Source organism: Homalodisca vitripennis, chromosome 1 (genome assembly GCF_021130785.1).
Source record: "Homalodisca vitripennis isolate AUS2020 chromosome 1, UT_GWSS_2.1, whole genome shotgun sequence".
Taxonomy (NCBI): Eukaryota; Metazoa; Arthropoda; class Insecta; order Hemiptera; family Cicadellidae; genus Homalodisca; species Homalodisca vitripennis.
Genome location: NC_060207.1, coordinates 47,619,943 through 47,680,890, shown reverse-complemented (window position 1 = coordinate 47,680,890; position 60,948 = coordinate 47,619,943). Strand labels below are relative to the sequence as shown.

Here is a 60,948-nt window from a genome sequence, read left to right as displayed (position 1 = left end):
CAATGTTGCCATAGACAGGGAGGCAATAATCGATCACAGAGAGCACAAGAGCCCGCACAAGGCGAAGCCTGGTCTCTCTAGGAAACATGTGCCTATGCTTGTATATCATTCTCAGTCGACCAAGTGTTCGCCGACAAACAGCACTTACATGACCAGATAGTGTGAGGCCACTATCAAGCATGAGGCCCAAGAGCTTTGAGGATTCACACTCCTTCAGTCTGACACTGCCAAGCAACACCTCACCCACTGTCTCCGAACCCACATTGGAAGGAATCGACAACACACTACACTTTTCCTTGTTCAGTTTAATCCCATGCCTCTCAGACCAATCATGGACAATGCTTAAGTCAGCATTCAAAATGGAAACTGCTGAGTCAGCTCTTCCGGCTTCATATGAAACACACAGTTGAGCATCATCGGCGTATGAATACAAGCGACTATGTTGCAAGTCTGAACCCATAGTGGCGGAAAACAGGGTGAATAGAATGGGCCCAAGGCAACTTCCCTGTGGAACACCAGCAACTCTACTTAAAGATGAGGAGAAATCCATCCCAATTTTAACCTTTTGTCTCCTATTCACCAAATAGGAATCAAACCAAGAAACCACCTCTGGTCGAAAACCATAAAAATGCATGACAGCCAACAACATCCTGTGGTCTATTGAGTCGAATGCATGTGAAAAGTCCAGCATTGCAAGAAGAGATGCTTTCTTATCCGCCCTTGCGTGAAGCAACTCGTCACAAACGAGCAAAAACGCAGTTGCAGTACTATGGTCCTTCCTGAACCCAGACTGTAAGGCTGGAATGATATTCTCCGACTCCAGAAATTGTACCATTTGTGAAACAACCAGCTTCTCCATTATCTTCGACAGGGCAGGCAATACCGAAGAGTTTGGTTTTTGAAGAGTTTGTTGTAAGATTGAGGCTATGGAAGTATTGGACACAGTTGTTGACGTTAACAAAAGCCTGTTGTTCCAAAACTTCACTTGATATTGCATTGAAAAAGAGAGTCGTATCATCGGAAAACTGCACTAATTTTCCATGCAGAAGCGATGATTTTACATCGTTGCCGTAAAGTAGGAAAAGGACAGGTTAGGATACTTATCATGTATAAATGTTAAATATGTTAAACTTTTATCATGTTAGGAATATGAATACGTTTTTATAGTTATTGGAGTTAAGAGGTTTCACAAATATTGCTGGTTACATAGGGCAAAAAAAAGTACTATTGCGGTAAGTGCCACCATAGATTTGAATTTGGCGCGCGTAATCTATCAGTAGCCGCGAACACGACAGCCAGCTGCGCCGAACTCTTCGTCATAGCTTAAAAATGGGAGTCACCTACTATCCTGATTTCTTATGGACAGGTTCTGGTAGGATGATTCCTGCCTAGGTTAGCAAACGGAGAGCGGAGGTTGTATTGGAGTCGTTGTGTGGCTATCGGGTAGAGTAGAACGGGTAGAAGTGATTGTACGGTTTCTAGGCTTAAGTATATTAGTTAGGGAACTTTCAGAACCGTATCTAAATTATTAGTTTATCCTTCCTCATCAAAGCTGGTTGGGTTTGGATGGGGGAAATCTAGTGGCGGATCCACGGTTAATTATCAGTCATCTGGAAAGGTGCTCTCTTCGGGTCGCGACGGCACTAGGTCGCACTATGTCTAAGAACGTACTTTTGACATATGTATTGTTGGCAATTCTGTGTTATCAGTTTTATTGAAGCATTTATAATTCAGTGGATTTGCCAGCAGTTATGGTCAACAATATTCTATAAATACAGAGTTTAGGACCACGTACTATACGATCTAAAATTACTTCCTATCTAACTCAACCTATCTCACTTCCTGACTGTTGGGCCTACCTGAGGATTGACCCCGTGATCGGTCCATTTGACAGCCAACTGCCTAACAGAGAGCCAACCTGTCCACTTGATGTCACCAAAACAACTTCATTATTTTATGTTACCCCACTCTATATGTTCCCTTTCTATATTAATACACACTGTAGAAGATTCTGAATCAATTTTCGTTCAAAAATTGGGTGTCTAAAGTGTATAAAAACACAATATTTAGATCTCGCATTACTCGTATATTATTTTTCAAAATTTGGTATTGTAAGAATATAATTGTTCGTTATTATGGATTCATAATAGTGGAATTTTTTACTTGTGCATTGGGCCAGTTTTGTTAAGTGAGTTCTTGACACTCGCTGTGGTCAGTCGTTGTTACGATTTTATTTCCAACTTAGGGTAGTAAGTTATATCGCAAAAGCCAGGTAACATGGATATTGAGTATACTTTACTTTGCTACTAATCTCTTAACCTCATTTTGTTAAGTTCTTAACGTGATTATAATCGATGAAAGGAAAGAAAATCTAGTATTGTTTAGCATTTTCTATAGCAGATCTCATGGAAAATATTGAAGATTCCGCAGTTTTAGAAGTATCTTCGGAGAATCGTACGCCTATTTCATTGAAAAATGAAAGTAGAGACTCTATAACTGATGTGTCAAACATAAGTACTTCAGTTGATGGTTCAATGGTAAGCACCGTTTTTACTTTGTTTATCACAACGCCTAGTCTATTTTATTTATTTATTTTAAAACCTAACACATTTAACCATCAATCATCTTCAGTCAAGTTATCAATGCCTCTAAGATTCAACAAGAGGTCTAGATCTACTTTGAATTATAATAGTAAATAACCCTGAAGCTAGCAGTCAATGGATGTTTGTTTGGGTTATGTAGTCTACACAAGTAATTGGATTAATTTACTTGACACCCCTTTGTTCAATATTTACAACTGTTAGCCTACATATTGCATCTAGGGATATTTAATAAGAGTAAGAAAGTACCTCATGTTACCGCCCTGTCTCATTGCTCCCAATTTTCTCAAAAATCTATGAAAAGACCGTTTACACGCCATTAGTTAGCTATCTAGATAAGAATAGATTATTAGATAAGGAGCAACATGGATTTCAATCAGGAAAATCTACAATAACAGCTGGAATAGACTTTATTAGTTCAATAATTGAATCAATTGATAGAGGAGAAAAGGTAGTAGGTATTTTCTTAGATCTCGGTAGAGCTTTTGACAGCGTTTCTCACAAAGAGTTGTTAAAATCGTTAACTATTTTGGGTATTTCTGGGAAAGAATTAAAATGGTTTAAGTCCTATTTAGCTAATCGTAAACAATATGTGGAAATTGAACATCTTGAGTCAGAAGTTAATGATAAATACATATATTTGAGAAAGTTTAATTCTCATAGGTTAGAAATACCACACGGAGTACCACAAGGATCTATTTTAGGTCCACTGTTGTTCCTTTGCTACATAAAAGGTTTGCCTGGGCTGATCCCTAGGGGCAATAATATTTGCTTGTATGCCGATGACTCTAATGTAACAATCTCTGGGAAGACCATGGAATATATTGAGGAATCATCTTTTATTTGCCTTTCAATCATTAAAGACTTTTTTGACAGTAAAAATTTTCTCATAAATTCAAGTAAAACTAATTTTATATCTTTTAATACTAAACAAAATAGAGAAAATGATCAACCAAATATTTTTTTGGACAACACTTTATTAGAACAAGTTGATCATACCAAATTTTTGGCCTAATGATAGATAAAAATCTTTCATGGGATAAACATATCGACTATGTTGTTAGTAAAATGTCATCTGGATTGCCCTAAGACAAATGTCTAAAATAAGTAATTTGAAAACTCAAACACAAATTTATTATGCTATGGTCCATTCTCACCTAGCCTACGGGATTAGTGTGTATGGCGCTACAACAAAAAGAAATCTTGATAGAATACTGCTTCAACAAAAAAAGGGCACTTAGAATAATATTTAACTTAAAAAGAGACCAATCAGTGAAACATATTTTTATAGAATTAGGCATTCCAACTGTTTTTGGATTATACATTCTGGAAACTGTAGCATATGCTAAAGTAAATATAAATTTTGTCCAAGAAACAAATAGGCATAATTATATCACTCGTACAAACAGGCAAGTAGAACCTCATAATTTGAAATTTTGTACTAAAAAAACAAAATTTGTAGGCACTAAAATGCTCTATCACCTTCCCCGGAAGTTTTTGTTGGGACAAAATTTGATTAAATTTAAAAAAGAACTAAAAGAATTTTTGATTAAAATAGCACCATATTCCATTGAGGAGTTTTGGGAAAGAAAATATAATTAAAATTTGTATATACAGCCATTCTTTTGTTGCGGACGTGACAGTTACACACCTTCTCATTAGAATAAAAATTAAAGTTTTTTTTTTCTATAAATATTTAATACCAAGCAGATAGACAAATGTGTATACAATTTTCATCCTGAATATAAAATACATAACATTATTTGTTTTAAATGCCATATCTAATAGAGTTGGTGTTACGGACGTGACGTGAAAAGCACCTAGGTTCTGACATAGTATGACAACTGTTTAAAAGTCTGTTAATTATTTGAGAAATATGCAATTTAAAATTATCTGTGATAGTCTTAAGAAAATTTCCTACTGGGAAACATTAATGTCTAATCAGAAAACATTGGAAATAAAAAATAAAAAAAATGTAAACATTGTTACGGACGTGACTGGGGTTTGTTACGGACGTGACTGGGGTTTGTTACGGACGTGACTGGGGTTTGTTACGGACGTGACAATAAAGTAAAATTTCTCATTAAAAACCATTTATTTGACACAATGCACACTTTAACATATATTATATGTAATAATATAATCATGTAATATATGTGTGTGAGGGCTAAAATCGCCATGGGCGAGAGAAAAATCACCGTGCACTCACCCACCAGGTGGAAAAACTTTACCTGATCTAAAACCTGAATAATGTAAAAAAATTACAAGAAGAATATTACTGACTAGTCAGTAACAATAAAATAATAATAATAAATAAAATAATGACTAAATTGTCTTAGTGACAGAGCTTGACAAAAGTCCAAGTCCTAACTTTTACAGAGCAACATCATTTTTAAACTGGTAAAGAATTCTACCTCCCTTGGTAATTATATCAGGTTTAGGCAAAATGCCAACGATCTGGTCACAAGATATAAAGCTTATGTCATTTTCATTAGGCTTAAACGTAGATTTGCCTCCATAAGGTTCCATAAACATAACTTCAATTTCACGATCAGGCTGTACTTCTCCTTCGAGTTACTGCCACAAAATTCAAAGTCTTTTTACCCGTGGTAAATGAGACGACAAGGTACACATCCAGCTTCAATTCATCAAATGTGTATGGAGCAGGTTTCGTTGTATTTTCTTCTTCTTCTTTAGAGCTGTCCTCAGAGTCAGTATACACATCCTTAAACCTATAGAAGCGGTCATGATCTTTTGTTAGAGTCATTGAACTAGAAGGGTTGTCTTCTTCTTCACTTGAAGGTTCATCACTTAAAGATTCTTCTACAATTGGAACTTTTAACATCAAATCAACCGATGTCTTACCAATGAGCATGTAGTTATCGTCATACCCCTGAAAGTGATGCATAGATTGTATTTTAGGTATCTCAATCAGGTTGTCCCATCTTTTAGTGAGGAGTGTTGCAACTGAATCTACTTCAGCCTGTGGGACAAATAAAATGACAGTCTCTTTGCACTTTACTTTGGCTGTCTCATAAAAATCATAAGGCATGCTCACAAAACATTGCCTCCCTTGAACTTCCCTCCAGACAGTTCTCTTGACAGAACCTCCCACTCCATCAACTGCCCCTTTGCCGTGCCCCGAAGCAAAAAAATTCCACTCCAACGTAACTCCAAAATCTTTCTCAGCGTAGCAGACAATTGCGACATTATACCGGCTCCTAAATTGGCCTGCACAGTTGTCTGAAAAAACAATCAACTTATTTACTTGTGGAACTACTTCCTTAAATTTAACTATAATTGCCTTCATAAAAGCAAACACTGAGTTTTTGCTGTGTTTCAAGTCATCACTTATGACAGCAAAACTGTATACTTTGTCATTGTGCCAAATACAACAGGTAAATATTGTAGTTTGGTTATGAGCCCAGTGAGCGCTTTGAATTTCATCCTGTTGGATGATCGAATAATTTTCTGCAAAGTCTACTTGCATTACAGCACTTTTGGGGTTCTTGGTCAAAGATTTTTTACACTTCTCAAAGTATTGTGCCTGTACTCTTTTAATATATGTGTGCGTCTTAAATGCAGCTAGTTGACTGTTTAATGTTAAAACCATCCTCTTCAACGTTGTAGTATTTTCTACAAACTTAGGTCTATTATTTACTGTTTTCCACTCCTTCCACTTGAGCCTTTTATTCATATCAACATCAGAACTCAGCAGAGTCTCTAATTTTTGAATACAGTTCTCGCATTCATTTGTCATACAGGTCACTGATTCTGTATCACAACAAACTGACCCTAAAGCTCATTATGAGTTTTTGGGAATGCAGGATGAAATTTAGATATTGGTTCATTCAAGAACGAGAAGTTGGCGTGTTTAATGCAAACACATACTGTATGGGGCATCTCACTTAAGGGCAGGATGTGTTTAGGCCGCAAGCTATAAAACTTAGATTTTGAAATCTTCTCGTCTGGATGCGAACTTTTAAACTGTTCATAAGCCTCTCTAATTCCCATAACCATATGGCGAATTTGGATCAGGCCCCGTTTCCCAGTAAGAGGGTCCTTTACAGATTTGACATCCCTTTTTCCTGGAGCCTGACGGCTAATCTCATCATTGTTAAAAAATTCAATCACGCTCTGTTTGCACTCTTCTGATAGTTGTCTTGATCCAGATTTTCTTGTTTTAAAAATATTTTTAACTATCTCAGGACCAAGGTTTTCATACATTAAACGCTTAAAAACTGCACGTTTTTTTGACGGACTCTTAGGCAACAAAGCTTTTACCTTCTTCACAGCCTTTCCTAGGGTTCTTGGACTTTTGTAAGAGCCAAGATCAGACCCAGAGACTTCAACATTAACATTTTTCTTTCTCAACCTGCAACGACGCTGTCTTTCCCTATCTTTTTCCCTTTTTAGGAGTAAAAGTTTATTATCACCATGTAAATCTTCTTTTTCCTTAGCTCTGACGGCTCTCTTACGCAACTTATCTTTCTCAAGATGCTCTTGCCACTTAGTTGGATTTTCCTTCTTCTTCGCTCTGCATTTGGCAACACGATCTCTACTCGACATTTTCTGGAAAAAATAAAACAGGTTATATTAGTTTTAAATAACCACTCCAAAACTATAAGTTTAAGACTATAACATAACTAGAAATGTAACCTCTATGTAATCAGTAGGCCTAAGCGGTGATCACATCTGCCCACTTCATCCAGTTGCGGTGTGGGTATGTCCAGTAACTCAGTAACTGGCGAATAGGAATGCCCAATGAAGACAAGTGAAGGTTTAACCTTTACTGTTGTTTAGAATCCATTAAAATTACAAATACTGTAGGCTATCTAAGGGTTTGATATCACCACTCACCCACAACCTTAATTATATTGGCATATTTTACTCAAACGAAGTTTAATGTTTAGCACACATTTTTTTATGGTTGGAAACACAAGGCACCATGTAAGCCTAGGCTACTGAAATCACTGCAAGGTACAAAAACAAACTTCAAGTAGGCCTATAGGTTTTAAAAGCACACACAAGCTGTTAAACACTGCCTTTTCCATATCAGACAAGATAGTATCGTGTTTAACAGTACGAGATGTCACGTCTGTAACACTTATTTTTTGTCGAAAATATTTTTATTCATTCACATAAAGACTACCAATTAATTAAAAAAGGTACACTCCTAACTTTTATAAAATTTCATGTTGATTAACCAACTATTACAATTGGTATTTAAACTTTTAGTAGTTTTTTGTTACGGACGTGACATCAAGAATTGATTTTTGTATTAGTTAAAAAAACCAGCAAAAACTTACCAAATCAAAATGAAAATTTCCCCAGTTGAAGAGAAAACTTCAATCTTCTTGAACATAACCTCAATTTGTTTGGAGGGAAACTATTAACAATGTATCAGCTGTCCAAAAAAAACATATGTTTGGTTACATCTAGCCAGTAAGAAAGCTACAACTTCAAAGCTAAAGAAAATGACAAAATAATTTTTTTTAATGCAAAATATTATCAGTTCTACTTTTATTAGATGTTTTGAAAGGCTTTATTAACGGTTATATTAGGAAATTCAGTAATTAATTTTTATACCCTTAGGTGTATGTTTGAAAAGAATGGCTGTATACACTTTGTCTATTTATTTACTTATAAGCTATTATTTAACTTGTAGTTTATGTATACACGTAGTGCCATAAACTTAAGAAAAGTTTGTGATAAGATCCTTTTTCTGTATAAGAATTTATGTTAGAAACTAACTACGTCTTGGAAAATGAATATATGTATATATATATATATATGTATGTGTATTTGTTCTGTTTGGTGACCTGCTAAATGTTGAATTGTTATTTGTTTTTAAATTTTTGCTAATTATTATATTAGTTTGGTTTAAGTTATATGTCAGCTGTTGCTCGTATTAATTTAATTATTATATGCAAATTTTAGTTATTATTTAACTATTATTCAATATTATTAATTATTAGTAATTATACTTATTGTAGGTTGACACTATTCATTGTATAATGTACATTTTATTGAATAAAGGATTTTTGAATTTGAATTTGAACTGTAAAACGAAGTGTGGGGCCATCCCTAAATTACTTAACATTGAGGAGGGGAGGTTCTCAGCATCGTCTTGTGGGAGGGTGGAGGATTCAATCAGGGTCTAAGCTGAGATGAAAATTTGGAAATTATAAGTTAAAGGTAACCTGGCAAATCACGAATTTGACGTTATCAACGTATTCGGGTAGGGTACGATAAGTGGACAATATATAGAAGAATATAGTCATCGATACATAATATTCGCATCTCAAATCTTAGACTATCAATCGATATAAAAGTACAGTCTATAGTCCTCAATAACAATCATATGTTTTAAATTAAAATATGAATTTAATATTTACAGTGATGAAACAAATTATTAAAACCAAAATTAGAAAAACTGAAGACGACCATATTTACTCCTCTCACAGTTACAGTTGTTTCTTTCCCACAAATTTCACATAATGGGTTTTTTCGGTACGAGTCCAACATGTTAAAGCCACAAAAAAAGCAACGTCGTGTAGTTTTCTGAAATTGACTGTCATTTTTAATAATCAGAGTTACTTATGTAAAATTGAAATATTATCCTACGTGTATTATTTTAGAGTGTTTACAGCTGTTGATTTAGATTATTTAAGTTAATATTTCAAAATAATTAATCAGTATCGATTGATTATATCGATAGTTATGATAAGTAATATTGTTTGCCAATTTTGATATAAAAAACCGGGTTCGCTTACCGTACCCTACCCACGTATTCTGCTCATCCTCCTGAACAAAAAATATATATGGTTTTAGGGGGTGCAAATGACAAATAACATGATTTTAGAGGGTATATACATAGGTTAAGTTCTTAGTGTTTTGTTAGTGTGCTATGTCTGGGTATCTGTAAATATCTGCGGCTGGGACTGATAGCATATCTGTTTTCTGAACGCTCTGGGGCAGAAGTCAGAGATATCATGTAACTGTATGTTGGATCGAGTGAGTGCGTGACGTAGTGAACTGGTGTGTCTTAACCCTTTCAGGGCCAGGACCAAATATGAGATGTTGCAAAATTTTTTCACATCTCATATCCCCTTGTTACTAGTCAAAAGTGCCAGGTTAAAATTGGCGATTTTGCAGTCTCTTAGATTAAAATTTATAATTTTTCATAAAAATTAGAGAATGACCTAAAAGTTGCACCAAATTACTCGTATAGATATATACTATCAACAAACAAATATATAGATGTAGTTTTAAATAATTTAAAATTAAAAAATAATGTTTTAATAGATTACATAAAAAATTTGTATTTTAAAACATTTTTTTCAAATAACTGAAAAAGGAAAATTAATTTTACTGTTGGAAACTATTTTATTATATTGTACATTTAGAAAGGAACAACCATACAAAATTTGTGTTATTTATCTCATAAATAAATTTTTTATTGACACTTTTTGTATAAATATGCATAATTGTACTTTGCAACATTTTATAAGTGTTAAAGCAACTGACTCTTACATTGCAAGAAACTTAAAATAAATATTCACATTATGGATGTTTTCATGATTTATTACTACGTTTTTTACACTGTACATAATTGCCTTTGCATTACAATTCAATTTATATTTCTGATCAGCCCCTCTAGAATTTGATATTTTACTGATAGGTACTATCCAGCGACCAAAGAAGAACTGTTCTTCTTTGGTCGCTGGTACTATCTCAAGGGATGCTTTTCTTTCGTTGACATCAGTGCGGGCCGGAGGCACTCGTCTCATCTCGATAACAACCAATTAATTTGTAGCTCGAAATTAAGAAAAACATTGTTCATTTGGATGAAAATTCTGCTCATTTCAGTATTATTTTTTAATTGCGTTTGCAAAGATGGTGCCGCATCCGATGATGTCATCACGAGGTTGAATCATGGTCACAAAAGGTCATGTGATGCTCGATGTGGATGTACAACATGGAAATTTTGCTCCGCGCTTCAACAGTTGTTCCATTTTTTATGTTCTAGAACTTCGTTATTTCTCATTTGCGTCAAACCTTGTATTGTTTTGTTCTGTAGGACGATTCCAATAAGTAAATAACGCGAAACTCGTATTTTGCCGCTCCGGCCGTTAATGTGACAATTACCGAAAATTTTCTTAGCAAAATTGCTACAAGCTCTTGAGACATTTTAGCAAAAATATTTGGCTTGTAGCAATTAGTAAGTAAAGTATTGGTATTCCACAGACGGGGAGACTTTAATAAGCGGCCTACGCTCGTTATCCGATTGTTATTATCTAACAATTATATATATCTAACTCGGATATGTAAAGATCGTACACAATAAGAGTTATAATAAATTACCATAACAAGAAGAATCTCGTACTTTACAGTTTTAAAAACATAAGTTTAACACTAACATTACAAAACAACAAAACCAATTATGGCCTAGACTTAAATATCAAAGAAACCTTACAATAATTTTAACTTGCCCTGATTGATATCAATGTGTAACTGCTTTTGTGAAATGGAGGAAAGAATTCTCCCCATGTGTTGCCAGGAGTCAACCCCACATGTTGAAGCTACTTAAACAAATCTTGTCACTTGTGAGAAATATCTCGCATATATTCTTCATATTCATTGCCATTTTCTAATTCTCAAAATATTAGTTTCTTCTAAGTTTTCTTCTTAGATAAATTGAAATCATATGCTAATTTAAATAATTTGTAATATCGAATTATTCCTTCGGATAAAAACATCAAACTATTTGATAAAAACAACCGAACTTTCAACTACAAATTAACTAGCAAAAATTACAGGAGTTACATTAAAATGTAGGTTTTTTTATTTTTGTGTCTAGAGATAAATCAAATTGTTTTCAAACATTTAATTTAAGTTTTTATGTTTGTAAGAGCTTTTAACTGCAAGAGCGAGTTATTAAAAATTAAATGTTGTTTTAATATATTTCACCATTTCCCATCAGCTTTTTTTATTTGAGCTCTGGGCCTCCAATTGCAAGTTTAGCAATTAATAATTTACCTCTAAAAAATTACAGTTTATTAGTAAAGCACCAAAACCGGTACCTTTTTTTTTCATTCTTACAGACAGAAAACTATGTTGTAAATAATTTACCTCATACGCCTAGACGCAGAAATAAATAAGTTTTTGTCTAATGTACCTCGCTTAATTTTTGCTCTATTATTTAGTTTGCGGTTGATAAGTGTGTTAAGTGGCAAAAAACCTGCACATTCACAAATCTTGATTTTTTGGTCCTTATATTATTGCCTTAACAGTACACTGAGTCTTGTGTCTTCTACCTATCTAGTGATTGTCTTGCTACATTATGGGTGCATTTACATTTTAGTTTAAGAAAGTAGACAGGGAAAACTGTTTCAACAGTTTATTTTCAATTACAAAAATGCACATACTGAGTAGATAGAAACAGCAAACAGTTAAAACTATGTTCTACAGTTGAGGAATGGCAGTTTATATTAATAAATCAGGTTTTATTTTAGAGTTTAAAATTGTCTTTTTTATATTATAATTTTAAAATAATACAAATTAGGTGGGTGTTGGTGGCTGCTTTACGTATTTATTGAGGGAGTGTTACTGTTATAGCGAGTCCATTACAAGTGTCGGGAGGAGGCCTGAAAAGGCCGATTTTAGCTTTACGTAACAAAGGGATGGCCCCTGTATTGTAAACAGATAATATTTACTTAAGTCACGTTAGCTAAAGTGAACTAAAACAACTTTTTGAATTAGTATGTACTGTAGTTTCCAGAAAGATATTTTTAGACTCTTAACACAACACAAGGGTATTCATCACAAAAATCAACATGTTTGAGATTTAAGTAGGCCCATATCTAAATTAGTCCATCTATCAAGGAAACTGGTGAGATCAGAGTTTCTGGGTTTGAAAGGATAGCACATTAAGGAGAGATTTTCCGAGGTATAAGAGGACCGAATAAGGAAAAGGAATTTGATTGGGAATAATAGGTCTGCTAACTGCATTTTTTGTCATTTATTATTCTCACCTGTTTTTCATCATTTTGGCCACAATTTTACCTTTATAGTGAAAATTGTTTATCGTTTGGGTAGAGTACGATTAGGAGTCCCTGTTTTTAAATTTTTCTATAAACATTAAAAAGTAATATTGCCTAATTAAAACCATCAGAATAACCAACCAATACTGATTAATAAACTTGAACAATTAACATAATTTCTTCCAACTGTAAATACAATTTCTGATTATAAACATAATATTTTATTTTAAAATGACATCAAATAAAAGTGATCGGTAATTGCTTTAACAAACTTTAAGATATATTTCGTTTTGTTGTTTTGATTTTTCTATTACTCTTTACGATCGGAAAGCCACCCACTAAGATGACTAAAACTTATCTCTCGCTCAGCTCAGATGGAGTCTCAGGTGGTTGTTCCCTCAGCTTGCTGGGCCACGTATAGTGGCCGACTGCGCTCTGAGTCACCACTTGGCACTTACGTAACTATGTACTTCACTTTGACTTGGATTGGTAGTATTTTACCTTTGGCTCTTTAGATGACACATTAAATGAAATTCTCAAATAATGTACAAAGCTTCAATGTTAAAACTTTATCAATTGGTTACTTTATTTTACTTTTAAATGAGTTAATAAATAATATGTAATTTAAGTTATAGGTTGATCCGTTTAAACAATTTTTATTTACAGAGTAAAAATACAATCAGTCTCAAGTAGATCTCTAGTATCAACAAAACATAATGCCATTTCTTTATTTTGAGATTTCGGTATCAATTTACAATACTGTGACCATGGAAAGGTATGTTCATTTTTTTTCCTGAAAACAATAATGAAGAAAAAATTCGTCGGCAACGAAAATCAAAGAAGTTACGATTTTTTGGAATTCTCTGAAAACTCGGTTTTTGACAGTACCTCTGGCAACACTATCCATATTTGAATGTTTGGTATTACTTCGCGGCTCTCTAAATTAAAGAAGGGACGCCATTTTGAACTATTTTGTTCCTCCGTGTCTATTCTTAACATCCTTATTGGACAGTTTCGTATAACTCCGCGGCTCTCTCAAATAAAGAAGGGACGCCATTTTGAACTATTTTGTTCCTCCGTGTCTATTCTTAACCTCCTAGTTCAGTAGTGGTAATGGCACACTTTTGTGTTGGATGTTCGTTATCTTACGTGGAAGCAATTCGTAAAGACGAGTATGGAGTTTTGCAATTTTATGTAAACCACGGGGCTTATAACCGGACTAGGCGTTGTGGTAATAGGAAATGTGGCAACGAACTCGTTGTAAACGAATTTGGGGACTTCAGTTTTCGGTGTGGAAAGTACTACAATGAACATTAAGGTAAGTGATAAGTTACTGAAATGATAGTGACTAGTACGTTAATCCTGTCAACGATGCCTGCCTGCTGCGCACTGCTTGCTCTTTTAGAAAAAAAAATTAACTCGAGCTTGCATAAGTCGAATCCCAGATCACGTGATTCCCCTGCTCCTTAACGCAATAATGCCCGAAAGGCATCAATATAATACAATAATATTCTTTCTCCCCAGTTTATATGCACCTGTGATAATAATACTAGGCTATAAATGCCCCACCCATGAAAAAAAAGTTCATTTTCCATGGTCACGGTATTGTAAATAAATACCGAGATTTCTCTCCACCAAATGCACTAATAAGATAGGATACACTGTAGCAGCTATGGTGTCATTGATAGTTGGATAAAAACAATTCTGAACAATGCTGCTTTATTCTGGTATGTGTTGCAAATTGAGAAATATTATTAATGTAATGAAAGTAACTAAAACCGTTTTAAAAATCTTTTTATTACATACACGTGTTTTGGTTTTTAAAAGGGTTTTATTTACTTTCATTACATTAATATATATAGATAACCTTATAAGTGGAGTTAATAACATGAGAAATATTAATTTAGTTACTTATTTGACCAAGATATTGCAGTACTTTCAGTTACAACTAGATAAGGATTCAATTTTACAACTGCGCAATAGTGTGGGCCACATGAACTGGATGGCAAAACAGCGAGGGCCACTGATATATAATGAGGTGTGGCCTGATATAAGATACACCCGGACTATGAAAGAAGTCTGTCTGGTTTACTCAACAGACATCCAGTGTAATCTAGTTGGAGATGTTCTCATTGTCCATAACTATTTACAAGTCCCACTTCACATGATTGTTTGATTTTTCAAATAAAAAGTACTTAAAAATGTATTAAGGATAGCAATATTAAAGAAAAAAAGTAAGGGAAGACCTAATAACAAAAATTTCTGCACAACGGAGTCAGTCCCTCAATGCAATGTAGGGAATGCCCTAACTTGGACCTAAAATATGTGTACTGTAACCCAAAAGTTTTGAAAAAATAGCCTATAAGTGTAACAGTAAATAAACATTATTTTGATCATAAAGCTAACAGAAACTTGCTTAACCTAACTACCTAACTGTCTCACCTATCTGAGAGCCTATCACACTACTTGAGAACCATCCGCCCTGTCTGAGGCTTTTCCACCCTACACAAGAAGGACTTCTCCTCCATTAAGGGAATTGTTTTAGACCTTTCTTCACTTTTATTTGATTAATATTGCTGTCCTAATCAGTTAAACAGCATAAAAAACAAAAATGCTAAGTGGGTCTTGTAAACTACAAGGGTAGGCTGAGAAGTAGTGCACACATGCTTGTAGAACGCAAATGAAAAGAAATAGTGAGATCGAGTAGAAAGTAAACTAAAGTACAATTCTTATGCTTCACAATCATTCGTTTAATTTTCCATAGTCACCATGAAGGTTAACAAATTTCTCCCAACGTGTAACAAGTTTTTTTATTTCGTAACTGAAAAATTCTTCAGATCTTTCTCGAATCCAGGACGCGATACCTGCTTACACTACATTGTCTGAAGTATAATGAGTAACCTTGAGATATCTCTTGAGTAGAGTGAAAAAATAAAAATCACAGGGCGCTAGATCGAGGGAATAGGGAGGATGTGGAATTGGCTCAAACTTCAGCTTTCTCATTGCTTCTTTAGTTGGGCGCGAAGTGTGCAGACGAACGTTGTCGTGTTGCTTTATTATTGACTCGAGGCTGCCTCTAAAACGATAAACTCGACATTGGAGGTGTTTTAGAGTCTATGTTTTGAGACGAATTTACTGTCGTGCCTTATTCCAGATAATCAATTACATAAACTCGATGAGCATCCCAAAACACAGTAAGAGGATTTTTTTGCGGATGGATATTCAATGCTTTGTTTTTCTCTTCTGGACCATAATAAAGCACCCATGACTCGTCCCCGTCACGGTATTCAAAAGAAAGTCGTCTCCTTTGTCATGTTAGTGCTGCAAAAGTTGCTGATAGCATTCCATTCAATGCTGTTTATTCTCGTCTATTAAACGGCGTAGCAACGATCGTGCACAGATGTTCCTGTGTCCTAATTGTTGAATAATGAAACCAACACATTCCTTAGATATTCCAACATGGTTTGCAATACGCTGTTGGGTGATTCGCTGGTTACTTTGACACAATCATCGAGTTTGTGATGCTTGTTGTCTGTGGCAGTGATTGGATGTCCACTGCGTGTTGCATCAACAATGATGGCTTTTCCAGGCTCACAACCACAAAAGTTCATCACCCATCAATTGACAGTGGATCTATCACAAGTATCGTCACTGGAAACACTCTTTAAACGACGATAGATTTCAGTAGGATTCACTTTTTCAGCAGTTAAAAATTCAATAACAGCACTTTATTTACATCTAATTGACATAGCATTTGAATCTGTCTGTCTGGTTACATTGAAAACAATACAATGGATTGACACAATTTTTCAAACTGCACATGTGTGTAGAGGAGGAGGAATGGTACTTACGAATACCATCAGGTGCGCCTTTATAGCTCATTTCGATCGCGTTTTACAAGCTTGTGAGCATTACTTTTAAGTCTACCCTCTCAAAACTTCATATTCAGTGTAACATTTCTGTTCTCATCAGGTGCACACTTTTAGTACATTACTTTATGTATTAGACACAGTCTCAATTCATGGCGGAGCAACCGTAGGTACTTATTTTCTCAGTACTCAATATATAATATTTCTTGAGTTAAAATTGGACATGTAAGTAAATAGTGTTTTCTCAAATTTCCCTAAAATGAATCCAAACAGTGGGTTCAACACTGTGTTCTGGGAAATAAAATGCTAGAAGCCACCATTTGGATTTTTGGATTCTTTCTGTTGCTTCGTTTATTGTTTGATACACATAACCAATATTGCTAGCTGACATTGTTGCTTTCTGAGAATCAAGTGGCCATAATTTGTTTGTTGTCTCATTGAACATTTATTACTTCTCCATATATGTTTCTTTAATTTTCCTGTCTAAAAACATATATATTTTTCACCATTCTGCCTCATATGAAATAAAAGAAAGTTTGGTCGGTATAATGCTTAAGTACAGTGGTTGGAGTAAGTGAGCACTGCATGACATTTGATGATAATAATTAATCTGTTCCTACACAACTTTTTACTTCATAACTATTTTTCGCTATTAAATTAAATTTGAATTGGTAAGAATATTATTTGTAATATGCTGACAAACTACTTGATTTGGATTTTTCTGTATAACATTAATGAAGTTAATATGCTACGCAAGTTGTAATTACCTGTGATTTAAGATTAAAAATTTGTTGGTAAAATAGTTTTGTTTTAAATTATGTTTTTTCTAGGTTCAGTCATTATCGCTTGAAAGTTTTTCACTTTCAAATGATTTAGATGGATTTGACTCTGGTTTGAATGGAAAAGATCTTCAAGTTCGAGTTGACAATCCTCAGAAACATCTAGATTCCTTAGAAACTTACATTACATTTCGAGTCACAACTCGAGTAAGTAATATTTTTAGCTACTATAATAATATAGTTCTTAAGTGAGTCATGATCATGATAAAGAAACTTACTATATTTTTAAGTTTTTGAACAAATATCTGATACTGTTCTTATAACAAATTAGGATTGATTTAAATTAGCTGTCTCAAATTATATATGAGACCAATATAAACAAAAATCCAAGAGGCCATTTTGGAGTATTAGTTTCGTTTTGTAGTTTCTTAGTGTTTACTGAGACATGGGTCGAAATTTGATTTAATTTGTCTCAGTGTACTGAGCTATGGAGCAGGTGGTAAGTCATAAAACTAGAGTGTTGGGTAAACTAAATTCCTAAGTTGATGATTTGTGTAATATATATTGATTGTTGGTAATCTGTGGTCTTTGCAGTATATTTAAAGTTTTGGTATGTATACAATTTTTTTGGAGTTAAAAACCCCAAAATAAAATATTGCACATTGTGTTAATCTTTCTCTTATAACGTTGTAGCTATGCGTTTTGAGAGAACAATAATGTGTACAAAGTTAAAAAGGATTACACTTCCTTTGAAGCAAACTAATGAAGTGTCTCTATTGACCTATTATTAACCAAGATACAATGGTTCAAAGATTCAGTGAAATTTTCAATCTTCTAAAAATAAAATAATATAGAGGATTTGACCAGATAATTTTTATTTTATTAAATTACTTTGTAAAAAAGTTGTCTTCAAATTTTAATATAGAGGAACATAAAAATGTGTGCATTCTTTACTCAAGTGAATCAAAAAATCAAATTTTTGAACTTCAAAACTTAATAGGTCAAAAGCGTATTGGTATGGAGAACATAAAAAAAATTGTTTAAAAAATTATATGTAATGTCTTCAGTTCACGTATGGGCCTACACTTCAACAAAAATAACAAATTTTGGTCTTAGAGAAGATACATTACAAAAAATTAATTTTATCAGTTTTCTAATGTAATTTACTAATGTAATTAATACCATTGTAACTTGTTAATCATAAAATGGTTCAACAAATTCTTTTGAAATTAAAAAAAATTTGATTTTTTTATCCACTCTACTCTTTACCCCTCCCTTCATCTCCCATTCAAAACAAACTTATTTACACCCTCTTTTTCAAGTTCATTAGATTACTACATCCATCTTCTTCTATTTCATTGGATTGGTGATGCCTACGTGGGTTCTTATCATGTCTGTGACCCATGGAGACAGGCAGAAAAAGGGTAGAAAGAGACTGGACTTTTTTTTCAATATTCCAAAGGCACTTAACCTCATCTTCCTACAGAATAGTCTTAACTTAACTATTTTTTAATCATATAAATCCTACAAACAACCCAGAGTAAAATATATTATTTTTTAAATATTCTCCTATTTATAAAATCATTTTTACAGGTTCCTCAAAGTCTAAATGGTTGAATATACTACCCAGAATGCTCTCAAACAACATCCTAAAAATATCATTAACTTTAGAATGCTGTCCATGTGGAAATTACCTACTGCCTGAATTATAATAATTGGTTTTCAGTAGATTAACTACATTTAAAAATGTCACTAAACAACTTTTGATGCATTAATTTGTTGTTAAAAGTATTACAGATTTATGTTTTGTTTCTTCTAAATCTATTAACAATGAAACAATAATGATCAAAGGTTTGATTTATATGTATGATTTTAACATGAAACTCTTAATTGCTAGGAAGGTATGCTACCATTACACCACAGAGTCTTCATTTTTTGATTCTGTTGTTTTGTATTGGACCATTTCTGTTACATATGTGTTTAAATAATACAAAAATTAACATGATTGGAAGACCTAACTTAATTTCAATAAAGATTAAATCACAAAAAGTGCTTGCTCCGCCAGGACTCGAACCAGATCTCTCACTTGCCGGGTGAGTATGCTACCATTACATTACAGAGACACAGAGAAAGTTTAGAATAAATGCTTTAGAATTAAACAATACATTTTGATTATCTAGAAAAAGATTTATAAACTTCATCTACTCTGTAGTTTAAAACAACTAAAAAATCTTCCACATCTATTTAAATCATTATTGTTATTAGCTACATCATAGTTGCTATTTTACAGAAGTTAAAAAATCAAAGCTATTGTTCAAGTATTTGGAACTTTTTATTATAAATAAAAGTCAATTCTACTACTTAGTTAACTAAGACTAAGCAAAGGCTACCAGTCAAGGGGTTGTAAAAATTTAATTTCTGTCTGTCCACATGATATCTTGAGAATGAATCCACTTAAAGTCTTGAAATTTTGCACAAAGTTTTATTTCTTTATATGAAAGATCAAGTACGATGAATGGTACATATCACTCCATGAGAGTTGGCTGAGCGCAAAGCGAACATTTTGTAATCTTTTGGGTAACCAATCAATCAATCAACTATATTTGTTGTAAGAACTCAACAAGTTGTTAACAAAGTCAAAATTCAGTCAGTTAAGACTTGGTCAAATCAATAATTAAAGCGTGATAGCAATGAAACAATGTAGAATAAACAACCTTAAGTACAGTCATTTACATTTTCACATGTAGTAAAAATGGTTTACTAGTTATCTAATACACAGAAATAAAATAGTAGAAATCAAACAAACCAATAATGGGAAAATAGCTACGACACTCTCTAACCCAAAATCAATTACCAGAGGAGTTCCACAGGAGTCAGTCTTGGGCTCTGTTCTCTTTATTCTTTTCACGAATGATATCCTTCACTTAATGCAAGATTCAAGATTCAAACATTCTTTATTCATATTATGTACAAAGGTACAATAAATAGTGTCAAATTACAAATGGTCAAGACTTAATACTAGATAGGACTTTAATATAGATTTTATTTATATTAAAATATATTATGTTATACCAAACATAGAATGGCCCCTCCTAGATTCGTTACAACAGTTAGGTCAGAATTGCTTAATTCTAGCTGAGAAAATATTCATCTAGCGAATAAAGAGATAAATTTATTAAATAATCTTTCGCTTTAGATTTGAATTTACAGAACAACTGGAGCTAGACAAGTTTCATAGCGTTAAACATGGCAATGCAGTACTGTCTGGGTAACGACCAGATCAAATCAAAAGCAAGCAACTAATACTGGAAAGCATAACGCGAGACTCCCTGACCTTGAGGATGTCACCTATACTAAATATCTTGGTGTTGAACCGACAACTTATGGGTACCATACATTAATTCCCTCTGCAGTAAACTGAACACAGGGCTGTTTGTAATACGCAGAATGATGAACATAAGTGACTCAACTACAGCCAAAACTGCATAATATGCTCTCTTCGAGACACTCTTATGTACGGATTGTTGTATGGGCTGGTACCGCAAAGGCAAAAATTCAACATATATTAAAACTACCAAAGAAAGCTATCAGAGTTCTACGAAATTGCATGGCCTACGAAATTGCGTGTGAAGTCATGGATAATTGCTAGTAATGATGTAGACACTTTTGACGTAGAATAATAACAAATAAAGAAACACAATTATTGAGAGTATCAATAGGATCCAGCAGAACGTAACATAGACCCATGTTTATATGAACTATTTTCATAATTTTTTTACATGTAGAATGAGCTCTCACATTTTCTGCATATCTACCGTGAATCACCTTTAAATTTAAAGTAATAGTTTTTTAAATATTTTAGACATTTAGAGCTGAAATTGGTACTAAGTTGAAAAGCATAGTCAAGCAAACTTTCATCTAGCATAGTCCTTGCCGACTAGTTTTTATTTTAGCTTGGACTTCAAACGACCCTTGTAGAACTTAAATAATATGGAATTTTACAAAACGTGGTATACAACACAATTATTTGGAAAATTTAAGACACAATATTTATTGAATACAATAAAGATAATAATTAAAACTTTGTAGTTTTAGTATTGCCTAAAAGTGCTGTTGTTTCACTAACACACTTTTAATGTTTTATTGGTTTTTGTTATTTTTTTCCAGACATCACGAGAAGAATTTTCTGAGAGTGAATATGTTGTTAGACGAAGATATAATGACTTTGTTTGGATACGACAAAAGCTAATTGATGTTTTCCCAACTCATGTGGTTCCAGTGAGTAAACCTTTTTTGTTTTTACTACGGGTTCTTTTGGAAATTCAGGACTTCTAGTCAAAGAGTACATGAACCAAATTAGAAGTTTTCTAGACCGGTTTAATATTCTTGGTTTTGAGTTTTCTTGGTAATGTTTTTTGTTCAGAGATAAAAGACAGCATATCATCTCTGTACCACATTGCAAGGTTGATTATAAATGATTTAAGTTATATTCAAGTGTTGTAATTGTTGTATTAAATTAGGCAAAGCTTTTTTACTTTTTAAGATATACTTCTTTTTAATAAGTAATCTTTTCAGTGTCTAGGCCATTTTACAAGTCACATGTAAAAATTCTTAGTCAGTATTATCTAAAATGTATTTGGGTTGCTTCATAATTATTGAAGATATTTTTAATAATTTTATTTTGTATATGTATTGTCATATAAAATCAAAAGTAAAAAATACTTCTAAACAGTAAATACAGAAGAAATGTTTAAAACAATATTCACTCAATTTGTTTTACTATAACACCCAGCATATTTTTGCCCAATTTTATCAGTATTTTTGTTTTATTTTTAAATACAACACTTGAAAGAACAACATGATTTACTAATAAAATTAACCACGTCTTAAATCAAATTTGTAGTCCCGTTCAAAAAAATTAAAAAAGATGAGAAAAATTCTTGCCAGAACAGTTTAAGAAAGAGAAATTTATCCTTGTAAATTCATTATTATTGAAATTTAGTGAATGAATGTGAATAATCTAGTTTATTTTTTCTTAAAATGAATAACTATTTTCAGCCGTTACCAGCTAAACATTCACTGCTCGGCCAGCTAGACAGATACTCAAGAGAATTTGTGATGTGTCGCATGGCAATGTTGCATCGTTTCCTCAACCGAATTGTCAGCCACCCAATACTCAGTTCACACCCAACAGTGCATCTGTTTCTCACTGCTAAACCTGCGGTAATTTTTAATAATTTAACTATATAACCTCCTATTAAACTTCCCCCTTTTAAGAGAGCCCTGAATAATACTTTCAACTTCTTTTAGAACATCTAGTACCACCCACTAGATACGACTGTTTATAATAAGAATAAGAATCATTTATTCCATTGATCTGTTTACAGAAATAGGACAAGTAATTTTAAAATTACATACATTGTTAGAGCTAAAAATTACATTAACACAAAAGTGTTGTAAAAAGTTCACATGAAATTTAAGTAATGTAGCAATAAATAAAAGTAATTTTAGTTAGTTATAAACTAAAACCTAACATTAATATGGCAATTCATGAATTCCTCAATGCTGTAAAAAGGATTTTTCACTAGCCAATCATATAACTTTTTTTTAAATATTTTAAAGGAAACAAGTCTCGCATCATCAGGCAGCTTATTAAAAAAATTTAATTTAAACGAGCTTTTAGTTTTAGCTAGTCTGTGAGGCAATATATCAATCTTATTCCTTCCCCTAGTGTTGTATTGATGGATCTCCTGTCTTGTATGAAAAAGATTCAAATTAGATTTTGTATACAATAAAACTTGAAAAATATAAAGATTTACTATTGTGGGAATTTGAAATTGTACAAAAAGAGGTTTGCAGTGTTCAAGTGGGTTGGCTCCTCCAATATTACAAACAGTCTTTTTCTGTAGCACAAGAATGTCAATGACATGTGAAGAATGACCCCATACAAGTAGACCATACAATATGTGCGACTGAAAAAGCCCAAAATATGCCAATCTTAAATACTCTGGACTAACAAAACTTTTGAGTTTCCAAAGTAAGTAATTTACTCTAGAGATTTTGTTACAGACAGTATCTATATGAGTTGACCAGTTTAATTTTGAGTCTACATTAATTCCTAGGAGCTTGACCGATACCAAATTGATTTCCTGTTTAAGGCTTAAAGTAATACACTGTGTTTTATCCAAATTGCATGCTAGCTTATTTGCTGCAAACCATTCATAAGCCCTTTTCTCAGATTGTTGGGTAATTAGTGCCAAACAGTCTAAATTATGATGACTAGAAAGTAAGGTGGTATCATCAGCGTAAATCACTGAATGAGTATTGAGGTTTTTAGGAAGATCATTAATATAAACGATAAAGAAAAAAGGCCCAAGAATAGAACCCTGTGGAACACCAGTTTCCACGGTTTTCATTTGAGAGCATTTATTCCTGACACATACATATTGCAATCTATTGGAAAGATATGACTTAATAAGTCTTAAAACACAATCACTAACACCGTAAAATGCAAGCTTATCAAGAAGAACATCAACAAGGACACTGTCAAATGCTTTACTGAGGTCACATAAAACTAATGAAGAGGAATCCTTTTTTTCAAAAGCCTCCAGGGTATGATCAATTATGTTTAATACAGCCGAAGTTGTAGATCTTCCCTGGCGGAAGCCATATTGACTATTTGAAATTAAATTATGAAACTCAAAATAGCCATTCAGCTGGTTGTACATAATTGATTCAAAAATTTTAGAAAATATAGGGACAATTGAGATTGGACGATAGTTATGTACACAATTTTTGTCACCTTTCTTAAACACTGGAGTAACTTTTGACACCTTTAGTAAAGGTGAAAAAAATCCCTCATTCATGCAGTTATTTAAAATTATCGCTAGGGGTTCACTTATAAATTCAATAGTACTTTTAATAATGAAATTCGACAACCAATAATAGTCCATAGCTTTTGAATTTGAGAATTTTGACACAGCCTTTATAACATCCTCAGCTGTAACTGTTAGCCAAACAAATGAATTTTGATCAATCATTCGTTCTCCCAGAAAGTAATCAGGACTATGGTGGCTGGGGGGAATTCCTTCACTAAGCTCTTTAATTGAGTTTATGAAATACTGGTTGAATTCCTCAGGATCCAAATTTACATCTTGACTGTGTGTAGGTGAGTGTTCATTACTAATCACCTTCCAAGCAGCCCTGCATTGGTTAGGAGCTTTACTAATATACTGCTCAACTGCAACTTTTTTTGCTAGTGTTAATTCATTCCTATACCTTTTTTTTTATGTTGAATATATACATTATAAGCTGCCTGAGTTTGCTCTGACCCCCTTAAATTCAAACTTTTATAAATTGTGAATAATGCAAGCATTTCATTTCTTGTTTTGGCTAGTTCCGGTGTATACCACTTGACAAGTTTAGTGTTATTAGACCGTGATTTATTTGAGGTTTTTACTAAGGGTGAGCAATAGTGCCATAAGTCAACAAATTAAAAAAAAAACTATTAAAAAGTTTTTTAATGTCAATTTTATTTTGTTTAAATAAGATTAATGATTTGTTTAGTGACATCATAAGATAAAATGTTTCTCTGAAGTGGTTTCTTTGTCTTGGTGTGTCTCAAGAGATTATCTTAAATTATATTTTCTAAACTTGCAAAAGTTAACAAAATAGTGGCCTAAGTTTATGGGCTGTATTTCAAATTAGGAATTTTTAACCAATTAATTGTAAACATTGTCAGTTAGCTCTTAGTATAGTGTTTAGTGATAAAATAACTGGTAAAGTGTATAGTTTGGTAGTAATAATAATACAACTTAGACTAGTCTATTGAGTAATATTTATCAGCATTAAAATTTTTGGGGGTTGATAAAACCTGTATGTAGTGGTGATGGAAAGGCTTTAATTTGTCATATTACCAGTGGAAGGATAATAGGATTACGGACATTTGTCACAAATTACACAACATTTTGAGGATTGAAAGCTTTCCTATTTATCAGGGGAGATTATTAATATGAGGGCTATTCAGAAAGTAGCAGGAATTTAAGAATTAACCAATTGAAATAGGAACATTTTATTGTATACATTTAAAAGCTAAACTCTTAGGCTATTTTTCAACATAATCTCCATTCAAATTGACATTTATCATAATGTGACATAAGTTTTTCAATTCCAGCTTTCTAGAAATCTGCCACCTGAGATCTTAACCACTGATTAACACCAGTGTGAAGTTCGGCATCACTATCAAAGCACAGTATTGCGAGCCAGGTCTTCATTGCTGGAAAGAAGTGGTATTCGTTTGGTGTCAGATCTGGGCTATAAGGCGGATGATCAAACACTTTAAAATTCATGCGAGACTTGTTGTGTACAATTGGCTGTATGGGGACAGGCATTGATGTGGGAAAACCAAACTTTTGAGCTGAATTTTCCTCTATGCTTGTTTTGTATCGCTTGCCGTAGCTTCTACAATGTTTCACAATACCTCTCTGCATTGATTGTTGATCCTTGTTCAAGGAAATCAACCAGAATCACTCCCTTAGCATCTCAAAAACAAGTTGCCATAATCTTTCTCGCTGACAGAGTTTGAAGACATTTTTTTTAGTTTTATTGGAGAATGTGTGTGCCCCCATTCCATAGACTGTATTTTTGTTTCACAATTGACATGCTTCACCCATATTTCATCATCAGTAACTATACGATCGAGAAGTTCATTACCATGTTTGTCGTATTCAGTAAGGAAAGTTAACAATGCAGGAAGTCTTTGTTTTTGTGATGATCTGTAAGGATTTTTGGAACCCAACTGTGGCACTAAATTTGTGGTATCCAAGCTTCTTTCCAACAATTTCATGAAGTAAACTATGTGAAATTTGTGGAGAATGTTCAGAGAGTTCAGTCATTGAGAAAGTGATTTTCATTAATTTTGTCATTGATTTTCAACATCAAATCTTCAGTCATTAGGCTAGGCCGACCGCTACAACTATCGTTATGAACATTGGTGCAACCATTTTTAAAGTCAATACACCACTGCCTTACTCTGCTTTCCCTCATTATTCCATTTCCATATACTTCACACAGTTGGCGATAGATTTCAATTGGTTTATGGGGTTTTTTTTTTCAATAAACACCTTATCACTGAATGCACTTTACAAGTGGCAGGATTTTATATTGCAGAACACATTTTAATTAATCACAGTGAGAAAAGTAAAAGAGATACAGATCGCACACGACTACAGCTCGATACTGAACAGCAGAGTGTTTTTACACCAAGATAGCAGCTGTAGCCCTGCCCACTGCCGCACCATTCAAAAGGCTGTTACTTTTTGGATAGTCCTCATATATACAAAAATAAAGAACAGAAAGAAGAAAAGAAGGGAAATAAAAGGCTCCAAACATTCCCAAAAGATGCTTGGAGTCCAATCCAGGCATTGTTACTGAGGCAAGTCCTGAGCACAAAGTCAAGAACACAATCACATGTCACACCATCACAAGCGAAAGCAGTATACAACAAAAAACTAACATAAAATCAATGTAGGTACTTTCTTCGGCATTGTAATGTGTTATCTGAAACAATGGGACAGGAAGGTGATGGTGAAGAGGGGGAATGGGTTAAGGTAGCCGCTTCCGGTCCTATGGTTTGGTCCTAAACCTTAGTGTCATGGTGTGTGTACGAAATTTGTTCATTGATGTTAGTTTAATTGATCAAATCTTTTTGGGTTTCCTAGTTACTTCTTTTTTTTAATATTGGTATTCAAAGTGCCAAACATCAACTGAATTTTAGGTTGACAGCGGTTGTTCAGCCAATTTTATGTATAAGTTTGTGTTTAAAGAAATTCTCTTCGCTGAGGATGTTGGCTTCATTCCAATGTTTAATTCTCTCATTTAGTAGTAATTTTGTCTCGCCTATGTATTTCTTATTACAAGAACATTTTATACTGTATGTCAGTTTTGTGTGTCATTTTTTGGTTTGGTTTTTACGAGGCTTTGTCTAATTGTGTGCTAGTGATTTTATGTTGTAAAAGCGGTTCTATTACTATATTTTCTGCCTACTCTTATAATTTTCTCCAATAATCCCGACACATAACGGGTCGACATGTTCATAAATGTTTCTTTGTTTTCATTCTGTGACTCATGGATTTTTCTATAATTTCTTTTGCACTTATTTATTATAGACTGAGTTTTATTTGTTATTTTTTTATATAAGATCTGATACAGTGTTTTTGAGTTCTTCTTTTAACCAATCTTTGTCTGAGCACAAGCTCTTTGCTCTGTCAAATAATGAGTGTGCTACTCCTTCTTTGACAGATTTTTTATGGCTGGATTGAAAGTTTTGATGAAGGCCTTGTGTGTCTTCGTACGTTACACTGTTGTATTAAGGACATCCCTATCTCTTACTACACACACACACATAAAGAAATGAAAGTTTGTTTTAGACTTCTACCTCCATGGTAAGGCAAATGGAGGGAGAAATGCAATTTATGTGGGACAAAATTTCATTAAATTCAATGTCTCCTTTAGGGAAGACGATAAAAGTGTCATCCAATATCTCCACCAGATCCTCGGTTTGAACTTAGTTGAAGCCAGGGCTTTTTGCTCAAATTCTTCTATAAAAACATTAGTGATAATAGGTGATAGAGGAGATACCTTCGCCATTCCCTCATCTTGACAGTACATTGTGTGGATCAAAATAGTGACATTGAGTGGATAGCTGTAACAGTTCCATAATTATGTGGATGGAAAGTTTTGTTCTCTTGTTTAATGTTTGATCTTCCTTCAGCCGAAATTTAATAATTTTGAGTGTTTCTGGAACTGGTATATTATCACTCTGTAACATATAACGATGGCAAAATCCTGTTATCCTTTCAAACCTTCCGTTTTCAAACTTTAAACAAAGATTATTACCAGTGTTGTTTGTTGTATGACTAAATGATTTTTTACTATCACACCAAAACAAATTACATGTCATAGTCATAGTCATATCATCTTTATTATAATTTCTTTGAGAAATACAATGGTGTCATAGATGCAAATATTAACAATTTTATAGGTATCTTAAGATTAGGTTTTCCAGTTGAGAAACTCTTCAATGGTATAGAATGTCCTCTCCAGTAGCCATTGTCGAGCTTCTTTCTTGAAGTGCCACTCCTCTGTTATTGCCTTAAGGTGATTTGGCAGCAGGTTGTACAGCTTTGGTCCCGTATAGCTGGGTTTCTCTTCAGATAGTGCAAGGTGATGAATGGGCAGTGCAAAGTTGTTAGCGTTTCTTGTATTGTAGGGGTGTGTTTCTCCTAATCTTGTGAGATTGCGGGACATGGCAAAGCAGATAACTTCGTGTATATATAACGACACCACAGTAAGTATTTTTAGTTCAGGAAAAGCAGCTCTACAGGAGTCAAGTGGGTTTAGGTCGGCCAGTATTCGGATGACTTTCTTTTGTGCCACTAGAACACGTTGCAGGTTGTAATGGGAGGAGTTACCCCAGATTATTATCCCATATCTCAGGTGGGACTCGAAAAGAGAGTAGTAAGCCGTTTTGGCTGTGTCCATGTTACTAATATTTTTTATCCGCCTAATGACATAAGTGTTGCTGCTGAGCTTTTTGATTAGTTGGTCAATGTGTGGTGTCCAAGTCAGTTTATTGTCAATGATAACTCCCAGGTACTTGGCTTCATAGCTGGCTTCTATTTCTGGCAGACCTGCAGCTTCTGTATTTCTTCTTCCAAAAGTAAGTTGTTGGGTTTTTTGTTCGTTTAGCACAAGTACTGTTTTGACAGTACTGTTGCGGTTTGTTGACAGTACTGTTTTTCCAGGCTTAAAGACACATATGATGTTATTTCAAGGTCTTGTACTTCTTTTTTTGCCACTAGCATGGCAGCGTCATCCGCGTATAAAATTACCTGACAGTATTCTTCCAGGCACCTGGGGAGGTCATTGCTGAACAGTATGAAAAGTACAGGACCAAGAACCAAGTTCAACCAGGAAGTTTGATACCAGGAATAAGTTCATGTATTGACTTTTAGAACTTATTTAGTTATAGAACATCTGCTATGGTTCAATCTGTTTACTACTAGATTTTATGAAGAAATTAATTTTTAAACCCATTTTATCTAAAACAATAAATGTGATTTTAAAGTAACTTTTCAGATTTTGTTTTAAAAAGCCAGTTAACGTTAAGTGTTACAATTTTATTTATATAATAATTGCATTATTCTTTTTAAATATGATATCGCTATACATATGTATGGAATATTGCTTTTCATATGAATTTTTGAAGAAAGTCACCCTCAGTCCACAGAAGTAAACATCATTATCTGTAGCCGCCATAATCTGGAGGGAGACTATGAAATCTCTAGTTTGCATGAGAAAATGTGGTTACTGTAGATACTATGGACATATTCTACATAGATACTCATACTCCAAAAATCTAATCACTTAAGTGTTAACTCTTGATTTCTTTCTGTTTCTCTGTAGCTACAACAGCCTAAATTTAATTATTATTTCTTTCACTTTAACCAAGTTGTTTATTATAAATCTGCATTTATTGTCTAGGAATTTCTAATGCATAGAAGAAACTCAGGAAGTCTGATTGGAAGAATGACAGGGTCTCTTCAGCAAATTGCAAATTCCTATGCATGCCAAAAAACAGAACCTGAGTTTGAAACAGTAAAAGACTATGTTGAAACATTGTCAGAAAAGTTGTCTACTTTAGAAAAAATTGGGGAAAGAATTCATAAAGAGCGTAGAGGTATGTATATACTGTTGATCAAGATGATTTATAATTATTCATGTTGACATACGAAATAAATCTGTAAATAAGTACAAACAAGTGCTATATATTTTCTTATAGCTAAGATCAGAGCACATGTTGTGTTAACATTACTGTACCAACGCATAATCTAGACAAAAAACAAAACAAAGCCCAAGATATGCTGGTGCAAGGTAGTATAACAAACAGGTTCAAGTCATTTTAGTCATTTTGTACTAGTTACAATTGGCTGTACCCACCTATGTATCATAACAATTTATATGTGCATCTTAAGCTTAGTACATTTTAGTCATTTTGTACTATAGTTACAATTGGCTGTACCCACCTATGTATCATAACAATTTATATGTGCATCTTAAGCTTAGTACATTTTAGTCATTTTGTACTATAGTTACAATTGGCTGTACCCACCTATGTATCATAACAATTGATATGTGCATCTTAAGCTTAGTACATTTTAGTCATTTTGTACTATAGTTACAATTGGCTGTACCCACCTATGTATCATAACAATTTATATGTGCATCTTAAGCTTAGTACATTTTAGTCATTTTGTACTATAGTTACAATTGGCTGTACCCACCTATGTATCATAACAATTGATATGTGCATCTTAAGCTTAGTACATTTTAGTCATTTTGTACTATAGTTACAATTGGCTGTACCCACCTATGTATCATAACAATTTATATGTGCATCTTAAGCTTAGTACATTTTATCAAAGCAACTCATAAAAATATAATTTATTGACATTTTAACTTTTATGAGTTTCCGGAATTAATTTTAAACTGTCCATCACATATTAAAATCTATTAAACATTTCTATTCAAACTTGGAAGATATTACACACACGTGTGTGTGTGTGTGTGTCTGTCTGTCTGTCTGTCTGTAATGGGCTCTGTGGTGTAATGGTAGCACATTCACCCGGCAAGTGAGAGATCCGTGTTTGACTTCCGGCGGAGTAAGTACTTTTTGTGATTCAATGTTTATTTAAATTATATATATATAGTGTATTTGGTACTACTCTGAATGTAAAGATACAATGAGTCACATTTTGTTAAACTGTAAATTAATTGAATTATTTATTTCTTTTTTTTATATAATATACGCATCTGATGCACATGCCGCTTTTTGACATACTACTACTAACTATTGAATAGTTGACAATAATTTATTGTTTACTTTATTTCAGTAATAATTTCAAACATTGGTATTATTTCATTTATATTTATGTTATTCTTAAATATTAATATGTAAATGTATAAACATAAATGTAAATAATATTAACCCATTCGTGTCTAATAAAATAATTCTATTTTTGTACTTCAGAACCGGATATTTTCCATGCTTCAAAATAACAACAGTGAACTTTTTCACAAAACTTACTGTAAAAAATATAAACTTACATTAAACTTAATTATTCTTTGTTGTATAAATACAAAATGTTCTTTTTCAGAAATAAGCTATACATATATTTACACTTTTTTTGAAGTTGGTTTGAGTGTAAAACACCTCAAAACAGGTTTTTTTTAGATCGACATAAATTTTGCGTATTGGCCCTGACAGTTACCACATCATATGTTTGTCTTTCCAGAAGCTCCTTGAAGACTTTTGGTGAACTGCACCAGTTGTCCATGAACAATACATGCCCCTGTTCCAAAATATCATCAACAACTTTTTCACTGATAGAACTCTTAATTAGGGCTACCAGTATCTTCTTTGCCAGTAGAGATCTTAAAACTGTAACAATCCTCAGGTTTTGAATCACATACTTTCTAAATCTTTATCCCAAACTCTTTTTGATGGGTTGATTTGTATTCAGGAAAGTCTACCCCGAAATATCATCAAGCTCTTATCAATGCAGATATTTGTGTCAGGAGTGAAAATCTTTTTGAAAGCTAGTAAGAGGATGATCAACTATAGGTCTAGTAGACCAATAGTCACTAATTGTAGACTTAGAATTCTGGGCCAATAGGATAACTAAAGTAAAATAGACCTTTAGTTCGTTCACAGAAACGTCTTTCCATTTAGAAAACCTGTTATTGTCTCCCTCACCCAAGCATAGGCTATCACTAGTATATTTGTTAGTTTCATTACATACCTGAACCCAAAAGGTTTTGTCACAAAAGTAATTGAACACATATAATTCAGTGCAGTTTCCTCCTAAATGCCTCAAAATAATCGGCTTTATTCCACGATTTCCAGTAAAATTTACTTTTCTTTTAATAAAGTAAAAAATGGGTTGTATTAAAAAAATTACTTGAATCCTACACCTTCTGCTTACTGGTCTTAAAAATTCTTTAACTGTAATATTTGATAACTAGAAGATATCTGAAATTTCATGCAGATTTCACATAAAAAACGTTTTAATATTTGGCAGTTTGAAATTTTTGACCAAAATCAGTTTTTTGAGCGCAGTGAGTGAATGACGCAACCAATAATCAACTTGACCACATTAATGTATTGGTCTTGTTATTATGCAACATTTTGATCATTTAAGTTTTGCTGTATCTCTTATAATCTTCAAGTTCCCATAAGTGTACATAAAATTTGGAATAGTCAGTGGTAAATTACTTGCATGGTTTTTGCATAGAAGATTTTGAGTTTGAATTTCACGAAATCAAGAATCAAGAAATCTTTATTGTCTTTAAGCACTTGACAATGCAATGGACAACGTCACTTTTTATTATATCTAAAAGGCCTACTCCTATCACACTTTTAAAATCCCATAATACAAGTGTAATGATTAGACAGTAAGTCAAAGTAAATTTTATATGAACATGTGAATAACGCCACAATTTGGTCATTAAAAAGAAAATAAAAGTAAAAAATGGTATTAGCAGCATCTCGTTAAATATATATAACATATCTAAAACATTATATACAGAATAAATTAAATAGTAAATAAAAACAATATATATAATAATAAAACAATAAAAAGTAACAATAAATAGATAACAATGCAACAAATTAAAATTAACAATAAAATAGGTTTAACAACAATAAATAAATAACAAGAGATAACAATCAACAAAATCATAACTATTAAAAAATTAAAGTACTAATATCACAGGTTAAGTAGTCATTTAAAGAATAAAATGTGTTATCAACAAGCCAATTACTCACAACATTTTTAAATCTACTAATAGACACATGCCATGCTTTTTCAGGAAGTTTATTAAAAAGTGTAATCTTCGTATAAATAAAAGTGCCTTTGGTTTTCTCCAATCGAACATTCATCTGTTCAAGCATATATTTTTTTCTTGTACAGTAGGAGTGTATTTCTTGTCTACTAATAAAACTATCTAATTGTTCTTTAATACTAAGTAAAGTACAATAAATATACAGGGATGGAAGGGTCATAATTCTAAATTTTTTAAAAAGTGGGACACAAGAAACTCTATTGCCAACATTTGCAATAATTCTAATTACTTTCTTTTGCCAAATGAAAGCAGTTTTAGCACTAGTACTGTTTCCCCAAAGTGTTACACCATACCTGAGCTGGGATTGGAAAAAGGTATAATATGCTGTGACTAACATTTCATTACTGATATTTTACTTTAGTTTCCTGATAAGGTATGTAACCCTAGCTAATTTTTTACAAAGAAAACTTACATGTGCATCCCAATTTAATTGATTATCCATGTATATTCCTAATAGCTTAATAGGTTCTGTGTACTTACTATCAAGGACACAATTTCCATCAAGAGTAAAAATTAAATTTTCTGTTTTACTATTATTTACTACCAAAAGGTTGGCTTTAAACCACTTAATAGCTTCAGTCATTGCCTGCTCCTGTTCTAAAATTATACCACAACGTTATACCACACACTGTATATGCATCAATAATAATGTTTTGGGAGTGAAGGTTTATTTATTTTCAGTGGTTAAACCAATTTTCAGTCTGCAACAAGACAAGGAAGTGTTAACGTGGTCTACCTTTACTGGGTATTTATACATGTCAAGAATGTAAATTATCTGTATAATATATAGTTATAAAGAAGATTTTTTTTGTGTCCGTGAGTTGCAATCAGTTTTAAAGAGGTAATTGATGACATAGAGAAGACCCAGATCAGGACACAGTAGAGCACATTGTTAGAATTATTGTTTTAATTATATTGCAAGCAGTCGGAATTCTTATCATAAACTGTACATAATACACTAACATGCTTTAGTCACAAATATTTGTTGTCTCTGTTCAATTACTTGCAACTGTTCAACAAGATTTACTCATTTCTAAAATATAATTAACCATAACACAATATTTCTATTGATTTTTGGCTTACATACATTTTACTGTAATTTATTTATTTTTTCCAGATCATGTAACAGAACTTAATAATTTTTATCCAATTTTAACATCCTGGGCTGGTATTGAGCCAGTTCTACGACCTCTCTTGCTCGACATTGGGGTTGCAGAGGAAACTATAGCATCAGCTCAGCAGAAACATCTTATCAGTTCATATCAAATAAATTTTTCCCAGGTTTGTTTTATTATATTTGTTATGTTAATTCTTTATTGTGTGTGTAATATAAGTTAAAAGTCAAGTACATAAAATCACAAAATATTTTAATAAAAGCCAAGAGTTGTTGACAGGATGATAAATGAGACTTAGATCATACTTTTGAAGGATTTAAAGCTATTTCGTTGATAGAACTGAATTTCAAGTTCTCATTCTCTCTTCTCGCTCTTACATCTTGGCTATTTTTATCCAATTAGAGATTTGGACTCATTAACATTTTACCAGTAATTCCTGATGCCTGCCTCCTTCAATATTGTATTTATTTTAATTATGTTGCTTAGTACTTAGTCTCATTATTGTGATCAAGGGACTAATATTACCTTGTGACATTTCATTTGATTTTCTCATTCTAATTGTTTTTATGAAAGTCTTCTGGTTTCTCCATTTTGGCCATGTTGTTCATCTGCTGTTTTTGATGGCAAAAGTTTCACTTTATACAAATCACCATTTTCACAAGTTAGGCCATAGAACTTTGTAGGATTTTTTCAAACCCAATTAACATGTTCACAAGGGCATGGTTCGCCGGTGGGGGGCACGTAGTACATTTTTAGTTGAGAACCCTACTAGATTTCACTAAACTCTCTTTAATTTAAAGAACATTTATTTTTTACAGTTTTTTACCATTTTAACTGGGGATTGAAATCATATGAAGTATACTTTATAATTTCAATGGTGTATATTGTATATGGAGTATATACAATATTACTTGTGAGTGGCTTCTGTTGCATGTGATTTATTTTGCTTAAAGTTATTTCTAGTGAGCATATATTACCTGTGACTCTGACATGTGTTTTTTAAATTAATTATGAGTTGTGTAATTTTTCTTTCCTGCACTGAGGATTCTTTAAGCATCAATAGTAACCTCTGTTCTCTACAACTGTTACTGTTAGCACAAGCAAGAATATTCTTCAGTTCAATTCCTCTCACTTTTAAGACTATTTTTTAGAGCAGTATTGAATAGAAAGGGGAGATAGTTTATCATATTGTCTAACTCCAGTGCATAAATCAAATTGTTCTGATAACCACTAATTTATTTTTACCCTACGTCTAGACTATTCAGCACATACTTTTAGAGTGTATTAGTGTGTTGGTTATTTTAAATCCTTCTAATTTCTCCCATATTTTAATTAAAAATAGATTACCAATTGTACTGTAGAAATCTTTAAAATCTAGAATGACTATTTTGCTGATGCTTGTTTCAGTGTATATATAAACTGTTGTCAATTTGCACCATCCCTCTTCAACTTTCTTACTATGTTCTTCGTTAATACACTGTATTATACTTTTTGGCTGCAGAACTTATGTTATCAGTGATCAATCAAGAGATCGTTAAATTTTTTATTAATATTTATTTCTTAGTTCCCGTTGTAATGGAGCATTCGTTGACATGTTTTCGCTAAACAAATTGTTTAAAGATTTTTGTCAAAATAAATTTAAAAATTGTATTAATTTTGTTGGAACAGACATATGTGAATAAATACATATAAAATATGCTGTAATATGGCTAAAAATAAAACAAATATGATGTAAGTTAAGCCTAAACATAGTTTTGTTTTTGAAAGATTAAAATCAGTTTATAACTAATAAAATGAAACTATTATTTACATATAATATGTTTTACTTACCTATATACTATTCATTATTTCCTCTTAGAATATATAACAATAACATAACGTATGTAAATAAGACCAGAATCATAAAAAGGCAAACTGTGACTGGGATGCCTGTTGTGGGAGAGAGAAATTGCCTCCAACTTCATTTTGAAACTATTGTCAACCCTGCTGCCCAAAATACCTTCTTGACAATTATTTTGATGCATTAGATCTTCGTCTTCAAGGAGATATTTTTTATTTAGATCCATTGTATTATAAGGAGTTAAATATGTTTTTCCGAACAATGTATTTTATGCAATTTACTGGGCCCGATGTAAGGGTTTGGAAAAACATTTATTGTAAAGTATAAAACAGAATTAAATGGCAATTACAGTCCCGAAAAGATAAGTAATTTCTGCATTTGTGGTGAAATTAAGCAATGATGAGTCAGTCATGTCAAATCAGTCCTGTGATTTGTTAGAAATGACGTATTTGGTAGTTTCTTCAGGCCGCTGGTGCGAGCTTTTAAAATTATATTTTTGAAAAAGTTTATCAAACTCGTTGTAGAGTTTTTGTCGCGTGTATGCGTCAAGAGCCAAGTGCAGAAAAAGTACTGCTGTCGCGTGTACGCGCGGTTATAAGTGATTCATGTTTTCTCGTTGTTTGTCGCGCTAGCTCGCCGTAGTTCCTAGAATTGCCGCTAGAGTGAGCGCGATGTTCTATTTTTACATTGGTTTATTCCTTTGACAGTGGCTGTTCCGTTGACTGAACGTCTTCCCTTTGTTACTATGCAACGCATTTATTTGAGGCTTTATACAATTAGGTGTTTTACTTTACATGTATTATTGCATTATAACCTTTTTATATTTATTTATTACTTAAATAACATTGAAACTCTTTCTTTTTTCATAAATTGCAATGTATTATTAATTTCCAAAAGAGTAACCCTTTAAAATCACCCTTTAAAAGAGTAACTACAAAATCACTTAGCTGTACTCTGGGCCAAGACGCTAGAATTCCTAAAAAAATCAACACATGTATGTAAAACTCTATTTTGTTAAAATAAAATTTTTTTTGGTTTTGAGACTTTTAGAGATACTTAAGAGCCTAAGCCCAACATATAAAAAAATATGCATTTTTGGATCAGTTAGGTTGAAAAAAAAAAAAACCCTTAAGGGGTTAAAGTTAAAGATAAAGATGTATAGTATAAATAAATCTAGTTTTGAACTTCTTGAATATTGATGTAAACATATATCTTGTCAATAAATAGTAATTTTATACAAAAGAATGTTTTACCTTTGTAAATTAGTCAGTAGTTCAATTGGATTCAGAGCTAATGTTTTTCATGTAATTGCAAACTAAATTCTGTAAATTATCTTGACTCAGACGTTTTAACTGGTAACTGTCCAAAACCCTGTTACCAGTCAGTCATTCTTTGGAAGTGCAATAGAATTATGAATATAATTAGTAAATATGTATTAACTGAACAATAGACACTATTCAACTGATTTCTAACGACTGGGACTTGGCAACTTAAATTACAGATATAGATGAGTCGGTTACAGTCATTGGTGGTGGCGAGATTGTGAGTCCTGTTCCCTCTCACAGGACTACATTCTCGCATTACAATAGACTTAACTGAGCTGATTTGGGTCCGATACAGTCTAGTATTAATTAGCGGAAGCCTACTATAGTAAGATTGAAATACAGTAATTTTGATTTTTCTCAAGGCCCTGTTATAGTTTCGGAATATTATTATGGCATTATGAACATGAATTATGTACCTGATAATTTGATTTTATATATATATATATATATATATATATATATATATATATATATATTGAATATGAAAAATCTTTGATTTTTAAATAGTTTAAATAATGAGTTTGGTATAAATTATATAATAATCTATATTGTGTGATACATTGCAGCCATTAAAGGAATATCTTCTCTATTTGGAATCAATAAATGAGGCACTAGAAAGGCGAGATGCTATTCAGATTGAATATGAGTTGGCAGTTGAAGAATTGAATAAACTAAAAACAGAGAAGGATCAGCTTATAAACTCAGATCCGGCCGACACAACAACCAGCTTCAGTCTGTGGAAACCTACAAGTTGCCAAGATAAACTGGAAAAGTTGAGTTTGTCCATACCAAAGTTGCTGAAAACCGTTGAGGTAAGAAATTTTTCAAATGCAGAGGCTTACATTTTAAAAATTTGTATATATATGTAAGAGTGAAAATGTCAGAAAGAAAATTGACAAAATTTACTTATTTATTATGTTTTTCCTTATTGTTACATTTTTGTTCAAGTTCTTGCCAAGAGATAAGTTTTTAAACAATGGTGTTAATCTCATATTCTTTGAGTGGTTACATAAATCTCGTGAAGTTTCTACCTCTGTTAGCTTATTATAATTTATCCTCTGTAATTGCATTATTATCGGATAAATATGAATGTTTTTCTATTTATGAAATAATTACTATCATTTCTAGCCAATTCAATTATATAGCCATTTTGTTGTTGTTTTGTTTTGTGGATCATATGCCAAATCTTGTTTTGAATATGTTTTTGTATTACTGATTGGATGTATGTGGCATAAGATTGTATAAATATTACACCTTTCTTCAGCCCCTTTACATAAGATGTAATTTATAGAAAATTCATTAGTATAAATGTTATTTGATCCACAAACTAAGAATGTACACTCTTTTAAGAAAATACTTGAAATACTAATTTTAATTATTCTGCTCTTCACTAATTGATACATCAATCTTATGCATTCTTTAGATTTATCTGCCCAGACAGATCATAAAAATTATTTATGAGGCCTTCTGCATCAGCTTTTGTCTCCCTTGTCAAGTTAGTTATTTTTCTTTTAAGCTGAAATAATCATTATACACTTTTTTGAAGAAAGATTTCATTTATAAACTTAAAGTTTTACATGAAAATTTATACATTGACAAGAATGAGTTCTATAATTTTGCTTGTCCAATCATGGAATTTGGCTGAACGTCATTGAAGCATGTCACTTAGTAGACTGATACCTTTTTTTCTGGCCAGGGGCATGTAAAAACTTCTTTTCTACATGGTTGTCTATATTTGATCTTTCTGCACAAGATCTCGAAAATGAAATAAGCTGTAGATTTGAAATTTTATAAAAAACTTCAGTGAAGCCTGTTACGTGACATATTCCTACCTTGTTTTATTTAAAGTTCATTTTAGAGTTAATGTTTTCATAATTTATTATGAGTTTATTATTTCGTTGTCGAAGTTGTTATTTCCTCTTGCCTGTATTATAATGTGCATTCAAAGAGCCACATTTTTAGTGTCACAGCCACTCATAGAATAATGTACATTTTATAATAATTATTTATACTATATATTTAATACACTTCAATTTATAAATTTTAAGCAGTATGTTTTTCTCTATGATACTAAAGAGCTTTGCCGGTCTCAGGATCAGGAATCTACTGGTACCTCGCCTATGTCTTGTATAAATAAGTGAGCACTCTGGGCACAGATATGCCTCTTTCTTCCACATCACTCTAGTGTATGATGGACAAATGTCACTGTGAAAATTCATATTGGATATACAATATTTTTCAGCACTGTTGTCAATGTAGTATATTGGTGGCTAATACATTACATTTAATGTTTGACTCATTAACCGTTAGCCTAGGACATTTGATTATTTTCAATCATTTCAGTTCTGTATTTTGGCGAATGAATTCTAACATATTGAACTTTAATAACATGAAAATTTGATGTTTTACTTGAAATATTTGGTTCCTACCAGTTTGTTATTCTTTTTTTGCTACAAACTAGTTATTCTCCCATTTTCCTCAGGGACGAGTTCTCAACTTAAGGTTTTTTAGACTTGAGGAAGTGAACAGTTACTATTTCTTCAAACATTATTTTGTAATTTCTCAAGGCAAGTGTCTTAAAATTCTGTTATTTTTTTCAAATCATCCATTGTAAATAATGCTTTAGTTAGAAGATGTCCTAGTCATTATTATTCTAATAGTTTTCTTGAATGCAATACTTTCAGGCCAATCAAGACAAAATGGAAATAGCTAATGAGAATTTGAGATCTGATATGGAGAGATGGAGTGTCGAAAAGAAAGTAGACCTAAAAAGGATATTAATCAAAATGGCTGACCAACATATGCAATACTACCAAGAGGTATGTAAATAAATATTAAACAAAACATTTGAAACTTGGAAAATGTACTATATTACGTTCATTAATAATTAGATAATTATATTAAATCAAATGTGAATATGTTAAGAACACCAAACTTAAATAATTCATTCTTAGAAAAGTAATAAGTAAGAAATGTATTCAACTATACTTCAAATAACTGTTATTGTTAAATACAACAATTTTTTGAACTCCCCATCAGTCAACTAATAACAAATAATAATCTGTGAAAAATGTATCATATAATGAATATTGCAAGATAACAATCCAATCCTAACAGCAACAAATGTGTACTAAATTACGTCCGGGGTTAAATGGAATATAGACTATTAATAATCTATAAATAAACTTAATCAATTACTATTATATTCTTAAAAACAATAAATAATCAATAATTGACTGCAAGGAGTATAAAATATGTAAGCCTTTCAATATGACCTTAAATATTCATGTTGAAGCTGTGAATTTACGATTGAATGTAGTGTATGCATATAACGGTTAGTAGGTATTACCATAAAACTATAGTAGTTTTTCAAAAGGTCATTCCTTTTGTGCTTCACTACTCAAAACCATCTTTTTACATACTGCTGTAACAGTACTCTTAGATTGAAAACTAGTGTGATTAGTTTGCAGGTTTCTGTGTAAGTTTCGCTATATCTTGACTACTCCACCTCGAGAAGCAGCTCTTAGTTGTTTTCTGTTATTATATAAAGTTTGAGTTTTAGCATTATATCTACAGTTAATTATACAAACAATATTTACTATTGAGCGTTACATATGATTGCTATTGTTTACTTAAGAACATTTCTTAAATATGTAAACAAGACTGTTAAATGAACCTTTTTTAGTAGCTTAAAACTTAACAATAGCATAATTTTTTGAATAATGTAAATTTTGGTGCCAATAAAGTCATTAAATATTAATTAAGAAATTCCTTTTATTGATTCACAAACAAATTTTAACTAGATAACCTGACTGAATATTATTACAATCGTATGTGAAAACTGACTAAATTTGATTCAAGAAATAAGCATTGAGTTAAAATGTATCAGGAGAAAATGCAACAAATAAAAACGTTGGGAGAGCCGATGGCCGAACTGTTTAGGGTGTTGCTCTTTGATTAGAGATAGGGTTCGAATCCTGCCAGTGGGTGATGCACTTTTTATCAGTACTCTCAATTTTGATATATAATGTCAATCTCCCCAAGTTGTTCTGTTCGATAAGATACTTCCACAGGCCATTTGCCCACAAGGGTAGGTCAAATATGGATAAAAAGGGGATCGACCAAAATAACCTATGTACTGACACCCATTTATACACTACAAATAAGCTTACAATTTGTGGCAAACAAAAGTTTACAAATTAATCTGACTTGGGTCTTAAAAATAAATTTAAGAAATTGGATTTTTATATTTAACAAAACAATTTAAGGTTATGACTATTCTTAGTTATTTTAAAGAATATATAGTTTTAAGATTTGCACTATCTTTATATACTCGTAAATGTGTGCGTGTGCTTACATGCACATGTGTGTGAAACATATATAATATACTCAAATATATATTATAAGTATATTTTATATAAAAAGTTGTAAAACTCAATTTTAATATAATACAAAAATGTACTATTTGAGTTAAATATTAAAGGTTGAAATTATTTTTGTACCAAAATTTACACATGGAACGAAAACATCCAAAATGTAAAAAAATGTATTTTTAGGATTATTAATACTTTATGTTGTTTATGTAAAGAACAGTAGTACAATTACATAAAAATACATTTATTCATTTCTAATGCAAATAAATAAATAAGCTTTAACATATAGTACTAGACACCTTCTCTATGGCTCTACAATGAGTGATACGAAGTACTCTTAACCATCCTAGTACACACTTGAGCGTTTGATGCAATCAACGTGCAAACCAAAAATTAAGCTGATTATTAGATTGGAAGAGCTGCTGTATGTATAGTTGGTTTTATAAATCAGAGATTGTTTAGAAAAAGAAAAAAAACAGAAAAGTTTATTTTTCCATTTTAATATATATGTAGGTACCTAGTTATTGAATTCATTCTGAAACTTAACTTAAACTAATAGGTGAGTATAAAATAAGTTTTTTTTTTTAAGTAATTAATAATTTTCTCACTGTATTTAAATGTCTGCCTATGAAAATGTTTAGTAATTAAATTAGACTAAATCAATATATATTGTAGAACTTTATAATGTTCATACTTTACCAGAGTTTTGTGAATTATACATTGTGAATTGTACACTGCAGATGTATATGCAAGTAAATGTAAATGACTTTTTTCAGTGCCTTGATGCCTGGGAAAAAGTGATGCCAACTTTGAAAGAAACCAGTAACCAAAGTAATGTTACCACTTTAAGCTAGTCAAATACTTCTTATATTTCATTTTAACAACCATATCAAACTGCAATTAAGTGTAATTTTCTATAAAACTTAATCTGTTAATATTCAAAAGGATTAATTTTAAGGATTTGTATTTATGTAAATTTATGTCAATAAATGTATCAAGTTTTTGTTTATGACTTGTATTTCTTTCATATGTCATATATAAATGAAAAAAAGAAAAATTTCCTTTCATACTTCATGTTTTATATGTCTAGGAATGATATAATAATTTTATACACCTAATACAGGGTGGCCCGGGAATTTCTCTGAGTACCGGAAAAATTACAAAACAATTTTTCCATCTCCAAGAACTTATAAAATCAAAACATAATTTGACATTTCCTTGAATCAAGAATTTATTAATCTCGAAACATCATATCCGCAACGTGGATCGTGAATGAAGATCGACATATGTTCACGAGCTTCATCTGAGGGTTGCCTCCACTAGTGTGGTGGAGTTTATCTTTGTTAGTTCTACTCCTGTACTGCGACAACCCACCCCAAAAAAAAAAAATACAACAATGTATTGTACAATTTGAAATCGGTCGACCGTTCTGGACTTGGGCACTAAACAAGCAGAGTACGCATTAACCCTCCAACTGTCGGTCGGCGATTTTTGAGCCGACTCGGTCGTTTCTGTAGTGTCACCGGTGATATTTTCGCCGATCGACATGTACTGGCTTTATAGGTTTTATAAATCCAAATGCCGTTCAAAGACACATAAATGATATATCATTGCAAAGCTAATGAAATAGGCAATCGTTTTGTATACCTTTGAATTCCTTATTGTCTGTTTCCAGACAGTATCGATACAACCAATTGACGTGATGATTTCTCGCAGTTGAATTGAAATACGTCGAGTGTTCGCGAGATTGTGAACGAGCGGTGTTGTTGTTTCTCGTGGCGATATTTGGTATGTTTTATTGCGCTAGTATTGTTGTTTTACTGTGTTAGAGTAACAATGGGTGAGCCTTGTCGGTCAAGTGACATTAGGGAAATTCTTGCGGACCAAAATCTTAGTGAATTGACCGAAACGGAAAACGAAGATAACGACGCTGGATTACTTCGTGAGACTTTTCATGGTTCTTTTGAGTCTTTGGCTTCAAATAATGATGACATTGATTTAAATTTGGTTGATTTGAACGAATTAACTGATTTTTCATCAAGTTCAGTTAATGATTACATTCCAGATTTGTCCGAACTTGAACCAAGTGAAAGGGATGAAGTTTTACCCGGATGAAGTTTTTTTTTATTTTGTCGTTGCTAGGTAACCGCTTGCATAATAAGAGCATAGTAACTCCTTTTTTTAGTATATTATTATAAAGTTATATATTTTTGTATTCACAATGAAATTACAGATTTTATACAATCTCATTTTTTTAGAAAGATATCAATTAAATTATGTTATATACACTGAAAGTAAAAAAAATTAAATGAAAAAAAAAAAACAAAAAAATTTGACCTTTTTTTAAAAATATAAAAAACATTTTTTTATTTTAAAATTGTTCTACAGATCTTTCCAAACAAAATGATATATTTAACAACATATTTACCATAATTATTGAATTTTTATAAATGCCGCTGCAAAACCACCAAATATAGGCGACACTGTGGAAAATATGATAGACAGTTGGAGGGTTTAAGCGATAGTGACCACGATACAAGCGGGTTTTATGTATTTAAGTGTAATTCAGTTGTCAAAGTGGGGCTATAAATAGGCTTAATATTTGGTTCGTTAAATAATATAGGTTTGACATACCTGGTTTTTTGAGTATACCTGAATTTCAGTTGGATTTTTACCAGGCCTGATAAGATACCTTTTGGAGAAAACATTAAAGGTAAGCTATAACAAGTAACGCCAAGAAAGGCGCGTATGTGTCCGACATGTTGCACAGCAATGACAGAATGAGCTGAGGGCTGGGCGGCAGGAGAAACATTTATTGTCTAGAATTGGCGGCAGATAAGCGGCATCGTGTGGTACCACCCTGCCGCTCACGTCTTTCGGGAGAGTTCCCCATATCCCATATGTATATCACAACATTAAACTTTAAGTTACCGCTCGAACCAGCGCTCACCTCCCCTTGCTTACCACTCCATTGTGGCGGAGACCTCAGTTGGTCTATGGATGATTGCTCCTCGCACATGTTCCAATTGGTCATCAGATTACATAGGTTAAAACAAAGAAAGTGATATGCTTTGATGTCACGATCACATCCAAACCTCGACTGAACTGCATTTACACTGGCAAAACATTGCTAGTTTTGTGTCCGACTGTAAAAATTTTGTCTCAATGGGTGCAACAGCTCGAGCACTGCCGCAACCAAGTGTCGGACAGTACAATTGTTTATCTTGTACACATTTTGCAACAGTAGTTGTGCAAATTCTCTTGCAACTTTTCTTGCCAGTGTAAACGCAGCTTATGTTGTCGTCAGTCTACAGACAGCAGACAGCCAGCCAATCGAATCTACCACCCACATCAGTTTTGTCGTCAGTGTGGGATTGGTTGGACGACGGCTGGAAATCCCATCAGTTCTCCTGTCAACTATTTACCTGAACGACTTCCCCGCACACATGATGATCAGTCGGACGACTTGAACTGTTCAAACCAAATAGTCCAATGTGTATAAGGAGTCTTATATCATGTTGTTTCATAGTCCATGACTATAATCTAATGAACATGTGATGAACCATAGCCTTTTATGTGTTTATTTATTTTTATAGTTGTTTTGTTGTGATGGGGTGATTCTATTCTTGCATTATATTAAAGGCTGACATAAAATATTTAGGAGCCAGTAATTGATAACATCAAGTGTGCCCATATTCTGGTTGCAACTGTAGAAGGTACTGTTATATACTAGTGTCTATCGACTTATTCTACAGATCAAGAACTAACCACACATGGTAAAGTCCGTAGCAGATAGCTTTTTGATGTATTCTGTATGTATTGGCCGTCAGTGGGATATGTATTGAGAGCCATGGTACTTTCGCGGGACTCTAACCAGAGCTACCGCCAACGATGATAATCTGGAAAAGCGTGCATTACACATGAATTTCGGACTCCGGGAAACGTGTAGTAGTGCATGAATTTGCACAGTGTCCCTGGAATTTTTAATAGGGGTGGATAGTTTCTGATACTCAATACTGGAGCTCTTTTTACTTGATTCCTATACCAACAGAAGTGAAGTAAAGTAAAGTAAAGATGTCATATTTTACCAGGTGAAGTTAAGGCTAAGAAGCCCTCTCTAACACTTAACCTGGGGACCAACGGTTTAAAGGTGACTTCCGAACCACCACCATTGGCCGGGCAGGCGAGCTGCTTGCAAGGACAGGATCGCTCAGCGGTCACCCATCCAAACGGCTCGACGTTGCTTGATCCGGTTATCTTGCAATAACCGTTGTAAGTGCTTAAATAGACTTGAAGAATCACAATTTCATAATATACTTCTCATATGGGGAAGCTGAATCTCAAATCCAAAAATATTCGATTACCGAATGACTATTGATCGGTTGTACGCAAATGTTCGATTACAAAAACATTTTTGTACTTTCCGTATGAAAAAATGTAGATAGATAACCAAAATAACAAACATCTTTAACAAACAATATTTTAACCATAATTAAATTTATTATATTTATTTTGGCACATCTTCGACAGTGCATCTATTTGTGGGCAAAAACGATCGCAGTACTTAAATTACAGATTGGACAAGTTTTTGTAGTTCTTTGCGTATAAAGACTATTTAGAAACATATAGTAACAAAATACTGGGATTTATTAATAATATTTTTAAATTGATTTCTGTATTTATATGTCTATATTTGTCATAGTAACAAAATACTGGGATTTATTAATAATATTTAAATTGATGTCCGTATTTATATGTCTATATTTGTCAAAACCATCGTGCCTCCTGGTTCTATGCGCTGATGTTAGCTGCTCAGCAGAAAATGGGCGATTGCTAATTTTTATTTTAAGTATATTTTGTACTATGTTGATGTACATAAATATATATTCTGGAAGCTCACTTTATAATCTACTTTTTATATACTTTAAAAGGAGAATCTCTAGAAATTACGTTGAAAGTAGTGTAGTATTCTTAGGCTTGCTCTCCCCCCACCCCCCAAAAAAAAGGATAAATTAATTAAGTAGAGTTGAGATGAAAGTATTTGTCAAAGTATCAGATGGATCAACTTTGCATACCAGCGAAATTATTGTCTCATACCGAAAGTTCGTCCACCACAGATCTATGACCCGCAAGGCTGGACTGCAGTCTGTTCCACGCTAGCGCTGTGTTGGTATTTATTTGTTTATTTAGTGTTGCATATTTGTATTTTCCAAACATCACAGAAAGGAAAGTTATTCTGTATGCAACACGATTTTTTGTCAACACATCGAAAGACACAGAGATAAAAACTAAGGAGCTTAAAATAGGAGAAATCGATAAATCGTCACTGAATTTCTCGCTCATCGCTAGCGACAAAATGATAGAGCACCGCAGCTTTTTGGCATTTTTTGCAAATACAGCTGGTGATGATAAACCGTCATCGTTGAACTCAGTGTAAGGGTTAAATACAGTATTACGTTTGTTTATTTAGTTTGAAAATAGACAAGCGAATTGGAAAGGAATTTGAAAAAATTTTGAGTGGCGACCCTAAACGGTATTGTATGACTCTTATTGTAAAACGTACCCACTACCCCTCGATGTTTTCTACCATAATAAATTGCACTTTGTATCTGGTGCTTTGTGTCCCATTTACTACAGTGGTCATGGACTCACTGGGTTCCTCCTTCAAATTGCAGTTACAGTGGGAATAGTTCGTTAAGTATATTAGTGCCAGGTCCCTCCCTTTTTATTTCTTCAGCTAGTGTAAATATGCCGTCTTACAATGACGAAAGAAGCTAATTTTGAGTGTACAAAATAAAATAAATGGTTTGTCACTACTCCCGTATACATATAGTAAACATCAGCTAATACTACTGTCATAACTATTTGCAGTACTTTACTGCAGTTAATACTTTGTTCATGTAAAAAAAAAAAAAACAATGGAATAAGTAATTTATAATAAGTTGTATTTTGGGATAAATATGTGTATTATTTTAAAATGTAAGCAATATCTATGCCAAATTTAGTCTACATATATCCTCTAGATTTTGTGTGATAGGGTATCAAACATACAAACACTGAAACATCCATAATATTAATAGTGCTATATTTTGCTTACTCATCTTCAGGCACTTAAAAACGCAAACATATTCCTCGTGAGTTATAATTAGATATATGGCCCAATAAACAATATCGATGAACTGTACTATCCTTACACAAAAACATTATCCCACCACCTTACCGCTCGATGCCATCTATCAATCTACAGGATAGCTAGATGATGCCATGGTGCTTTCTCTTCCTGACTTCTGGAACGCCGTCTTTTCTAGTTGTATATTAAAATTATTTCACTTTTAACATCAAATCTTTTTATAGAGACAAGTGAGTAAAGAAGGTTCAAATTTGTCATATGTAAATAGGGTGACTATAAATTACTCTATCATCTGATTTGTTAGGTTAAAATAAGTAAGAAGTGCCATATGAAGTATAGTCCTATATTCCTTAATTTACCATGTGTCTGTCTGTCTGTGTTTTTTAGGGAAAATATTGTATCTTTAAATTAGATAACAGGTATAATGTTAGGTTTTCATATTTAGTTATAATAATTAATCAAATTTTACGCATTAATATAGTCTTTTTACTAATAACCAGAATTGTATGTTATTTAGAACTGCTCTTTGCCCACCATTGTTCGATACCATTTTTATTATAAGCCATCTATTTCCACTAATCTTTGTACACACACACACACCCACCTGCATTCCAAATCTATAGTGGTCCGATTGTCACGTGGTATGAGGTGACTTCTGTCGACCAATCAGGCGTCCAGGACGCCGGACAAGAAAAGCTCCCCAAGGCATCTCTCCAGTTCTTCTAAAGAATCCGTCTCGCTAGGTTGTACGTCAACACCAGCTTTAACCAAGTTCGGGCCGTGCCCCCTTGTCTTGTCTCTTGTGAACCGTAAGCCGTTCTATGGCAATTAACAGTCCCCTTGCCGGACATTATTTGGTTAACGAGCCAAAAGTAACTTTGTCTCAACGTTCGTGAGTGAACCGAAAACAGTGTCAAGTGAAGGTGGAATCTTCATCCATCAACAAGGACTCCCCCTGCTCAACGTTCCTTGGAAGCAACCCAGGTCGAACTACAATCAACCCAACTTCATGTGTGTCGAGGTGTCAGACAATGGACGGTGCAAGGTAACAGTGTTTCATCATTCTTATCATGGTCCTTCGCAACTAAAGACAATTCTCTTCTCAACCAAGATTTAAAAATCCTCAACTAATTCGGACATTTTTGGACATTTTAATAGAAAACGAAAATCATTTTAACACCTTTATTTTTGCTTTAATTGTGTGCCTTTTTTCTAATACTTTTTGTGATCTCATTTCGTATTTTTATTTTTTCCATTCGACTAATAGTTATTCTTAGAAAATCAACGTATGGGCTCCACCTGCTCAGCTATCGAAGTATGAGTTTTAAATATTAGACATTTTACTGGTCCTTCGAATAAATTGCGGTCCGCCAAGCCGGATCTCCTAACATTCTTTTTGGTCCTTCTGACCGGATATTCTACATATAAAGTTCAAAATTTGCAAAAATGTTTTGTATAACCAAGACCTGTTTTGGAAAAATGTTTAAGAAAAATATCATATAAGCCATAAAAATGGCAGCCATACAAAGTTTTCATACTATAATAACTCAAAAACAGAAAATGTTATGAAAAGTATATAAGAATAGTGATATATGGGTTACTTTTAGTTGAGCATTTTGACACCAATCTTTTTTGCTACCACAAGCAATAACTGAATAGTAAAGGTTTTACTGAGCGCCACCCCCCCCCCTCACCTAAAATACATGAACCGAACTATTAATGTTGTTTAACTGCTGAATAATAATCATCAAATTTGTATAGTGGTTTCTGATACATATTGTTTCTGATTTAATTTTTAAATTTTGATTTATTTGTTTATGATTGTATTATATTGCCAATGGTGTGATGTGTATTGAGTATGGCAGTTACCACGAAATAACTGAAACAAGCAATGTTGAGCGTGGCAACTGCTTGGATGAGTGACCGCAGAGCAATCCTGTCCTTGCTAGCAGACCACCTCCCGGCCATTGGTGGTGGTTCAGAAGTCACCTCTACGCCATTGGTTCCCAGGTTGTGTTAGAGACGGCTTCTTAGCCCTAACTTCACCTGGTAAAATGACAAAACAACAACATGGTAGATTGCCTACAGTCTAGTGTAGTGGCTTCCAGTTTTAGTGCATTTTAAATGTTCACAAAACATATTTATATACTTGTTTTATATCCTACCTAGAACTACTGTAAGTCCACTCAAATATAATACTTTCTTAAAAACCAACTCTTTACCAACATTTATTAAGAAAAATCAAGTATCACAAGATGATCTAATTTGTATGGTATCAATACACTTTCCATTAAACGAAAATTAATACTATGACTAAAGATAGAGATCCACCCAAATGAGAAAAAGCTCTCAAGATACTATTTTTCAAGTAACATATTCAGTTAAGTTTAACCACTTATCCAAATTGTAAAATATGTAACGTATAAATGTGTAACGTCATAAACTGCCAACACATAAGTGGCTCTATACGTCACTGCTACTTGTTTTACTAAGTATATCACTGCAACATCATTCTCACAGGTGCTACACCAAATGTGCCAAGGCCACTTATCCGACCTGGATAAAGTACCAACAGTGCTGACCCACCACAGCAGCTAGCAGTTTGTGCCTACACATTGCCTCTTTCATAGAATATTTAAATTATTCTTAAAAATTGGATCTGCGCTAGTAGCCGAAAACGAAAATTTAAAAGTAAAGATACTAGAGATAAAATTCCAACTAATTGGCATGGAGGAGAAATTAGAAGAGGTGAAAAATAATGAGGGTAAATATTTGACTGAAATAGAAAATCTATTACAATTTAATGCAGATATTTCAAGCCCAATACGATACACAAAAGAAATTCCACATAGAAATCCACAGTACTTTTGAGGACCATGATTTAAAATTGGGTGAAATCAACAATAATTCCGCAAAACGAATAACCCAATTAGAAAAAAATCAACTCTGGATTGTAAGAGAAAATTCAAAACAGTAAACTAACAAATAACATCTATGGGGATTCAATTACACAGACATCCTCTCCTGTACAGATGCCCAAGTAGCTGAGATCAATCACACAGCTCTACTTCTGAATATGTCAGATATGAACAAACTTTGACAAAATGGCACTAACTATTAAAACTTTAGCTCTAGGAGCCTGCAAAAAAAAAAGAATAATACTTTAACCCTACCCACTGCACACTAAACAGAACATTCCATTACACAACCAATCAATTTGGTTAACTTCTCATTTAGTACAGTTATTAAACTTGAAGACAAGAAGATTCAGACATAATTGTCCTAATCGAATACAATATGAACAGAACCAATTTATAAAGATTCAACCTTAAAAAATTACTCTCAAATTGTTACCATTAGTTTTCTTTTAGTAGGAATTTATAGAACCCCAGTTTGAAAATTCAGTTTTTATATCATCTTAACCATCTAATTGAATCATTGATAATAAAATAAAAGCATCTGATTATTGTGGGTGACTAACATATTCACCTGAATTGAAGAGTTTAAAAATTTTCTTTTAAGATATGGAATGGCTTATTTCTTTTCAACTAAAGTCACGGCTACCTCTAAAACATGCATAGATAACATCCTGACGGATATAAGGTAAAGATTGAAGGAGTCATAAAAGCATTATCAGGCCATGATGGGTAAATTATGAAATCTTATGCTTTTCCGAGTAAAAAAATGATTCTAAATTAAAATGCTATGGTAGAAATTTTTCATTGGAAAAAAACAAAAGTATTCAAGTCACTCTTTGAGAAAGAAAGCTGGATAACTTTTTTAAATTCTGCTGTAAAAAGTAAATATGATGTTTTTCATAATATTTTTAATTATTATTTTAATTGGGCTTTTCCAAAAGTAGATAAAAAAATTAGGAAAGGCCAAAATAGCTGGATTGCTGATGATCATAAGGAGGAAAAGATAAACCTTATTTATCTGACTAAATTAGCAACAGATTTGGGTTCGGAATCCCTGAAAAATCTGTTAAAAAATAAACAGCAACAATATAAATTTAAGGTTATGGACGTAAAATGGAATCATTACAATATAAAAATCAAAATCTCTGAAAATGTAGGAAAGACTGCATGGAACATCATTAATAAAAAGGGGAAGAAAAATACTACGAAGTTGGAAAACAATTTTGTTCTGAACATTGATAATGGCACTGTATCAGATCCTTTGCACATTGCCAATAGTTTTAATAGAGAGTAAATTCCCAACTTTAGGTGTTCCCTACTTGATAAAGAGGGGTTGAACTGCATTTTTGACTCTCTTAAAAATAAATGGTCTATCAGTTACGATAAGATACCATTAAAATTTATTAAACTTGTTAAAGCCTATTATGCATGTAGTAAATGCTTCTTTTATCTCCGGCATATTCCCTATACAGGTAAACATTTCTAAGGTGGTCCCAATTCATAAAAAGGGAGAGAAACGAAAATTCAAAATTACTGTCCAATTACAATTTTACCCTTTGCATCCAAAGTTTTTGAGAAAGCAATGCATCTCATTTTAAATTTGACAAAGGATAAATAATGAGAAACTGAATTCACAATAAAGAAATTGCTAAGTTCAATATTCAAAAATTTTAGGTTTAGTTATCGACAAAGGTTTAAGTTGGAAAATTTTCTCATATTACGTGAATACCCAGTGACTCATAAAGAATTATTTCAGTTTGATATGATGGTGGATTTTAACAGCTGATAGTTTTGAGTAGGTCAGCCCTAGAGCGCTCTAGGTGAAATTAGCAGAACTTCCAGATTGTGTTCTGTTAAGAAGCATCGCTGTGTTTACTTCTAACTGTCTTGAGTCACTTGTGACTCTTGCTGCACACTATTATTCAATTAGACCATTGATGTTGTTTACTTACTCTGTAAGGAAAAAAATGTTGTAAATACTCAAAACTTGACAAATGTAGAGCTTTACCATGTAGCTTGGAAGTAAACAATGACAGCTGCTGAAATCAGCCCAAACAAGGGATATAACAGGACATGTCTCTGAGTCACATGTAACTCATACCATGTATAAGAAATAAGTACAAGCAAAATAAGTCATATGCGGCATGACAGGGTCCTCAATTAAAAGAGATTGTCCTATGGGTCACATTTGAACCATGCCACAGTGAACGTGTGAAATATGTTTCTACATAGTTTCTGTTTATAGCAAGTGACCAGTTTTTCTATACCTTCTTCATAGTAACTTCCTGCTAATGATGATAGCCACTCCTCCTTAACATTTTCTACCTCTCACTACATTTAAAACACTTGCCACCTAGTATGCACTAACTAGTAGTAGTTAGATGACATTAACAGCTCCCAACAAAACTTTGTAAGGTAGTGTGAAGTGCATTTTCTAGACATTGATTATTTTAAATCTTGAAAATAAACTTCAAGACTTGAAAAAAAAACAAAAACTTATGCTTTTAGTAATGTTTATTTATTTTTCACAAAATTATATTTCCCTTCAGTACAAGAGAATTTTCAGTAGTCTTTTAATCTTCTCGTTAGGGTCACAGCTAGCTCTATTTTCACAATTACACTGTAAGTTGTTTATCCCTTTGAGTAGTACGGGAAACTGCTTCAAAATAGTAATGACGTTCCAGAACGTCATTTATTGTTTGTTATGAAATTGATCTTTTTCTTTTGTTTTTGTTTTATTTGCATCCATTTAGAACCATATAGTTATTTAAAACTAATTTTAAACCAAACCATAGTTGGTAGTGTAATTTTTGAGGCAGAATAATCGGCAAATAAGACATTATTATCAACCATCTTATTTCTCGAGCGGACAGGCCGCACACGCCATCTATTAGAAACAACAGGAACTTAATGGAATTTCCCGCTAGAGTGTGTTGTTGAGCATTGCTAGGTAAACATGTGAAGTGGTTTACTGTTTCGTTTACATCGTTTGCTGCTTATATGCTTGAAAGTAATTATACCTAGTGTATTAGTACTGATAAGATGGATTTGGATCCAGACATATGCTTCGAAGTGAAGAGATCAGACATCTTATCTATGACGTTGAGTGAGGGTGATCAAATTACTGAAAACGATGGCAGTGTTCTTCATTCGGACAACGACATCTTTGACGAACAAAGTGACTTTGGAGAAGATACATTTTTCAATGCAGACTATGTCTTTGCGGATCAAAGTGATGTCGAAGACGACTCCTTTCTCAATGCAGGTACGTCTACTAGCGACATTAGACATCAATGACACTCTTCACAGTCTATGATGACGACTAATGACAGTATCGATTTTTCTAATAATTCATCCCTGCCAGATAATGCGCCTGAACTATGTCACGATTGCTCTTGGAACCATGGGAATATTTTTAATCCCAAGAATGTTTCATTTGACAATTCTAAATTGGGTCTTACATTGGATGATGTGTCAAATTTTGAAGGAAAGGAGATTGAATTCTTTTACAATCTTTTTGATGAAGATTTAGTTTCTCACATAGTACAAGAGACAAATAAGTATGCTTGTGATGAAATGAAAAATGTAAACATCAAAAAATTTTCTAAAGTAAAACACTGGCGTGACACTAATATAGACGAGATGTATTGTTTTTTGGGAGTTATGATGCTCATGCCTCATTGCAGAAAAAATACAATGAAACAGTACGGATTCTTTACTGCAAACACCAATTTTCTCCACTCATGTTCAGTCAAGATAGGTTCCTACTAATTCTTAGAATGCTTCATTTGGACGATAATTCCCTTTCAGAAGGTGGTGATAAGCTCTACAAAATAAGAACTGTTATTGAAACCATCAGAAGAAAGTTTTCTTCAAACTTCAGTCCAGAAAAAAGTCTCGTGATTAATGAAAATCTGATTCATTGGAAAGGCAGACTCGAATTCAAGCAGTACATACCTAGCAAAGCGAAAACGCTTTGGTATAAAAATTTTTGTTCTCTGTGACAGCAATTCAGGTATTGTTCTTGACTTTCTTGTATACACAGGGAAATGTAAACATTCCAACTTTTGTACATTTTTATTTGTAATCAATTTAAAAAAAATACGTTTAATATGTTTTTTTTTTACTCCTGGGTTGTATTTTCATGTTTCAGCTGTTACTCCTGTGGAACAGAACCTAGTGACGTTCCAAGACGTCATTACTCCTCAAAGGGTTATGTAAAACAGTGAGGATAATTAGAAGTTTTAATACTAATGTGCCATACTCTAGACCGCTGGGGAGACAGAGATACCATATTTGTTGGAGTTAACTCTAAGATGATTAATCCAACTCATATCTTGGCAATAGGCAGTAGGAGGATTAAAGATCAACATCAGTGCATGTAATTTTAATGTTCGTACAAAAATATAAATGTTTATGGTGTCTCTCAGGGATTTATCCTAAAGCCTCTTCTTTTTTGATTATCGGTAGATTGAATTCAGTGATCTAGATTGTGGAAACTAATGCAATATGCAGGCAACATAAATATATGTTTTAAAAGCAAACCAACACATCAGCATGCCCTCAGCATTTCAGTGAAATAAACTTAAAATCAAAACAGTCAAAATCTATGTTTGTTGATGATTTTTTCAGAAGAAACCAATTCTATAAAGTTTCTAGGTAAAGGATATATATATTGAAGCAATTATATTGATAAAAATTATAAAAAATAATATATTTACAACGTTATACAAAAATACAACTTTTTAAGCCATTAGGTTACGTTGTACTGGATGAAGAAACTCCTAACAACTCCTTAGCTTCCTCTGCTTGAGATACCACTGTATCGCTCGCGTAACGGTTTAGTAGTTCTTGTTTCTTCCTCTGTAGCAAAGCCTGCTCCACCTCCCGCTGCGAGGGCACGGGGACGTGGGCAATGAACCTGGGCTGCCCACTGTCTCTCTCTCCGTCCTTGTCATCATCTTCACCAGAACTCTGAAAGATCAAGCAAATTAATGATAGATCAAACACACAATAAGGTACTCATCTAATTTGGACTATTTTTTACCTAGAAAAAATAGTGAGTTACTGGTATGTTTAAAAAAAATTTGGATATGCTGTTGTTTCATTCATATTGGATGAAACAAAAATTTTTATTGAAGATTGGTAGTAGGTTTGGGGAGCAACATGGTTATTTTTGGAAGTGTGAGAAGGAAGCAAGCCAATAAGCTCTGCTGTGAATGATAATACAATTCCACAAAATGTAAAATCTATCATGAAATCTGAATTTTTTTAACACCCTAAATGTTCAACCTTTTACAATTTGTAGTAAAATTAAGATATTTCATAAGAAATTAAGTATTATAAGATACTTGTCATCCAGAAAAAGAGGCATGGAATGAATGCAGAGATAACTAACTCTTCATGACAATGCTCATGCTTATGCAGCTATTACAACTTAACAAGACAGTAAATTTAAGATGAGATATGTTTAGCATTACCCCTTTCCCTTACAGTCCTGATCTGGTGTCTTATGACTTCTGGCTGTTCTCTAAACTGATCACGCTTAGGAAATGTTGAGGTAAGCAGTAGGTTAAGTCCTACTTTAATGCTTTCTCAATACATACTCTCTTATCCTAACAATCTAATAAAGTGGTGACAAATAACTGAATGTACTAAACAATACACATAGGATATAAGAATAATTTGGAAGCTGAGGGTTACAGATCATATTAAGATTGTGTAGTGTAGAGAGCTTGCAATTGGTACAATTAACAAAATCAAAGAAAGTCTAGAAAATCACTTTCAATCGCTTCAATTTTTTGTGTGAAGACTGGTTAAACAGAGAAAAAGGCAGGCTAATGTGATACCTTCTTGCTTCTCGATAGGATACTAGAAAATCATCACAGACATGAATAATGTCTATTACATTTACTCAAAAGACAAATTTATTTATTCTGCTTGTTGCAACCATGGTTATTCATAAGATCAATGAAAAAATATTTACAAATACTCAGCAAAATCCTATGGAAAGACATGCATAATCATCAAACTCAGAGTTGCTAATATATATATTTAGGTCTATGTTAAGAACACATGGTAATAATGCAGGAATTCCCTGAGGCTGAAATGATAACCTATGTTTCAGAGAGTATGGTTAAGACATACTTCTTTGAACACATATCTTGTCTCTATTGAAGATAAAGATAACTGGAGTAATAAGAAAGCCTACCCTACTAAAGGTGTGCTGAAGTATTATACAGTTGGTTTACGCCTAGACTCAAGGGTATGGTTTGGTATATACGGGCCAGAAACAAATTTAACATTGCCCCTGGGAAAGCACACCATGGTCTTCCAAGCACAAATTATAGCAATCATGCGCCAGAAGGCTCATATAAATGAAACCAAAAGGAACAGAATACTTAATATTTTCCGATAGTCAGGCAGAATTAAAAGTACTTGATGCTTGCTCCTTGAACTCAAAAGCAGTATGGGAATGTAAGAATGTTTATCTCTCCTTATGCAAAAGGGTGGCCAGATATCCTTGACCAAAGTAAGGAGGATACAACTTGTAGGGATGTTGACAGGACATGTCTCTCTTAGGAAATATCTGATGAAGATGGGTCTAAGCCAGACTGATGAATGCAAACTCTGCGGAGAAGCAACGGAATATATATGGCTAAACTGTCCTGCCATATATAAAATTACGAACAAATTCCTAGGAGCATATCTTCACAGTCCTAGGATATCAGAGAATAGGAGCCTTCAAATCTGATAGAATGCTGTAAGTCTCTTATTCTGAACGTCTAAACTAAATTTTTGACCTGACTGTATTTGTGTTGCCATTTGATGAATGGTTTAGCTCAGCTAACTGTTTGTGGCCCATTAAGTAGCTCTCAATCCACCCATTAGCTGCTCCTCTGATCCCAAGCGGTTCTTCAGAACGATGTGGCTGAAGCAGTAAAACACTTTGCAGTCAAGAAACAAGCCAGTAGTCAATTTTCTCTCTTCAATGCTGTCTGTCACTAACTCAATTAGATTGATCAATGCCGTGGTAGTTGAATTGCCTTTTGTAAATCTATGTTGGTTTTCACTTAGCATGTTGTGTTGAGCACAGTGATCCAGGATTCTGAGTAAAATTTTTTGACATAATTTTGAACATTTTGGAATCAGTGGATTTGGTCTATAATTGTTTGCATTGTGTGTGCACCCACTTTTAAATTGAGAAAATACTTCTGAAATTTTAGTTTAGAGGGGAACTTTCCTTCTTTAAAAGATTTGTTGAATATGACAACTAATGGTTGTCATCGGCACATAATTTTAATACTTTGTACGATATTTCATCAATTCCTGCAGAATTTTGAACTTTAGTTTTTTATTATTGTATTTTTGCATCTTCTTTAATGCTAGTTTTGGTTATTGTATCCATTAATGCTGTTTCATGTGGTTCAACAGATTCCAATTCTTTTCTCTCATCCACTGGAATTTGTTTTAGTGTTTCATTTGCCACATTGACAAAAAATAAATTTAGATGATCAGCAACTTTTTGAGGGTTTTGTGATCATTGTCTAGTCCATTTATGTCTAGGTTAATGTCCTGCAGAGCAACTGATTTTGTTACGGGCATTAAATAGTTGCTATATGGCTTAAAGCTCTTTTTATGTAGTCAGCGGAGGCCTGTTGTCTCAGCAGTTGCATTTTGTTTGATGTTAGATTACCCTGTTGTTTCGTACTGGTGTACAAAAGGCTACAAAGGTGCTGGGCCTTATAAAGTTTTCTTTGGCCTGCAGGCTTCTATGTCCGCAAGGAGATTATGCTTTAGTTACTTTTTTGGGGGTTTTCTAGGGCAAATTACATCTAAAGCTAATATCATTGTTATAAATGTGTTGTAGGCTTCTTCAACAGATTCAACTTGTTCAATACCATGCCAGTTTTTTGTTAATATTAATGTTGTTTTCCAGCTTAAAGCTGTGTATGTACTACTAAACATCTTAATTATGTGTTGTTTTGACTGAGCAGACTTTAGCTGTGCGGTCTGATAATCCGGAATGCAATTAGTTCTTCCTGTGCAAAGAGGTGTTTCACAAGGCTCTGTATTAGGACCAGTAGTTTTCATTCTTTTTACCAATGAACTACCCCAACACCTAAGAAATTTCTATACCTTTCTTATGTATGCCAATGACATTATGTTCTTATAATATTGGTTCTTATGTTGTTCCTAGACAAATATTCTTCAGAGATAGCCTTGCTGTCCCAAATCTATAATGCCCTCAACATGGCCATTCATTGCTATGGTAACGATCTCGTAAAAACCATACCAAAGATTAACCAGATCACTTTTGGAAGGAGAGTACCACAAATCCCAGCCATACCTGATGTCAGTATTGTAACTCTGGACCAAAGGACAGCTTAGTTTACAAATTTTATTTTCAAATATTTGTTTTTGGCACTAGCTAAATCTCATGCACACAGACAGCAATTGGGTGGCTGCTTAAAAAAATAGTATATTCCTGTAGAAATCTGGTTCTTAATTTTAGGTTCAATATTTTATTTCAGGTTCAGAGGTATGGAATATTATTTAGTTGTCAGTATTCAGAATTATGGGACATTCATGAGTCAATAATCGGAGTTTTATCTAGAAGTCTATATGAAAAGTTATTTGAATTTAACATTGACTTTTAAAATTTAAAATCAATCACACGCGCGTGCGCGCACACACACACACAGTGAGTGAAGATGATAACCTGCAATATTCCAACTTCAATCTAACATTTAGTAGGAACAAACTACTAGTTTTAAATTATTTCCAGTTGCTTGAAGAGTTTTCAATATTTAAGTTGACTGATAAAATGTATTAAAATACTATATTGGTTTAAAAACACTTATTTTTACTAATTACTATATATAATGTAAAATTCTAAGTATATTATGAAATAAATTTTAGTATTGAAGTGTTGCTATATTTTGAACCATCTTGGGAGTTAAGAAATGTAAATTTTTTTAGATATTTTACATACAGCCTACTTAATAAACTTTGGTAACTACAAAGTATACTTTTATATTTAATTAACAACACAAAACTTTGTACAAATACTAATTCAACTAAATGTGCAATTTCGTAACATTTAAAGCATGAACTATTTTTGTTACAACTATTATCTTTTTAAATTATTTTATACTGTCAATTAAATTTCTGATATTATATTTAAAGAATTCTTACACTATCGTCAAGAGTTACTGAATAGATATTTTCTTCTTCTTCTTCTTCTTCTTCCATTTTTTCTTCAGTTTCGTTATTAAGAGTAGTTAATTTCTTTGTTTTCCATTCTGAAACTGCAGCCTGGATAGCTGAACAAAAAAAATCAGAATTAAACATGACATCAAACTACTAACACTCATTCTAAGATATAGGAATGAAGAATATATTTATCAAGTGCAAAATTGGTGATAAAAACTAGCTATCTCTAGAGTTAAATTACAATAATGTTCCCCCATTTAATCAACATCCTCCTGTTCTACACAGGCTACTATTATAATATACTACACTAGAACAATTACTTGACCCAATTATCCTAACCAACAGTTGGTAAAATAATAAAAACTTTAACACTAATAATTAATAATAGCAAGAGTGTAAATCGGCAAGGCGTAGAGGTGCAGTATAGTGTATTTTTTTTATAAGGCAACTTGAGTGTTAAGATAGGAGGCGCGCACATCCATTGCTGCTGCACACATCCATTGTTGCTGCTGCATATTATTTATAACGGCAAAAAACGATTCACCACCTCAACCTGCGCAATGCCAGTCACTGCCGCCGTTCTGCCAGTCAGTTTGATATCACATAGGGTTCGCACTGTTTTTTTTTTTACCATTTTACTGTTTTAGAAATGAACTTAAAACATAAACATGTAGTTTTTTCACTGAGCGATCAAGTGAAAAGTATAAATCAGTTTAAAAAGGATGTGTCTAAGGGTGCAACTGGCAGAGAGAGTTGATGTGGAAGTGGCTAAAA

At 32.9% G+C, this 60,948-nt stretch overlaps 2 protein-coding genes across 2 annotated transcripts in view; one reads left to right on the top strand and one right to left on the bottom strand.

Moving 5' to 3' along the window:
• The first annotated feature begins 2,158 nt into the window (after nucleotides 1–2,158).
• Nucleotides 2,159–42,919, top strand: LOC124360860 (sorting nexin-30-like). The gene is made up of 9 exons (XM_046814825.1): nucleotides 2,159–2,537; nucleotides 17,346–17,501; nucleotides 21,462–21,572; nucleotides 22,353–22,517; nucleotides 29,838–30,033; nucleotides 34,375–34,538; nucleotides 38,104–38,349; nucleotides 40,222–40,356; nucleotides 42,687–42,919. The coding sequence occupies exons 1-9, from the start codon at nucleotides 2,406–2,408 to the stop codon at nucleotides 42,762–42,764; spliced, it is 1,383 nt and encodes a 460-aa protein (XP_046670781.1). The 5' UTR covers nucleotides 2,159–2,405; the 3' UTR covers nucleotides 42,765–42,919.
• A 12,726-nt stretch (nucleotides 42,920–55,645) lies between these two features.
• The window catches only part of LOC124360856 (pre-mRNA-splicing factor ISY1 homolog), a 23,521-nt gene continuing 18,218 nt past the window's right edge, over nucleotides 55,646–60,948 (bottom strand). Inside the window, exons 6-7 of the mRNA XM_046814814.1 lie at nucleotides 60,157–60,284; nucleotides 55,646–55,932 (exon numbers count right to left, since the gene is read on the bottom strand). Of these exons, the coding sequence (XP_046670770.1) occupies nucleotides 55,717–55,932; nucleotides 60,157–60,284 (344 nt within the window). The 3' untranslated portion in view covers nucleotides 55,646–55,716. The remainder of the gene's footprint in view (nucleotides 55,933–60,156; nucleotides 60,285–60,948) is intronic.

Excerpts from the sequence above, each read along its gene's own strand:
- LOC124360860 (XM_046814825.1), top strand. The coding sequence starts at position 2,406 with ATGGAAAATATTGAAGATTCCGCAGTTTTAGAAGTATCTTCGGAGAAT. Across the intron at positions 34,539-38,103 it reads ATCAAATAAATTTTTCCCAG|CCATTAAAGGAATATCTTCT; the intron begins GTTTGTTTTATT and ends GATACATTGCAG. Across the intron at positions 38,350-40,221 it reads AGTTGCTGAAAACCGTTGAG|GCCAATCAAGACAAAATGGA; the intron begins GTAAGAAATTTT and ends CAATACTTTCAG.